The following is a 72,089-nucleotide window of genomic DNA, read 5'->3' as shown; positions in this document are numbered from 1 at the left end:
GATACAAAATAAAAGTACAATAAATAAATGGGATTTACACCCTCAGACTTACATGCTTGACGAAACGAGATTGACTAAAGTTATCGTTTAGTGATTGCTCAACTCGAATATGTGTGGAAGTGTCCTTGTTAAAGGATTTAAGATAAATTGATTAAGATTGATTAAGGTGGAGTTTGTCAAATTGGTCGGTCTATGCAACGTGACTGGGACTTAGAATAATCTGAGCTTACGTGGTCGATTGATCAAGCACATAGGCGTCGAAAGCAAAAGAGTAGTCTAGAATGCAAACAGAGAGAAAGAAGGGGCAGAACACTTGCGTGCCAAATATGGAGACCGAAGGTCACTATTTATATTAAACACACGAAGAAGTTTAGAAATGACACGGATACGGCAACAAATCATGGAAATATTCTGGAAAGCATGGAAAGAGGGCTGGGGAAGAGGCGCAGCATCCACTGCGACCCTTGGAAGAGGCGCAGCACCTGCTGCGTCATTTCCCCATAGGTTTCCTCCTCAACAAGAAAGAATTCCGCGTTTTATTATGAAATTTCGGTAGATCTATACTTCCTTATTCCATGAAAAACTATATACGGAAGATATTTTCTTAAAAATATTAAATTAATTAGGAATAAATATCCAGAGAATTCTAGAACACTCCGGAACATTCTGACTCGGCATTTAAATGGTTTTTGAAAATGAAGCGGTTTTTGACCCGGACTCCAAATGAACTCTAATTACTATCAAAACGACCGTATCGGCGCGTAGTTGACGACCATAAGGTTGCCTTGAGTGTTTGAGCTATCACTTGTCGATGAACTTACGAATTGTCATAAATCGTTTCGCGTATCAAACATGTTGTCCAATAATCACTGGGTGGTTGGCGGGAGGTATAAAAATGAGGTATCTACACAAAGTGGTATCAGAGCGACGATTTTGGAACCTGGACCAATGAACCAAATGAATATAGGGTGTCAAAGTAAAATGAACCTAGTGTATGTGTGTTGGGAGCCCCTTATGTCCGTTTTGGGTGAGAAGGCGCCCTCATCTCGGAACCCCGGCCCCAATCATACTTAAGCCAGCCACCGTGGAAGGGTAGATGTATAGAAGTGTTCTGTGTCAAGTGTGTGTGTCATATATGCATGTTTGTAGTAACCTGTGCGGTAACATGTGTTTAAAACTAGGTGTGTGGCACTTTAAAATGGTAAATCTTGTGAATTTGTTGGATGAACGGACAAGAGGATTGCGTAAGTTGAGCATGTTGATATGTGATAAGGGATTGCGTAGTGGAATATGATAGACCTCGTGCCTGAAATGTGTTTGTATGTGGGTTCCAAGGGAGTAATGAAGTATCGAATGTGTATAGAATTGCATGATAAGGTATGTTGACGTAAGTTTATAGCTCGATCTTATCTATTGTGTAGTCAAGATTGGTTGTGTGTATTCGTTGTGGCATGAATTATTTACTACGGTTAGGTGCATAGAAACATGTGTCGCTCATAGATATCGTAATGAAGCTTTATCATTCGTGTTGTGCTTCGTTGTGATAGAGTTAGGGTCTAACGGTGACGAGCTCGATTATGTGGAACTCCGAACGTCGTTAATTTTTTTGTAGGGGAAAACTCTTGATAACTTCGAACTCCGTTCTTGTTCTGTTGAACTCGGCCGAGTAAATAGGCACTCGACCGAGTAGCCAGAATGACGGTTTATACGTGCTACTGATCTCTGGATACTCGACCGAGCAGACCAAATACTCGACCGAGTAAGCCATACTCGGCCGAGTAAACCCGATACTCGACCGATTACCCGTTTATCGCGACCCAGCTCGGTTTATTCCAAAAACCTTATAACTCCTTTTTTCTTCTTATTTCCGCCTCATTACTTCTTCTCTTCCTCATAACTCTTCAAAATTATTTCTCTCTCAAAACCCTTGGGTGATTCTTGGTAGTGATTACTTTTGGATTTCATTCTTGCTTGCTCAAAACCTCAATCAAGGTAAAGTATTCAATCTATTTCTTCAACTTTGCTTCAATTTATGGTAAGATTGTTCAAAATTTCGTATCTTTAGCTCTTGTAATCCGGGTTTGATGCTTCTATTTTGATATTTTGGGGTTCTAATTGCTCTTAAACATCGTCTATGTATCCTATAAAATGATTTGACGCTTGAAATCGCTCATCTTATTTTACAAAAAAATTTCTAAGGTTTGCTTCAAGTTTAATTTTTGGTCCCTTAGATTGCCCTAGGATGTTCCTTAAGATTTAATTGATGATAAAAATGCTCCTTTTTGGTTAAGTATTGTTGTATTTTGCGAGAAAAATCTGTCTTAAAACTTCGTCTTAAAAGTGTATAATTCGAAAAACAGTCCGTACTATGGCAAACTTTTGGAAATATCCTTGTTGAAATTCATCTTCTTACAGCATGCCGAAAGCAAAATCCCCAGCTAAGAAGCGGACTCGCGCCAATCTGCAAATGGAAACGGGTCAATCTAGCCAAGAACCCGTTGTTCCTCCGGTGGAGGAATACCCATCGGTAATTATCTCTGATTTTAAGCAGCGAAATGCTTTTGTGGCCTTGATGGGTCAGACCATGAGACCGACACGTTGTGTGAATCCCAACATCTTGGAGACCTTGTTGGTTAAAGGGGATATAGTGCACATCTTTGAGATTTTGGGAATGGAGGGGCTCTACCACCTACGCAAAAAGTCCCGTATCTGACCCTGGAATTTTTGAGATCCTTTGTGTATGATGTGAAGGGTAAAACTATCTTCTTCCTCCTCATGATCGAGGATCATGAACTGACCCTTGATGAGTTTGCCAGCCATCTTGGCCTAGAGACGGAGAAAGAGGGGTATATTAGTGATGTGGCGAAGAATAGTGGGGCACCCCACTACCTTCCTTACCTAACTAGTCGACCCGTTCCAAGTGCGAGTGCCATGTTGATTAATGATGTTCAACACGCGTCACTGTGTATGTTCCTTAGGATGATGACTTACCTTTTGTTCGCGAGGGAGGACGTGAGTAAATTGAACTCTCATGAAGTCATGTTGTTGATGTCCTATCTTAACCTCCGCTGGGGGGGAGCCTTTTTTACTATAGTGCCCCCGGGGTCATGTGCTCTAGCTTGGACCATATGGCACGGTCTTCGAACCGTCACATTTCTTGTGGGGCTATAGTGACCCGCTTGGCTTAGAGACTGACTTTGAGGCTCCACCTTCATCGGGTACTGGATTGTTTGAGTCCGTCCCTACGATGGATGAGAGGTATTGGTGTCATATCAGGTGGCTTAGGAAGTTAGAGGATGGGTCGTTAGCGTGGAGAGTGAGGGGATCCATGTGGATGGTGCTCCCCGATTCTGAGCACCTACCCGTGATTGACCATTTGGCTGAGTATGACCTGGAGAGTGGGGAACCGGAACTTGAGCCTCAGTTTTACTTGATCAACCCCATCATCCTCTTAGACCTACCTAAGCCTACTACCATGACGGAGAAGCAGCCAATCGCTCCTCCACCCCGTGAGCGTCATAGAGGGCGAGCATCAAGGGAGGCCGAGGCTGAGACTCAGCCTTCTTTCTCTGCACCGGGCTTTTACCCACAACAGTACTCACCCTACCCCACCGTCCATGATCCCAGGATGCAGGTTAGTGACCTGACTGAGCGGATATCCACTACCTTGGTGCTCCGGAACATGTATGAGATGGCCTACAACCAGGGTATAAGGACAGGGTTGGCACATCCGATTTGGTGGAGAGGACCCGGAGTGGACACGGGAGTCTTCCATAGTTACGGAGTTGACCCTAACTTTTGGAGACCACCAAAAGAGACAGAGTTTGGCTGCCTCGCGGGACCATGGGGAGCCAACTATGGCAGTCAGCTAGGCGGTGGAGGCTACTCAGCTGGAGCATTTCAGGTAGCCGGGACATCTGGAGCAGGTACATCTGGCGCTGGAGGTGGTGAGGAGATGGAGGAGGGTGAAGATATTTGATTCTTGTTGTATTTATGGAATTGTTTCTTTGGTTGTAGTTGGATATTTATTTCTCTTTTATCATACTCTTTTGCTTTGAGATGTTGTAATTGGCCATAAGGCCACTACTTGCTTTTAGTATTCCGTTTGAATTGGTTGGATCGAGACTTTGACTTTGTGTTAGACATCTCACCAGTTGTAGGTTTGAACTTGTATGTTGTATGTTTTAGGAACCAGGAAATTTCATTCTGCTCTGGAAAACTAGACCGAGTATGTCAATACTCGGTCGAGTATCACTTACTCGACCAAGTACCCCATGATACTCGACCGAGCATTCGGAAAATACATCCTTCGTTGTTTGAAATTGTAATAGAATTAATGGGGTAGCTGTTTTGGTAAGTGCATGTTTCAATACTTTTGTAGTGAGTTCGGACTCTATGCAATACGCCTTGTTTATATGATCATGATATATGATGGAAGTCTGAGATGCGACGGTAATAGTAATATAAGATGTGGTATGTGTGCATTAGCGGTGGTCAGTGTGATCGAAGGGCAGTGATATCGTAATACTATTCGCATCTCCCTATTTATGTTGTGTGTCTTGTCTCTTTGAATTGCATGAGGAAGGTGGTTAATTACATACATTATGGGTGTGTCGTACTTGCATTGTGATAGAATATATGTTCCATGATTGTGTCTTCTTGCATGTGTATGAGCTTGGTGGATGGGTAGAATGAACTTCGGGGAAGAAGTTCCTTTTTAGAGGGGTAGATGACATCCCGATAAAAGATAAAACTTCTAACGAGTTGACCAAAGTTCCTCTATGCTTCATATTTTCTTCTATGTTTCATCTTTATTTTAACTTCCAAGTTATGAGTTGTCACAAACTTACAAACTTAACGGATGTAACGAGTATAATTGAATTTAACTTGTTACGTAATTCATTGAGTAGATGTACACAGTAACGGTATAGTGATGCTTTATGGCTGTCTAAGCCTTGTCAAGAATGTCGTGAAAAACCACCTTTTTAGGTGTCTTATGTGTCTTAAACTTTGAGTGGCATATGTTGTTGTAAAACGATAGGTATTTTCTAGGTGTTGTCGTTGTGTTTGGGAGGTATAACATGAACTTCGGGGACGAAGTTCCTTTTAGGGGGGAAGACTGTAATACCCGCTCTGTTTAACGACCCCTTGACCGACCATTTGACCAGAGAAGACCGTAGGAGGGGAAAGAAGAGAGAATAAAGGACCTACGTGTCTGTTTACTCGGCCGAGTAGTGGTAACACTCGACCGAGTTAGGCATACTCGGCCGAGTATGAGAGTACTTGACCGAGTATTGCCGCTGTTGACGCGTTATTATAAAACGCAAGTTGGTAAATCTTATTTCATTTTTGACGGTCCTCTATCTCTCTAACCTTAACATTTCTCCCTCTCACCTATCACCCACCTCTCTATACACTCTCATCTAGCCTAGACACTAACCAAGGAAGGGGATTGGTTTATATGCGTGGAGTATTCAAGTAAGTGTGTCATCGTTGTTGACTTCGGTCCGCGTCTCAAGGTAAGTAGATGTCTCGTTGTTGTCTTTTAGTAGATCTTTGGGGTAGTCTTGTAATAGGACGTGGTTACTCTTTGTAGGATTCGTCTCGGAGTCTTGCATGGCTAGTTGTTGGATGCATTTTCATGGATTAGCGATAAGGTAGGGTTTCCCTACTCGGTTTACTGTTTAATTGATTTAAGATTTTGTTGTGATTGCACGTACGATTGATATTGTGATTATCTACTGTTGTTGGATTGGAGTTTGGTGTTGGCGTTTTGATGGTTGATGGTGATGTTCATGAGGTGCGTCCTCGGGTGAGTGGAGTCACTTGCGGGAGTGGCTTCACGCCCTAGTTTTTCCCTCTGTGGAACCCGCCACAAGAGGGGACTTGCACATTAATGAACAGGGTTATCGCTCGTTGATGAGCGGGGCTTAGGTGGGCAAGGTTGCGGTCCCCCACTGGCAGAGCTACACACTTTAGTGTGTAGTCAGTTACATGTTGTGATTGGGAGTTGGAGGTGGATGATGATCAGCTGTTTATCTCATCGTATTTGTCTTATCTTGTTATGCAGTAAACTGATCCCGTGTTGTGTTTTCAAAACTGTGGTGATCCATTCGGGGATGGTGTGCAGTTGGTCTTGATGCTTGCGAGGCTTGGAAGGGAATCGAGTCACCACGCTACTGGAGTAGATGTCATCGACACTCATGCTTAGTAGTCTTTATAGTTATTCATGTTGTATCTTGCCACGCTGTCCTACGATGTAAAGTCTTAAGTTATTTAATAAATGTTCTTTTATTGTTTATTTGATCTACTACCTCGGGCAACCGAGATGGTAACACCTTCATACACTGGGGTGGTCCTTGGTAAGACACCTTGGTGTACGGAGGTGTTACATTCACCATTATTGTTCACTGTTGTTCTCCATCCAACGGTCAGGCCAACATTTTTTCAAGAAGTGTTCTTATTTAACATTTTAGTTTCTCCTCCCACCGATAACATAGTATCCTCAATATACTATTCTCATTTCATCTTCACTCCCAGAAATCACAAACTCATCTTCCTTATTAAAAAAAAAAAGAATCACAAACAATTTCCTACTTCATTTCAATTTAAAAAATTATTACATGGGATGATGATGCTTTTGACAATGGAGGAATTTCAGAAACTCAAACTGTCCTCAAGTCCTCAACTATTCTCGATCTCATATCAATAATAATATGTTGTCATCCACATAAATCAATCAACTGTTCTCGTATCAATAATAATATGTTGAGACAGATTTTCCCTTAAATCTAAGCCCTTGAAGATGATTACTAATGTTGCCAAGAAATCGAGGGTTCGTGAGGGAAGGAATTTGGTTTGTGGTGCGCATGTGAAGGTTCTTGGAGATTCACCGTCGGAGTCGGTTCCGCTAGAAAACTAGAAAAGGGTGGAGAGTGGTGGGTAAAGTAGGTTGTCATCCATGATATAGATATTGATTTTATTTGGATTTTTGGTGGGTATGTTTGGCGGGATAAAAATGATGATGTTCATTCTTATGTTGGTAGATGGGTAGTTTTCAGGAAAAAAAATAATGATGGCATGTAAATGAAACATCTGCAGTAAAGGACTAAAGGTACCTTCCTTTATGTTTTTTCATTTTCCTCTATTTTTTTCAAACTAATTAATGATAAAGTGTAATTTAGGAATATCATTTTTTTATAAATGAACAAAATAATACAAGTAAAAGATATGGGGTTAACATGTTATGCCCTTAACATACGCTAATTGATCGGATGGCTTAGCAAACTTATTTCTACAAAATATGAAACTGATGAACATATATGTCCCAGTTTTATAGAGGAAATATAGTTTATCGGTTTTCTTTTTACACGGTTGATTCATATAACGTAATCAGTTTTAATCAACAGCGTGAGTGATAAAAGTAACAAAAGAAACAGCGCGAGTACTCGGTAATAAAATTAATATTCATAATAACATGAGTAGTAAAATTAACTCGAGCTATAACCATAATACATGAAATATTCAAAATAATATTATAATAAGTGTAGCACGATAGTATTGCGGTCTTACCTCGAGCTCATATCCATAGACCATAATGCATAGAAATGTGAAATAGTTCCATAATGCGTGAAAATGTGAAAAAGTTCAATTTGATAAGTCAATCATGAATCAAGTCATTCGGTTTTATATAGTTCATAATCTATATAACAGGTTGTGGTAAAACTGAGTATAGTTTCAAAACTTTATAATAAAATTTCCGAGTTTTATTTTAAAATCTAACTTATAAATTTGAGTATTAACATTAAAAAATTAAATGAATTTTCTAAGGTGTACCTTTGTGTTTTCTCAAATTCTAACATATACCCTTCATTTTTAAGAAACATCTGATATACCCCTAAACTCCAAGATTAGTACCTAAAATACCCTAAGTTTTTTGTATGTGTGTTTTATTTTAGAAATAAAAGAAGTTATATTTTACTTTTGAGTAAACTTAAAAGGCCAATCATTACCCATCAAATTTAAGGAGTTTAATTTCACATTTCATCAAAAATATAAGGTTTAAATACTACTTTTGACTGAAAAGGGGAGAATATAGACAAGTTAATTCGATTTCATAGAATTCATTTCACAAATTTAAATTTAATTTAAGTTCTAAAAATCTAAAACAACCCCGTGAATTTTCACGGTTCTTACACTAGTTTAGGTGTAAAGTGGCCCATTGACTAACAGCTTATAACCTCAATTTGAAAAAAAAAAATGTATCCTTGTAAACTAACATCTCATACACGCATACAGGCTACAACCTGACTATATGCGTAATCTATAGAAAATGAGTAGTGATTGTTGTAGAATTGTGATTTGAAAAAATGACAGAAACTCGCTCGAAAACTATTCGCTCTTTTCCCCTAAGACGAAAACAATCCGACCTAATAATAACCTGCATGCGAACTATTTAATAGATATATTTATTGAAAATTTGTATTTGATTTTACTCCCCAAAATACAATGTTATACTCCGTAATACTTAAATAGTTACCATATAAGTATAATTATTATTTATAATGTACGTGTAACAACTAACAACTGAGCAATACGTCATTATACCAATCCAACATTAAATACATAATATGTAATAAAAAAGTGTGATTTTACTATTATCATATATTCTTCGATCTATATTTTAATCCTAACCAAACTTGAAAGTCATGTGAATTTGAGCCTAACAAATCTGTATTTTCTAAACCCAAAATACAACTGTATTTTACTCAAAATTTTAATCCAACTAACCCACACGTTTAATAGGTCTAATAGTGATTAATGAGCCCACATGTCTCAAGCCCAAAAAAAATATAAGCAATTGCAAACTATAAATACTCTAACATCCATTCATTTTCTAGGTCTGATACGCCGCAACATAATGTTTTCTTGACCTCTTTCATCTCTTCCACACTTTATCTCAATCTCTATCTATTTTTCCAAGTATTTTAGTAAAATGAATTCAATACACTCTCCTTATAACTCTTCTTCATCACTTGGAAACTTTATTTTCTACAAAATCATCAACCTTCAAATATTTATAGTCATATGTAACATGAAATTGAAGTGCTCATTTTTGCGTGAATGTTTCGGATCTTATACACGAATGCGAGTAAAGTTGGGGTTTTATGTTTACTTAAGGTTTGTTGGTATATTCTCTTAACGTCTGAGGAAAATTTTTAATGACTGGCAAAACTCATACTCGGTATGAATATTTCGTTTCAAATTTCAATAAACGAGTCTTATATTTTCTTATTGCTATACTTAATGCTTATTTAAGTTTAATGATTTTAGTCGAAAATAGAATTGCCGCTGATTATAATAACAAAAACATAACTTTTTTGCATTCAGATACATTTATTTTTATTTTATATATGTTGAAATGTCGATTAATTATAATCGGTAAAAATTAATTCATTATTTTAAGAACTTGGTTACTGCAGAGAGATACATTTTTTTCGCTGATGATTTTAAACTATGTATTATTTGTAAACTTTATGTTAGCTGAAAAAATCAACTCTTCTTTTTTATTAAAAAGAGAGCCAGCGAAAATAACCAATGGAATTTGTGTACTTCAAGTATACACTTGGTGATATATCTATCATTTACGTTTATTATTTAACATTTTTTATTTCATTATTTTTGTATCATATATGACATCACCAATTCACAAATCTTTGAAATAAAATGTATCCTGTTAAGTGTTGGGGTAAGGAGTTTTAAAGTTTTTTTTTAATCCGTAAAATCGAGGAGCCAATAGAAAGTCTTAAAAATATTTTCCTGTTATACTATGTAAATGTATAGGAGTTAAAGAAATATTAGTATAAAAGTTAAATATCAAATATTTACAACTCTTATTTATATTGAAAAATATACTCAAAAAATGAAAGATGAGCCAGAAAAACCAATTGCTTTTTTTTCTTCAAAGAACCAACAAAAACACACTTTTAAATTTTAAACTTGATTTAGGGGCGCTATCGTTTATCAAATTTGTTAATGATAAGCCCATTTACTTTGTATGATCGTAATATTTAGTTATGTATCATAATAAAGTCTTCATTCTCTCTTTATTTGAGAGTTCTTGTACCCAATGTTGGGTTATGTCTATCATTTGTTGGGTTTAGGCTCTGTTTGGCAGAGCATTTCAGTTACCTTATTTGGTCAAAGTAGTTTATTTGACCAAAATTTCAGATAGCAAGTGTTTGGTAAGTAGTTTATTTGCTCAAACTAGTTTAAACCCGTGAAAATTGCACGGGCATACATAAACAAAATATATAAAAAATCTTTACAATCAATATATTGTTAGTGCATTACATTTGTTTTGATGTACAACACTTAGAATGCAAAATTGGCTTGAAAGTCTAGACTTCAATCATATATGATATTTGATATTATGATGTAAGGATATATTTCCTTCTCATATATTGTTACCCCTTCTATTTTTCCGGATTCCACAATATACTCTCGGTTTTTCAGAATCACACAAGACAACCCAAAACTCAATAAGGTGTCTTACAAATACCCTAAATGCTAAAATTTTACTATTTTAAATACTATATACGGGCAGTTTTAGTTAATTACGAATCCAAAATACGTAAACCCATCACTATAAACCTTATTTACTCATCAATAATCAATTTTTCGTGACAATATGTAACCACTAAAAAACTCAAATTTGGATACTCGGGGTACCATAAGAATTAATATGGAAGTTTAGAGGTATATCAAATATTTCTTAAAAATCGATGGTATATATTCGAATTTAGGAAAACACATGAGTACACCGTAAAAAATCCCTTTATTATTTTATATAGACTTAAGGATCATAGTGAGTCATTTAATTTGATTAGTTGGCTAGTGGGATTTGTTAAGTTGTGTTAACTGTTAAGTATAGGGTGGGTGTTTAGGTGGGAGAAAATGTTTATGGATTGTCTTTTATCAAAACTTTGACCATAAGTATATAGAAAAATATATGAAATACGACCGGAGAATAAAATATTTATACGTGTCATCAAAAGATCTTTCAAAAGTATATATATTTTCAACAAATATAATTAGTATACATATAAAAAAAAGTAAAGTGAAAATGTCGTCTTGAAAACGACATAAAATCAAATAGGAAGCATATTATTTATCTCTTTGATTCCGTAAATCTAATCCACAGACACATGGTAAATTTGATTCATTAAGCAATAGATTATGGCAATTATGATGTATGAACCATGTGAGAATTGGCCGTAGATAAAATTAACCAAGCAAAAGACGATTTTCGGATGGATTATGATTAATTGGCTTAAATCAAATAGTTTCTGTGTAGTACCAAGTGGGCCTTGTGATTTGAAATGGGCTTTACAATGAGAATGTGAACTTGTGTGTAAAACGGGGTGGATTAGTTAGGCGGGAAAGTTAAAATGTTATTGTTTTATTTTTTTTTTTTTTTTTTATATATAGATAAGCTACCTGAAATTAAATGTTATCTAGAGTAGCATTTGAGATTTTAGGTACCTGATCCTAATTTATATTCCCCTTTTGCCCCTTCAATCTATAATATTGAATAGTTATTATATCCTTTTTCGTCATTTCATCAAAATAAGCTACATTTTCAGTTAATTTGTCAAACACTTTTTTTTTTCATATAATCAGTTACCTTATCAGGTCTTAATTTTCAGCTACCTTTTCAGATTTTAGTTAGCTTTTCAGTTTCCAGGTACCTTTTTCAGGTTTCAGGTACCTTTTCAGTTAGTTTTATACCAAACAGAGCCTTAATTTCTGTATTTGGTGAGGGTGGTGTTAGATTTGTATTTCGTTTGTGTAAAATCGTTTCCTGCGTGGTGTTAGATTGTATTTCGTTTATGTAAAATTGTTTCATTAATGAAGATTTACGGAGTGTGGAGATTGTTGTCAATTCTAAATCTACAATAGATTACTTCATTCATTTCTATGTCAACACGACTTTAGATCAAAAGAGTTCCTCGTGGAAGGTTGCACCATACAACGATCTAAAATAGGATATGTAGACAATATTCATCTACAATGATCTTGGTGTTGTTATCTTAGATTTTGATTTAAACAAAATTATTTTATATTTGTTAGTTTTTATTCTCAATCATGTAATATGACTCTTATATTATGAATATACACCGTTGGTCCAAATTATTTGTTTGCCTTTTTTATTTTTGATTAGGAGGAATTTAATCAAAGGCAAATAAATGATTGAGATGAAGTGAGTATATTTTAGAATAAATTATCAATTACTCTCTTATAAATCAATTTTTTTAAAACTTTAAATTATCAATTACTCCCTTATAAATTAATTTTTTTAAAACCTACTCTCTATTAAAATAAAGTTTAAAAATTACATCCAAAATATTGCTAAAGTTTAAAAATTGCTCCAAACCTCTAATTTTGTGTTTTTATGACCAAAATGACCCTAATTAATTTAATTCACCCTTCAACCACCAATTGTCACTGACCACCGTCCGCCACTACCGATCACCACTATCACCGACCCTCACCATACCCCCGAACTCACCATAGTCCAACTACCCATCCTTTAAACACTCAAATTATAACCTTCTAAACCGAGTACATTTTTAGCCCATTTTTCAGAAATCTAAACCCTAAATTAATTTCTCCAATTCAAACTGTAATACTTCATTGAACCAAAGACGTTATTCGAGTGGGGTTTTCTCTTTAAGAGGTTCATTGACATGCTTAAAATTTAATCTTGCACCAAAAAAGCTCTTGAAGGTTGGGATTTGGGAATAGTAATGCAAAAAGGCGGCAAATATTATTTAAAGCGAAAATTATTGGGACAAATTAGCAATGCAATATGGAGTTAAATTTTGGCGAGCTCGATGATGGAGTTTAGTGGTGGTGGAGCCCAAGGTTGATTGGTTTAAATGAAGTTTGGATCATTTTCATTTCCTGAAAGAAATGAAGGAAGATTTTTTTATCTTACAAAATAATATAATACTACTATATTATACTTATCTTTTCAATGTCTTTTTCCTTTATTGTTTGCTACAAAATTTGGACCGTTAGATGAAATTTGGATCGTTGAGAAGAAATGGACAGTTGTGTTGGAGTTAACGGAGAATTAAAAAAATTAGGGGCATTTGCATCATAAAAGCACAAAAATAGGGGTTTGGAGTAGTTTATAAACTTTAACAATAATATTTTTGTGTATTTTTTTCCTATTATAAAAGGGAGTAAGTTTTAAAAAATGTATTTTAAAAGGTAGTAAAATTTACTGTCCACAAGAGTGAAATATAGTGGTTAAAACTTGGGTGAAGGACTCAGTTCAAGCCTCACCAAAAGCAATCTTGTAAAGTGACATTCGAATAACTTACCTCATATATATTTGGTAGTAAAGATACCAGCTGCAGATTTCCTTGACATTAATTTTTTTAAAAATCTATATAATCTATACAATATAGTTAAAATGCTTTTTAAATCATTTAATTTTATTCCTGTGGCATTTTATCATTGGCTTAAGTTAAAGTATTTACTATTTGATTATAACTAATAATTGAATTATTAACCCACATTTCATTCAATTCTATCTATTTTTTACTAAAAGATGAGCACATATAAGATTTTTTTAACTTAATTTAGTTTAATCCGGCTTCAAATGAATATATCAACTTTAATTTGTTCCAACATTATTCGTTTTTGTCATGTCTGTGAACAATGCCATTTTATTTGTTACAAAGTTTATATTTCACCAAAAAAGATGTTGACCAAATTGAGGTATCTATCTATCTATCTATCTATCTATCTATCTATCTATCTATCTATCTATCTATCTATCTATCTATCTATCTATAATATAAAAAGGTAGGATTAAAGAGTTTACATGACAATGAAAATTTCTTATAATTCGAAATCCTATGTGCCACTTTTACAAGTGAGTTCATTTTTATTCCTTTTTACAAAATACAAACATAAGAAATCTGTATATGTTGTCCTCATAAATAAAAAATAAATAACAAAACTAAGAAATAATAACAAAAATATTAAATGCTAAAATCAATGGATTAATGGGCTAATCTCTTCTTATTCTCCAAATAATATATGATACATCTCACAAGGCTAAGCCATACACATGATTAATAGTTTCAAACACAGAAAATAAATTAATTCAAACTTTTTTTTTCTCTCATAACTCCGGTGATCAATATATCCTATTTATTTAACCTATAATTCTTTTATTTAATGGGATGACATTTTTATTTTCCCTCACCATTATTATACTTTAATTTATGTTATTATAATAGTAACTTTTTGTGTTCCTTTTCATTCACAAAATCTTTTTTCTTCCCTCAAATAAATGGTTGGAATCAATTCGAAATTTGATTAGAAAAATACTCATATATAACTAATCATAACAATCCTAATTTTCATTTTATTCAAAAAGTTGGTAGGTAAAATATACATATAGAACTAAACGAACTACTACGGTTTTTATCCTATTTTGTTTTGAATTAATAGTAGAATCTTATTTAGTTATTGTTTTTGTGGTTGTATTTTGCAAGAGGATGGCAATTGGCGCATGTTCACATTATCAATATCATTGCATGAAATCAATGTTGTTAGAATCGAGATTTTACTTTGGATCGATGGGGGAGGTAGGATCGGATCGATAGAATCGGATCGTAGAATCGTAAGATCCTACAAACTCACTAAATATAGTTTTTTTTTATTTTGTAAAAACATATAATTGAAGATAAAATCACTTATTTATTAATATTTACCCATAAAATATTGATAATTAATGATTTAGTATCGACATATTAACATGTTTCTATAACTTGCACGAAAGTTCAGTTTTACGATGTCATAATATAAAAATATATATTAATATTTTTACTCTGGAATCGGATCGTAGGATCGGAAGATGGTAGGATCATGTTGTGATTCTATCTCCCGAGATTTTCAAATGAGTAGGATCGTAAGATTTTACAACCGTGATAGAATCGTAGGATCCAGGATCGGTCAAGCATTTTTAGATCGTAAAATCGTAGGATCGAATCGGAATTCTGACAGCAATGCATGAAATTGAAAAATAATTGGCTATCAATCTTCTTTACAATGTTCTTTTGATTTGTATACTATTTCATTTATGTCGTTTTTTTAATTATTATGATGTATGTGCAATATCAAATGGTAGTATATTTATAGTAAGTGCTGACATTGTTACACTAACCCTTGGCATATTGATTGTCAAACTTTGTAAATTGTACTTCCTCCTAATCTCTATTTTCTTCCCTTTGTTTGTGGGCACGAAGATTAAGGCGAGGAATAAAATATGAGTAAAAAAGTTGAGTAGGGTTAGGGATATGAGAGATGATGGATAATTAGGAGTTAAATAATGAATTGTGGGCCACAAACATTAAGAGAAGAATAAAATAAGAGTAAGGGGCCGTTTGGTTCAAAAGGTCGGAATGGATTGGAATGGAATGATATACCATGAGGGGATGGATTTAGAACCCCATACCTATTATTTATTGTTTGGTTCAATCTAAAATTATATGGAGGGGGAATGGAGTTAGAAACCTGGGTGGGAAGGTGGGTATGAGATTCCAAGGGGTTGGGGTGGAATTAGAATCCATCAGGATTCTAACTCCATTCCAAAATACCTCAACCAAAAATTTTCAAAATAAGAAAGGGAAAGAAAACTCGAATAATCCATTTAAGGAAATAAGGAAGAAATACCGAATAGGAGGGAATACTAAATATTTTTTTTTTCTCTTTGGTGCACTTACACAAATAACTCAGACACACCGTAAATTTTCACGCGTACACAAACTAGTTAAACTTTATAGTTTATAGCGTTTTTTGTCAGATAGCACCTAACATTTACACTTTCTGTAAAAATAGTACCTAAAGTTTTTTTTTTTGCCCAATAACACCTAACATTTTCTATTTTTTGTCTAATGATACCAAAATCACTTTTCCGTCAAAAAAAGTCAAGAAACCGTCTTGACTAACGGAGGGAAGGATAAATTGGCATTGTAACCTTATTTTTTATGTTTTCCCTCCAATTCCAACTTCCCTTTCCCATATTCTAGTTTTCCCTTCAATTGAACTCAATTTCCCTCCAATTAAATCCCTTATTTAACACCCCCACCCTCTCCAATTTTATTCCTCCATTCTCTAAATCCCCAATTTTTGCCTTGTTCAATTTTCTCCCTTTCTCTCATTATCCATTCAATCCAATATGCCTTATTCAAGCTCATTCCCAAACTCAACAAATCGGGTGAAATGCAATTGTGGCATTCTAGTGGCTGAGAAAACATCATGGACACACCAAAATCCGGGCAGAAGATTCATGGCCCGCAAGTTCTACAATGCGGAGACGGGGTTGCGTGGGTGTAGTTTCTTCAAGTGGATTGATGAGGATATGACGTATTGGCAAAGAAGTGTTATAAATGGCTTGTTGAATGAAAATAAGTCACTTAAGAATAAGATTGGTGAGATGGAGGTATGCATATGAAAGAAAATAGAATGAGTTTACAAATTACAACCAACTCAGCCTTTCCTCCGTTAGTCAAGACGGTTTCTTGACTTTTTTTGACGGAAAAGTGATTTTGGTGTCATTAGACAAAAAATAGAAAATGTTAGGTGTTATTGAGCAAAAAAAAAAACTTTAGGTACTATTTTTACAGAAAGCGTAAATGGTAGGTGCTATCTGACAAAAAACGCTAGTTTATACTCTACAAGTATTTTACTTCTCCAAACTCATCAAGTAACCCGCCTTCTCTCTCTTTCTCGCCTCTACAACGGAAAAAAAAAACCCGACAATATTTCCATCCCAATAACAGCAGGTCTGCAGTATCCACCATTGTTTTCATACAATTGAACTTGCAATTTTCCATTACTTTCATTATTTTAATATATATACTTATTATTATTTTACGCATATTGTTTGTTTTGATCGATTTTATGTAATTTGGGTGATTTTCTAGGGTTTCTGAGTTATTGAAGTAGGCGAACAATCAAGAATTATCAACAATGGAGATTTCGGAAGAAGAGTTGAAGAAACAACTGGTAGATGCTGGAAATAAGCTTCTTTCTCCTCCTTCGTCAGTTTCCGACCTACTTGAATCTCTTCATGTAAGCAAGCACATTCCTTTATTTTGTTTTTGTTTTTTTTTTTCCGGCGAAATCCGCAGATTTTAATGTTTGCTTGATTTGTTCTTCAATGTGTTTAATCATTATTGTGTTCGACTTTGTTTCTGCTGTTTTGATGTTGCATGAGTTTGTTTACTTTTCGGAGGCGATTTTGGAAAAAGTATACAATCAAATGGAACATACAGTAGGAAGTAACTGTAGCAACTTCTACTATGAAAATCTTCGTCTTTAGGCAGCAGAATTTTGTATAAAGGCGTCTGGAATTGCCTTGAGTTTCTTATGAGGCGTAATTATTGAATGTATGTGATGTTATTAATTGAGAAAGTGATGCCGTTTGTTGATTGAAAAATGCGAATCTAATAAGTTCGAAATTAAAAGCTTGAATTTTGCCCCAACCGAGGATTTGTAGTGCCTAGTTATTGTGAATTTGTTTTGGTTAAAAAGGCTGATCATTGCTACCTTCTGGTATCAGTTATGACCGTGAGTGATAATTTAGATGTTGTCAGTTGCGACTGTGACAGTGTTTTACAGTATTGTGTTTCAATTGATGTTTCTGGCTGTTGTACGTTGATGTTTGAATGTTATTAATACGGTCTGTTCTTCACTTCCGTGCTGTTAGTTTGCAAGATTCTTATGCTCAATGCTTCTCTCATTCATTTTATACGTTATTTGAATTTTAATACTTACATTTGAACATAATCTGTCTCATTTATCAAGCAGTGATAAATATCTCTTCGTCAGTCATGTCTGTAATAGATAGCTGTCGATTTGATTGTTTTTTCTTGATTGCTTATAGCTGGTGGAAAGCTTACTTTTGGTCGTGGAGCAGTCACCATCAGAGTCAATTAGGGAAGCACTCGCTTCGTCAACAAAAGCGTTGATCGCGGAAGAGCTTTTGAGACATTCCGACGATGATGTCAAAGTTGCTGTTGCTTCATGTATCAGTGAGATAACTAGGATTACAGCCCCAGAGGCACCTTATGCTGACGATGAGATGAAGGTTCTAGATGCCTCTGTTTTCTACTCAGCTCTCAATGCTTGATATAAGCTTATAAGTGTGATTGTTTAGTTCTTATACTCTTAACTTATGCTTATCAAACCATTCATAGCTTATGTATCGTTCACAGGAGGTATTTCAATTGATTGTATCATGTCTTGAGAAGCTGGATGATAAATCAAGCAGGTCATACATCAAGAGGATCTCTATACTTGAGACTTTGGCAAGAGTCCGATCATGTGTCGTGATGCTGGATCTTGAATGTGATGATTTAATTGTTGAAATGTTCAGGCATTTCCTTAGAACAATAAGGTACATAATATTTGGAGCTGATATTATCTCTTTCTCTCTCTATTTACAATACCATCTGGCTGCCTAACTGAGTGTACTAGTAAAGTATGTTTCATCATCTTGGTTGTATGACTTTCGGTTCTGATTTCTACACATTTTTGTTGTTTACGTGATAGTATCTGCATTCTACAACCAATGGTATTTTTTTGCTGTGTCTATGTAGCTACTTCCGGAGTTCCAGTATGAGTTCCTAAGTTGCTTCCCTCTCACATCGATCATATTAATTTTAATTATTTCTGTTGTTTGCTTATATAGGGGAATGCACCTTTCCATAGGGGCTTCTATTGTCTTAGAGGTACTGTGTGTGTCCAAGTGGGACTACAGTTGTCGAATATACTTCAGAGACTCCTCATTTTGAGACTGTTCTAGTTGCCCAGAGTCTGTTTTGAATGGATATCTTAGATGAATTCCCGTTGTTATTCCATCTATCTTGTGTATATATCAGTTTTTATTGACCTCCAAATTTTTAATCTACATGTGAAGTGTATTCTGGTACATATCAGTTAATTGTTTTGGACTTTTGCACTTACAATTAATTTGGACCCCGTCTCTTTTGTTAATCTACTCTTGTATGTTTTGGTTGATAGAAGCTTAATTATGTGTTGGCATTCATATTCATATATACTCCTTTTCCATCCCATTCATTTGTTTATCCTTTTTATTCTTTGTGAGGGGTTTAATCAAAGGTAAACAAATGATTGGGAAGGAGCGAGCACGTATTTATTCGTAGGATACTTGAGATGTATTTGTAAATTTGTTGTAGACGCTTGAAAACCGCCAGTTATCATGTCTTCGAATGGTTGACATTATTATTATTATACTGATGCTCTTTTCACTTTCAGGGATGATCACCATGATGTTGTGTTTTCTACAATGGAGACAATTATGACTCTTGTCTTCGAAGAAAGTGAGGCTATATCTGTAGATCTGCTTTCGTCTATTTTAAACATCCTCAAAAAAGAGAACAAGGTCTAGTATCTTATAAAGCTCTGAACATTTGCCATGTTTTAATCTCTTCCTTTACTGGCTTCTGTAATGTTTTTTTTCCTATTCAGGAAGTACTTCCTATTGCTCGTCTGCTCGGCGAGAAAGTGATTGTTAACTGTGCTAGCAAGGTTAAACCCTACTTGTTATCAGCTGTGAGATCTAGTGGTGCTTCTTTAGATGATTATAGTAAGGCCGTGGCAGATATTTGCCAAGCTGGAGATGAAGCTGTTGAGCTCAATGAGGATGTTGCAAAAAGAAATTCGGTACTTTACTGCACCACTTCTAGTGTTTGGCAAATATGTTTCTGTAGCAAGACTATTGCTGCAACCGTAGTTTTGTATTGTTTATTGCTTGGCTGATGCATCCATACGTTACTAATGCTCCATAGTTTATTAGTACAGTATATGCATATGCCTTCCTACAGATAAATAGTTATATTTCATTTCTTTTTTTTTCTTTTCCCCTTCAGTGGTGGGATCATGATTGTGGATACGGAAGGAACTTGTTGTAGGTATCTTGGACAAGGTTTGTAGATAAGTTTTCAATATCTGGGTCCTTCCTTAATAAAAGGGGAGGCATGGCTGGTGTAGTATTTGATTGTCAACATCGTAACTCATATGGGGTGCCTCACCAAACTAAGCTACGAATAGATGAAGGCAATCTCTTAATTTTGATGGTAATATTGTCAGCCAAAGTAATGTACTCATACATGTTAGTCGTAAATTTGTTTCCAAATTAATGGAAGCAACTAACAAGGTAATCTTTTTGCCAGTGTTTTGTGTGAGCTATCCATCTTTCTCCATGTGGAGTCCAATACTATGCAATCTTTTTAATATAAAGATTAAAAACACTGGAGAAAGGACACATTTTCTCACTATTCATTTCTAATTCAGAAGGAGTTTGCTTGACTATGTATTGTTCCACTTCATCTTTTAGGTCACGACTTCAACTCGACGGTATATCATATACCGTTAAATAGAAGTAAAGCCCATATACGACGGATAGAGTCTTATAACTATACCCTATTTGCTTGCTTACGTGAACATAATTTCTTTATAAATGATTCAGAATGGTTAATTCTTCAAAACAGAAGTAAGTCTTTACAACAAATAGAAAGCTCCACGGGGTGTCGGGGTCCATATTCTAGGAGCCCAAACTATTTTATAAGAAAAGATTAATGATAGAACTATATATTCCATGAAAGTAGTATGCTGTAGCATAGGATCATCATTGAAACACTTCGAATGTAGATTGCACCATTTTGTCTTATAGCTATGTGAATTTTTTTAATGTGACGTTTATGTACTTCCAGTAAAGCTAGTCTGTGATATTGTCCCTGGGATATGTCAATTGAGATTCCATGTAAATATTTAACTACGAGTTCTTTGGCTGGTGTTACCATGACATTGTGCCAATTCTTTATTTTGTTTTATGCAGTTTATATTTGGTACCCTTGACATATTGCTTAAAGCCTGATTCATTTACATCTCTCTCTAATCAGGGTGATGAGACTAATTTGGTCAAAGCACCTTCAGAAAAGGCAGTTGAGGTAAGGTTCCACTGTCTAGTCCATTTATTTATTTTCTGAAGAATGTTGCTTGTATAGAAAATTTGAGGCAACTGTCCATGCTTCTCAGGTAGCAATTGGAACAATGGAAGATGCGCCTCCTTCTGAAGAAGTTGGCCCAAGCACTGTTGGGTCCCCTACCCCTACGCCTGTTATGAGTAATGGTATCCTGAAGAAGAGTAGTGAAGACACTCCTGCAACTACTGACAACTCCAAGGAAGCAGATAATAGTACTCAGGATGATAAAGCAGAGCCAAGCAAGGCTAAAGTTGAAAGTGTAGCTGATGAGGAAGCTCCAAAGTCTAAGCCACAAAACTCGAACATGCAAAAAGGGGGAATATCAAATTCTACTAAGAGCTCAGAATCGCTTGAACCTATTTTGTCTGATAGAAAAAGTGAAGTCATTGATACACATGAACATGAAAAAAATGAAGCCAAGGATGTTGACGATATAGCACGTGAGGATACTGCCATTGATACCATAGTGGCAGCCAATACACATGAACATGAAAAAAATGAAGCCAAGGATGTTGACGATATAGCACGTGAGGATACTGCCATTGATACCATAGTGGCAGCCAATACACATGAACATGAAAAAAATGAAGCCAAGGATGTTGACGATATAGCACGTGAGGATACTGCCATTGATACCATAGTGGCAGCCAATACACATGAACACGAAAAAAATGAAGCCAAGGATGTTGACGATATAGCACGTGAGGATACTGCCATTGATACCATAGTGGCAGCCAATACTGAGAAATCGTTGGAGGAACCAATTCTCTCACCAATTGCATCTGACAATGCTCATGTTGATAGTTCTCCGGCCTCTCCAACTGGTAGCTTCGTTGATGAGACCCTTTGTGAACAACTTGGGCTTGGAAAGAAGAAAGAGCATCCTATTCAAGAAAACGAATCAGCTAGTGATGTTGATAGTAAAAAGGAATCTGACAGCCAGCAGGATTCTGAGGGGGCTACTGGTCTAGAGAGCACGTTGAACAAACATGCCAGTAAAAAGCCTTCTTCTGCATCTGATCAGGAAGAAAGAGAAGCTGATTCCGCTAATAATACAAAGAAGAAAGGTGCTAATATAATTGAGTTGGATGGTAATTCAGCTAAGGAGGTTGTCCAGGAGGCTGAAGTTGGGTGTAGTCAGCGTGTTAATAAGAAAAAACAAGGACAAACAAAAGCTACTCCAGCAAAGGGGCATTCAAAAACTCCTGCCAAGGGCGATAAAAAAGTACTTACTTGAGCCGTTAACATTCATTTCTTCAGAAGTTATGTTCGACTATTTAATTTAATTTCTTACTCGTGTTTCTCAACATATTATGTGCTTATGCCAGAAGACTGTTGCTATACCCAAGCCCACTCCAAAATCGACTAAAGATGGTAGTGGTAAGTCAAGTTCAAAGAGGAAGTATCCAAGCGAAGAAAATGTAAGTAAACTTGAGCTTACAAATTACCTGTGATCTGTAGAATTCTGTTATGGGTTGGTTTTGTACTGGTATATTTGGAGTGAAAAAAGCTCTCTAATTTTGACACTTTTCGTCTGAAGAGATTTATGCCTGCTTTTTTTTTTTTTAATTATTATTTTCTTTTACGGAGTATTTTTTTATGGGTAATATTCTTGCGTCTTTTTTTTTTTTTTTTTTTAAAAAAATAAAATTGTAGATCGGTTTCCATGCAATTGTTTTTGCCGCCAGCTTTTGTGTCCATCATATATATCAGCTCTTCTGTCATACTTGTGTGTAGGAAATGCTCTTTTGTCATACTTGTATATAGGTTCTGTGGTTGTGTTCACATTGGAGTGCTGCTATATTTTGTTGAATTTTTTGACCCATCAGCTTAATTGCTGAGGTTGTAACTTGTAAGTCGCAACAGGTTCTTTTAGTTGACTCGAGACTTCTTGATTGTTCATTTGCGCAATTGCGCTATAGTAATGATCTTTCTTATTAGGTCATGTTTCTTAATTTTGAGCAATCTATCATGTATGTAGACAGTGATATGCTAGAAGGTCCTTTCTGCTCCTCTCAGCTGACATTTGCTGTTCTGTCACTGTAAATTTGTTATACAGTTCTGATACCTACTCCAAACTTCAATTTTTGAAACTGCTCTCAGAAAAAATGGCAAATGGAATAAATTAAAAAAATGTGGCGAGTAATACTTCTCATTTATTTTGGATCAAATATATAATTTTTCCACTTCATGTTCTATCTATGAATTAAAATTCCTCCCGCATATTTTAAAAAGCGGGAAGGACACAATGAAATGGAGGTTTGATATTTTAGGAAAATATTTGGTCTTGAAGTCGAATCTTAATGCATGATTGTGTTTATTTGATTTTTAATTCTTGTCCGTATTTTTTCTGAACATTTTTCTTTGTTTACTTTCAGGCACGCCAAATAAATGTTAATAATCAAGAGTTGGTTGGTGCAAAAATTGAAGTTTGGTGGCCGGAGGACAAGAAGTAAGCTATCTATTGTTATCTTATCAATGGATGACATATCCCTTTTAAGTTGCGCATCGCTGCTACAAGACCCAAGGCTTTGATGCATGGTTTACGAGTTGTCGTCATGTTTGGTTTCATTTTACAGTTTTTGCATACGTTCTAACTTCTTTTATCGTCGAATTGTATCTCTACATTACAATGTCCTATCGTTTTTTGTAGATTTTATAAAGGGGTTGTCAAATCCTTCGATGCTGCTGAAAAGGAGCATAAGGTGAGTGGAGTTTTTTTGTACTCTCTTGGTTGAAATTAGTGTCTGGGCAATGTTCCGATGTTATTTGCTGATTTTGACTCCAGATCGTTTATGACGATGGTGATGTTGAACTGCTGAAGCTCAAAAACGAAAAATGGAAGTTCGTTGGTGAACATGAAGTATGCTCCCACAGTTTCTTCTTGGCTGTGTACTCCTTTTTGTAATTTATTTAATAATTAATAATTGATGAATTATTGCTTATAGGGACATGGAAGTGATGGTGAGAGTCCTGATGAATCTGCTGATGAAATGTATGTGGTGGCTTTTAGATTTCCTCGAAACCTCAATGATACACTTAATTTTACTCAGCCCTCACTTTGAAATTATCCCTGCACATAATAAAAAAATCTTGGTTCTTTTGCCCAAAAATTAGAAAATGTGATAAGATCTGGATTTTCGAGTAATTGAATTGTCGGGGGTCAAAAATCTTAATGAACACAAATATTCTTCAGATTTGAAGTGAGAAGCTTTTTCATGGACACCCTAAATTGAAACCCCTCAAATTTGTTGTTAGTTTTTGGTTCTCAGTGGCCTGTTTTGCTTGCCATTGAAAGTATGCATTTGTACAAATCCATTTGTGTTTTTCTTATGTTAGCGTACTTTATTTGGTTATTTACAGGCCAATAGGTAAGAAAATCAAAACAAGTGCAGACCTAGGAGCTAAGCAAGGGAAGACTGTGAGCTCGGCTAAAATGTAAGTTCTTTATTCTACCTTCACTCCATTTCGTTGGAAATACGACAAAACATTGTCCATATATGTGGATCTGCGTTTGCCAGGTCTGGTGCTTCATCGAGCAAATCAAAATCTGCACTCAAGTCTGGGAAAGCCAAGGAGGAAGCGCCAAAGAAAATTGGTAAATCTGTTTCTAAAGCTTCAAAATATGGGAATAAATTCTCGGATGATACCTCAAAGTCTGCTAAAAAATCCAAACATGACGATGAAGACTCACCCAAAGGCAGTGTCAAGTCAAAGCAAGGCACATCGGCCAAATCTAAGGGTAAGTTACCCAAGAGTGTTGGTAAATCTAATTTGAGTACTAGTGGGAAAGTTAAAGCAAGCACATTATCAATGGACGAGGACACTGAAGATGATTCATCCGAACCCGAAAAGTCAAAAGGAAAGTCTCAGAGTACAAAATCTCAAAAGAATTCGAACAAAAGAAAGAGGAGTATGAAAGTTTGATTGCAGATTACAGTGCTTTTGTCTGTCCAGGTATGCAACTGGCCCGTGTATTGTTTATCTATTGTTTCGGGTAGCCGCGAAATGGTGGGTCCTAGTTGGCGGTATATCACAGTTAATATAGTTTAGCTGTTCTGTGCTCTAGGCTCATTGTGTAGAGTTGGTTGGTTACTAAGGTGGTTAGCTTTTGTTTAGCGACTATGTAGATGTAGAGATTCAGAGCTCTGGCTGTTTGATTGCATTCTATTTATCGAGCCTAGATGCCATCCTTATTATTTGTTACTTCTGGTAATTGTGTTATCTAATTTCTGCGGCCGGAGCTCTTCTCAAAATTATGTTCATCCATGGGTTACCCTTGCTTCCTCCCCTTTTCTCCCAGAGTGCTGTTGCTACTTAATTAATGTGTATGAATTTTCAGAATTAACTTACAATAAACTTCCCCTCCGTTGAAATATTTTCATGTGTTTTTTGTTCCGGAAAGTTCGACGTAGTTCTACTTTCTTACATTAAAAATAAGTATTTAGATAATGTCAAAGCATGAGGTGTCGGAATATTAAGGTAATGGGACACAAGATGGAACACGAAAGTGGGACAGAGGATCCGAACTGCTTTATTTGAGCCTCACAAGTATAAACTAGTACAAAATTACTGTTTTAATAAAGTAGTTATCCATTTTTTTGAAACTGAAATTGATGGATTTTATTTGTAAAGGGAAAATAACTCTATAGTAAAAACGAGGAATTTTTTCCCCAGATCTTTTGAGTCTTATTTCAATGTCTACTCGAGCTAAACAATAGTCGTAGGATTAATCTCCTCTCAAAAAATGTTGATTAATCGCTTTGAACTGAAAAAAAGTGTGTTAATAAATCGTCCATGGTAGTACTGCATTCCAAGATATTTCTCTTTTTATGCAGTACTACCATGGGCGGTTTTTTAACACACTTTCTGTCTTTCATTATGCAGTACTACCATGAAGAGGAACCTTTCTTTACATTATAATAATTATAATTATAATGTTCCTCTTCATTTAAGCATATATGCCATGATATCTCTCTTTCATTATGCTCAAAAGTATAGGAACAATATAGTGATATGGAGAGAGTATATACGAAAGAAAAATTCTCGCAAACTTTTCCGAAACATAAATTCTTGTTCAACACGGGTATATTTGTCTTAAAATTGAAGCGGGTTAAATAAGATTGAGATACAAACAAGGAACTAGAAAAACCATCTTATTTTTTCAAGTAGGATGTTATTTGATCCGTTTTAATTTTAAGACGAATATGCGGTTGTAAGACTCGAGACTCAAAGAGAGACAAACTGAAGAGTTATTAAGAACACAACTAGTAGACTAGTAGTTAAGATTCATTAAGTGGGTATTATTTTTTTAGAATGCACTTGATGGACAGTGCCCACAAAACAAGGGAATCCACATACGTTGACAAAAACGAGTTTCGTGGGGTTTGTCAATGGGAAGCAACGAGGGTCACTGCGCCAGAGCCAGGCGACATTTCACCATTACTTGTGTATTTGTATATAAAAAAAATTCTCTACCAGATTGTTGATATCTAGTTCACGGTTTTGATATTTTAATGATGACCCTCTGTTGAGTGGTTGTGAGGGCGTCGGCTGTGAATAGATTATGGTTTATGGCGGACGATGGTAGTGTGTTAGTTGGATTCGTTGGGAGGCTTAGGTTGGGGTGGGCATAGACGATGGTCGAGAGTGGGTTAGGGTAAAAGATGATTTGTAGGAGCTTGTTCGGCTTATGGTTGGTCATTGATGGGTGGGTCGCTGTGGTGAGAGTGTATGTAGGAAAATGAGATTGGGTAAAGGGTAGCAAATTAAACAGTCTCGCAACAGTAAAATCTTTCTGTTTTCTTTTCGGTATAATAGAGGGGACGAACCCCGGTATAAAACTAATAAGCTAATAAGAGAGGGGTGACGACACCAAGGACGTCTTCCCGAAGAATAGAACAGATTTCCGGCGGCGAATGATCAATAGACAAGAATGGTTATGTTAGTCAACGAAGTTACTTCATGATTGGTTAGCTAGTCACTAGCACAATTAGCTTCCTTGATAGTTGATACGCATGTTCAAGTTTTATAACTAAAGGGCCGTTTGGTTCGGGGGCTTTAGAAAAGGGAAAGAGAATGAAATGGGACGATTCCATTTGTTGTTGTTTGTTTGACACAATCAAAAGGTAACCCATACCCTCCCTTACCCCTAAAACCATACTCACCCATACCCCTCCACCCCTCCACCCCCCCGGTAACCCCATAACCCCCTTTCTCTTCTACTCCCTTCCACCACTGCCACCAACACCCACCGTCAACCACTTCCACCAACACCCACCGTCAATCACTTCCACCAACACAACCACCATCGGCGACGCCGGCGGTCCCTCATTCCGGCGCACTCACTCGCGCTCCACGCCACCCTTGCTTTCCATTCGGACCCACATCCCCAACCACTAAACACCACACCAACACCTTCAATAACTTTCCCACCCCACCGAAACTCCCTCCCTCGCCGGTAACCTCTCTTCCCTAACACTAGATCTTGTGTTTATTAGGGTGAGGGAGGGGTTTCGTGGGTGGTGGCTTATTTTTAATTGTTTGTGAGGCTTTGGGTTTTGGTGTCCGACAAGGGATAGAGGAACAACGAGGTGGTTGTCGGTGAGAAAACGACGGTGGGCCGTCGACGACGCTACTGTTGGTGGTCTCGGTGTGGGTAGTGGTGACAGGTGGTGCGTGATGGCGGTGGCAGGTGGTGGAGTTAGTTTTAATGGTGACGATTCCCTTTCTCTTTAATATCCAACCAAACAATAAAGGATATTAGAGGTGATCCCATACCTTTCCCCTTCTTACCCTTTCTTGATTTCATTTCCTTACCCTTTCCGGTACCAAACGCCCCCTAATTAGCTTTTTCTCGTAAAAAGCTGGTCTCTCAATAATTTTATATAAGACCTCTTACGTAATAATAGGAGTAATTGTTAATTTTTTTTGTTACTTTCATGAGTAGTTTTTGTTATATTTTGGAGTACAATATTAATCAAGTGTAAAACAGTTTTTTACCAAACTTATTCGGACTTAATTAGGTCAGGACTCAGGATGAGTGTTGTGGTCCACTGGACTGTGTGTGGTACTACTAGTCTTATCTTTCAGGATGCAAGTTACTCCTAAGTCCTATCTTCACTCAGCACAACTCTTGCCAAAAGTAGAAAATGTAAACAACGAAAATTGGTGCACAAATTAAGCACACAAAGCAATCTTAACTTTGTAAAAAGGTCCAATAGAAAAGCAAATTGAAGATAGTGAGTGGCCTACGACACTAGTGCTTTAGACAAAGAATTTGATGCACACATTAAATGATGGACTAACTTGTTACACGCCACCCATCTCTCTCAATAAGACAAAAACTATAAATTTTACAATAGTTTCTAAACAACCAAACAACCAAATTCGGTTGGTAGGAGCAGTAATGATTTTCATCTCTTAAATAAGTGGTTAAGAGTTTGATTTCTAACTTTTATGAATGAAAAAATCAAATTTGAAAGAGATTAACCCATTAAATTGTTTTTAGTATCTCGAAGGAGAGTGCCCCATTTATCGATAGGGGATAATCTGATCAACGAAAAACCAATAATGTCTAAAGAAATTCAACCGAAAGTCAGTCTTTTTATATGTGATCATTAAACGAAATTGAAGGTCTGAAATGTAACTTAATCACTTTTACTACTTGTTAAGTTATTTGAATAACAAATAATAAGAGTAATGATATTCTTGAGTTAGTTGTAATTTCAATTCTATTGCTTGGTCTTTTGTAGGTAAAAATTTCATTTGAGTTGCTCATGGACTCAGTGGTGTTCGTCCATGGCGCTTAGGTTGTCGTAGATGGGATACGAGGATCCCTCAGAACATCTTGAATTTTGTCGAGTCCGATTTCATTAATAGTATGGAACCCCTTTGGGGTTTTCTTTAAAAAAAAAAAAAAAAAAAAGTAATAATGAGAGTGAAAGGAAAGGGAAAGAAAATGTATTCTCATTAAAAAAACTAATATGAATTGAATAAAAATTGAATGGACTGAATTGAAGTAGTAAGGCCTTGTTCTTTTCGGATAATAGAAAATGAACTGAATTGAACTAAATGGAGCTGAGCTGAACTAAACTGAGTAGAGTTGAACTGATTTGAACGGAGCTTAACTTAAAGTTAATTTGTGAAAAGATCAGCTAAACTGAATTGAGCTGAATTGAAATAAGCTGAAATTAAGCGAGAAAAGACAGGACATAAGAGTTAATTTGTGAATAGATGAGTTGAGCTGAACTGAACTGAAATGAATTAAACAGAATGAAACTGAACTAAAATAAAATGAATAGAGCTGAACTAAACCGAACTGAAATAAATTATCTTTTAATTTAATGAGACTATTTCACCAATATAAAACCGTCTCACCCAATAATTACCGTTTACGATAAAAAATACTGTAAATATTCCAAGTGCACATAGCAAAGAGAGAGTGTTTCTAAGTTGTTGACAGGCTAATAATTAGCGATGACACAATAAAACAACATCAATGAATGTGTTAAGTGAGAGTGTAGACCCAAGAATGAGTCAGGTCATAAATTGGTCACCGTAGATCTTATGATTGGTCAATTTTAACGGTCGTACCATTTCTCATAGTGGAGACGTTCGATCATAACAAGCACTTATTCTTCTTGGTCTCGAACCTCATTTGTGGTAGTGGTCACTGTTGACATAATTCCTACCTAAATATCTATCATTCTCTCCTCATCGGCTGCTCGAATATTACTACTTGTTCATCGGTACTATGGTACTTCATTAGGGTTTATTTCCTTTAGTATATAAAGAAGGCCGTAAGAGCAAGTTTAATACCGACGAGAATTAAACTGATGTTAAGAATATTGTACCTCTTGATTTTACTAACTTAGTTAACTGAATTTTTCACTTCAATAGGTTTATTAGAAACTCTTTTTCAACCTCTCAAATTCAGAAGTAATTTTTCTCGTGGTGTTCAATGAAAATAAAAAGGATAAATTAGTATATTGTGTTTAATTTTGTTGACTTGATTTGTTAAAGTGGAATGGAATTGTTGATCATTACTTAAAAATGAGATTTCAATCATCAACTTTATTAATTGAGAAAGCAATTAACTGTGAAGGGTAATACACGCATTACACCCGCCGTTAAAAGCACAACTCAAATCTACCATGCTTAGTCTAACTCACCTATGCTCACTTAAATGCCTTCCTTGTTGTCTCTCTTACTCCCTCTTCTGCAAATTCAATGATTTAACATTTTATCCCACTTTATATCACCCTTACTTGCACACATCTTATAGCTAGTGCTGGTAATGCTTCATGACAATCAATTATAGTTCACATTTGACAAGATAAAATTTAGATTATCATACAATGTCATACTTTACATTGAACATTTCTGACCTTAATACAACTGCTTTGGTTTTGTAATTGTAACCAATAGCATTAGATATGGCTTTCTAAGCCGTACTTGTAAAGAAAAGGTTTATTCGTACTAGCTATCTTCAGAAAACAGTCTTTATAATGTGGTTGCAATTAAAGTTAGGAGAATGTCATTGTGGTAAGTCCAAGATGCCCAATCGATACAATGTAGTAGTGGCGACGAAGCCCATGGCAAGGAGGGTGGAGTGGTTAGACATCATCCTAATAGTAGGTGAACATAATTTTACAATACAAATATTTGTGGAAGGCGGTTTTACACAAATATATTGTAAACAGAATCTTTTAGTAATCACTTTTACTATAAGACTAAGGCCCTGTTCTTTTGGCCTGAAATGATCTGAACTGAACTGAACTGAACTTAATGGAACTTAATAGAATCGAATCGAACTTAATAGAATGAATCAATCAATCGAATCGATCGATTCGAATCGAATCGAATCGAACTAAATCGAAATAATAATAATAATAATAATAATATAATAATAATATAATAATAATAATAATAATAATAACAATAATACCAATAATAATAATAAATATTCTAATAATATTATTCATTATTATTATTATTAATATATTAATATAATCTAATAATAATCTAATAAGTAATATAAAATATAAAATAGTAATATAATAATAAATATAGTAATAATAATAATTGTTCCGGGTGTAATTCCAGAGCAGTGATTAGTTACCACCCGTGGCTTGTAGAATAATGTCTTGAGCTGAATCCTTCTTGCTCCTATCGTCCCACTCGGCCTCTCCTGCAACAATGAACGAGGCGAGGGCTTGGGCGTGTGCCAAGCGTACTCACTCCGACGCTCAAGTCAGTAAACTTAAAGGATTAAGCTGTGTTACTTGGCTAGATGCGTATTGTAGAGAGATAAGGGAGATATTACTAGATGAATAGTGTATTTAGGTTATAATTGTGAGATGCTTTCCTCAATGAAGGTTGAGGAGTATTTATAGACTTTCACCTTTTGTCACGTAGTGGCCAAGTGGCCAAGTGGCTAGCAGGTGGAAAGATCGATCTACCCCTCGCCGAGGGACCTATGGCGAGCCGGCGGACAAAGTTGACTCGCCGCCGAGGGGTCTTGGATATGAGTACGCGGATGTGTGTTTGCGGGTTGTCACGCCGAGACCCAGTGGCGGTCAGATGGGATGCATCGGCTAGGCTATCTAAGTCGTTGACTTGCTGTGGATATCTTTGACCTTGCTCAGTGTGTTGACTTGGTCAGCGGTGCAGAATATGCCCCATCAATAATAATATAGTAATATAAATGATAACATTATTAATAATATTATAATATATTAAATAATATAATATATTAATAATAATAACTAAAAAAAATATGATAAGTATAATATAAATATTATAAATAATAATAATTAATATAAATAATAATAATAATAATAATAATAATAATAATATAATAGATGTAATATAATAATTTATTAATATAATAATAATAAATATGTTATTAATAATATTAATATAAATGAATATATTAATAAATATAATATAACAATATAATAATAATAATAAATATTAATACACTAATATTTCCATGAATCATAATAATATAATAATAAATAAATATAATAAATATAATTAAAATAATAATAATAATAATAATAACTATAATAGTAATATAATAAATATTAAAAATAAATTTTAATGTAATAATAAAAATAGTAAATAAATTGATATAATAATAATGATAACAATAAGAATATAAAATAAGAATAATAATATTAATGTTGAAATAAACTAATCTGAACTGAATTGAACTGAACTGAATGGAGTTGAACTGAACTAAACTTATTAGAACTGAAATTAAATCCAAAAGAACAGGGCCTAACTCATGTCACAGTATACTACTCCCTCCATTATTTTATATATGTCATTATCACATTTCGAGACACTCACTTCTCTCTTCAATATCTCTCAAAGTATATGAGATAATAATATGAAATGTATACTCTTATGAAAGCAAATTTCATGACGAATCTAATGGTATAATTTTTTATAAAAGTATATTTTTAAATAATTGAAAGTCAAAGGATTACCTCGTAAAACGAAAACGTCATATATAAAGTAATGGAGGGAGTATAACTTTTACTCGTAAATAAATGGCTTAATCAATAAAATTACATTAACTCACCGATATGCGATATCTAAGATTAGATTCAAATCCCGTCGACATCCAAAATACCATTGTAACAACCCCCATAACCTAAAAAAGGGCATATGTCAATTTATCCATGCTTAATGATATCACACAAATGCTCAACTACTCATCTAAATCGGGTGATGAAAAAAGAGGATGAACAAAAAGGAAGACAACTAACAATCGTCGGTCAAGAATATGATAACACAAAACAAATGAATGAATATGATAAGAAGAGACCCACATGCCTTGTGCCTTCCTTTCCATTCAACCCATTTCCCAACCTAACATTTTCTCCTCCTTCCTTTCCTCTCTCTCTAAAAAAAAATACCTTCTTTTCCTTGTGTAACCTCCTCATTTAATTTCTTCCCAACTAAAAAAATACCCACAAAAATTTCTCAAACTACACACTTTCCAATCTTCCTCCTCATCTTATTTCTGAATTTTTTTTATTAGATTTACTGTTTTATTAGTATTTTTTATGTGATTTTTTTTTTGCATGAGCATATAGTAATTTAGATTCTTTTTAGTAAAGGGTACAAAACCCTAAAACAAAAGTTTTGTTACTTTGAATGGGAAAAAAAACTTACAACAAACTGTCACAAGTACAACTGCAGATCTGAACCTATAATTGCACAAAAAAATTTCATGATTTCACCTGTTTTCTCTTTCTTTTGTTTTTTCCCAATTTGGCAAGTCTTTTACTTCTAATTTTGGTTGTGGACTTGTGGTGGTGGTTATTTTCTTGGTATATAATATCCGGTTTAGTCTGGATTCGAGCCGGGTAAAACTCAGCTATTCTCCTCACCAGTTGATCTAAGTGCTCATGAGTTGTTGGTGGTGGTGGTGGTTATGAGTAGGGAGGATAATGTGAAATTGACAGAAGAGAGTGAGCATAGAAAGGCTGAGATGGTGTTATTAATTACAAGGATGAAGATGATGATGATGAAAACATTATTCCTTTTCTATGCTCACTCCTCTTTCTGTCGGCTTCGCTTTCCCTAACTCAACAACCACCCCCATCATCAGGTGGTTGCGATTTGCGAATGAGAGAAAACCCGTTAGAATACGGCGGTTCTCTCATTCGCATCATGGGTTTTCTCTCATTTTTCGAAAATGAGAGAAAACCCATACCATCTTTCTTTTGTTAGATTGAGTATGTTAAATTAGGTTCTGGATTTTCGGGAGATTTAGAAATTACTTGGTAGATCATCACTTGTTGTTGTTGTTGTTGTTGTTGGGTAGTTTATGATCATACTTTGCTTAATTTTTTTTTGATAAAATAGTACTAATGCACTGTTCAATACTATTACGAGACTAATCTTCTAACTAATGGCTGCACTTTATTTATTTAATTATTATTTATTTGATTAATTTATTAAAAAAAAGAAAAGGAATGCGTTACTTTTGAGGAGGGAGGGCGGATTTAACGGGATAAATCATCATAAATGAATCTGTTAATAAATAGGACCATGCTAATCAGCTTCATATATAGGCTATAATAACCTAATAGCCTACTAATCTAGCATGTAGAATTGTAGATTAGGTTGATTTTTCAGTACCCAAAGCAAAATAAAGAGAAAACCCTTGAATTGTTTTATGTACAGTTTGTTTGTGATTGTTACATTATATTTTTACACGCATGCTATGAAAAAGAGCATATACTTTTTTCTAAATGGTCCCCCTTTTTTTTTTTTCAATTTCTTATTCTGACCTCAATCTATGGCTTACCTTGCAATTTATTGAGCTTGTCCAATGGTAGGGTGGTTGTTTTTTTCCGTTTTATTTGCTGCAGGTGGTGGTAGCCTATGAAATTCGGTCGATTAATTGCCAAGAATGTTCGAGAGTTGCGATCTTGCTAGGTAAATGATCTTAGTTCCTTTGATTCAGTTGTGATGGTGTTCATACTGTTTGTTACGGATCGGACGCGTCTTTTATTTGTAGATTGTTCATCATTCTTATCATTTTATCTTTTTTATAAAATAGTCGAGTTTGAGACAAGTCCTTGTGGATTATTGACATTCTTCCATCTTAGTTTGACTAACATAGTTGTTGTGTAAGCTAGTTAATGCTATCTTTTTAAGATAAGAGATTTTAATCTTGACTGTTTGACTGGATGACCTTCTGTTGAGTTTTGTTTGGAGGATATCTTACTTGATAGATAGCTCAGTTTATCGCTCCTTAATTGATCTTCTTCCATGCTAAGGATTATCTAACGAACTTCGTCAATTTTGTAGCATAAATCTTTGCAAGGCTTGCATTATATATATTTAAAAGATCACTTAATTAGACAACTTTGTAAATTACTCCGTATGTTTTAGTACTGTTATAAGCGGTGTTAGATCCATTGCCTAACTTGTAATTCTAGGCTTGTAAATCTGGCTTGAAGAAGGTTATTTCATGCAATATGTATGTGAAGGAAACCGACAGTCAATGGTATATATTCCCCATTATGATTGACCGTTATAAGAAGGTTGTTTCGCGCAGCCGAGTCTAAGTAAAAAGAGTGTTATTGTGTCGTCAATACGTCATTGCTGTAATTGTCTTTATTATTTGGCGGCCTTAAGAGTTAAGACAACATCCATTTGGACTTGTACATATAGATGTGATATTATCATTTCATGAGACATTAGTATCAAGGTTCGATTATTTGATGAACTTGTGTAGGATTCAACGTCTGTCGATTTGGATCATGGGAATGATGAGATTCATGCAATATGGCGGTTCCACTTTTACTAAGTTATAGCTTCAATTTGTACAAGATAGTATACATACTCTTCATTGTTTTGTTCTGACTCTTGATTTTCTATTATTTTCTGCAAGATGTACTACTTTCTTAGAGCAGCCACAAGTCTCTTCAGCTGCATGGCCAGATAAGCGGTTCATTACTCATTGAAGGTCCGGATGCAAAAGTATGCTAATCAAACGGATTTCTAAACCCATGGGGTCCTGGAGCTATTTAATTTAGTAAGTTCTAGCTCCCCGCTTTCTCGTTTTCTTATGTTTCGAAGTTAGATATAATCTTGCTTTGATCAATCCAACATAATGTACTGTTTCATTCTTATTATTGCAAGCTACTAGTTTCTTACTAGTTTTACTATCGTGTTTCCGCATGCCTTAGTGTAGTGTTTCATTCTTATTGAATTTTCCAACTTATTTTTGTTCATAAAAACTTCCAAATATGTTTTCGAACGGATGTACTTGAAGGGTAAGGTTGCCTACTAGCTTAGGTTATTGGATTCACAAAACTCACAGCGATTTGTGAATCAGTTTGAACATTTCTTATCATGCTAAATTGGTGATTGCTTATTACTTCTTTTTTTTTTTAAAAAAAAAAAACAATCTATTGTGGGCGTACATTGCAATATATTGGATGTGTATATTTCATGTCAAATTTGTCAACCTTGCCTAGCACCCCAGCATTAAGCGAGAGCCCATCACCTCAAATATCGTTTAAGATCCATACAATCTTGAACTTGTGTTGAACACAATGCATTTTGTTTGTAGCGAAGTTTTGATGAAATCTCGCTGAAAGTTACATTGATGTAGTAATACTTCCTGCTACAATAAGTGTCTGTCGGAGTAAATATTGCACTTTTATTCAAATTTGGACTAGAATGGAAAGTTTAATGGTGTTAATTTCCACTATGCACATTTAGCCTTCTATTTTCGATGTATACAAACAATATTATTATTGCATACACTGGGGTAGCATCTTACATATTCATCAAACAACATACGGAGTATTATCAAAATGTGAACACAAATTTATTTGTTTTCTTTGTTAATCAAACATTTTAATTGGATGAGTGTGATACTCCGTATTTCAATTTGAGAATATAGGGCGTGTGATAGAGCTATTCAAATGCGGGCTTGGGCCGGACATGGGCCGGGCCGGGCCGTGAAAAAAAAGTTGCCCATTAAGACTATAGTGGGCGGGCCGGGTCAGAATTATGGGCCAATTATCCTTGCCCTTACCCGCCCTTTAGTCAAAAGTCGGGCGGCCCATGGGCTAATGGGCCGAAACACTAAACTTTAACTGTTAATTACGTATTCGGTATAGAATGACTTCAATTTAAACTACTTTTTATATCTCATACCTTGATTTGAAATTTGAAGTTAGGTGTATAATATATATGGATAGTGAAGAAATACATATAAGGGTAGAGGTAAAGATTGAATGTATACATTATTGTAACTTGTAATATACGATAACTAGTGGTGTTTGACTATATGCGCCTACTGGGAAGACAATCAAATTTTAATTAGCATGAAGATATTTGGAAAGACAACAGTTTAGGTTCTTTATTAAAAAAAATGCTTTTATTTTTTTTTTCATTAAAAAAAATCATTATTTATAATATAAAACAATTAATATACACAAATAAATTGAAAATTTATTATCTGATATTTTTAATGGGCCGGGCGGGTTGGCCCGTTTGAAAAAGCTCGTGTCCATGTCCGGCCCATTTACTTAAATCGGGTCGGGCTTGTCCAGCCCACGACCCATTTTTTAGAATTTTTTGTGTCCAAGCCCGCTAAAAATAAGGGTCGAATGGGCCGGGTTATTGGGCGGTATGACCCATGAACAACTCTAGCGTGTGAGTATGAAGTTCTAACTTCCCCGGATGTACAGTCTCATCTTTCGTTTTTCGTTTTACTAGTGGCACACTTTTTTTTTTTTTTATAAGTCTGTTTTCAAAATCATATGCTCATAGTATGTATCTAACCATGCGCCTGCTGCCAGTTCTTAGTAATGAAGTGGTGCATGCTACTCAGTAGCACGCACTACTCCGTTGTTGTGTTGCAGCAGTGACCATATCCGAGAATGAGAACTGCTGCTCTATGATATGGATCGATTATTGGCACTTCAACAAACGATTCTTTCAGAGGTTTTCCTCATTTTTTCAGCCAACTACTGAACTACACTATTTACAAAAGGAGAACCCTTCTCCAAAACAAAATTTTGAAGAATGGGGGAGCTGAGAGGCCAAAATAGGAAAATGCAAACTATTGGACGAGGGAGTAAGAATAGGGCACCCGGAAAATTCGTTGGTAAAGCTTATTCTTTTTTATTGCTACTCCATTTGTCTCAATCATTTATTTGCCCGTTCTATTCTTTGTGAGAGATATTTTAATCAAAGGCAAACAAATGATTTGGACGGAGGGAGTATATCACTTTGCTATGAAGCATTTGCTTTAATTAAAAGGGAAGAAGTTGATTTAATTTAACCAGATGTCTTGAGTTTGTCGCACATTGTTGAACCTTGTGTAAGAGAACTATCGCGCAGTTACGACGATTTTACTTAAGTGAAGTCAAGAAAAAAGAATTAATGGTGCATATTAGAGTTTTTCTTTTTTTGAAATAAAAATTACAATCTTATCTTTTTTGAGTTTATGGAAGGACGGTGAAGGGTGTGTCGTGCACTCCAAAAAACAAGGGATGAAGGACGAGGGCCCTAAGACAAGATAATGTCTTGTAATCTCACTTTCAACTTTGTACTGTTCTTCAAATGCCATTTTTAAATGATTAGACATTTAGACTTGTGAGATTGACTTTATGTCTTAAGTGGGAGTTAGTAGGGCTGATATTTCACTAGGCAAAAAAGATCTTCCAGGGGAGTTTGTGTGAGCGTGTTAAAAAAAAAAAAAAAAAAAATCAAATCACACGATGGATATTTTTCATCTGTGGATTTAACGACTATGCCTAATTAGTATTGAATTGAAAACTTTGTGTGGCTGATCATCTGTAAAAATTCCCTGTTTTTTGTTTGAGAATGAAAAAAATCTAGTACTCCGTATCTTGTTAGTTACCAGCAGTCCATTGCTTGCTCGGAGTTGCTTCTATAGTTTGATCTAGGTCGAAGTGATTATATAGATCATCTGCATTAGGTAACTCTATCCCCCAACCCGCCCCCTTAATGTACTCTTTGAACTTCTTAATTTATAATTAAGTTCCGTCTTTCTGCCAAAAAAAAAAAAGCATTATGTAGGTGGAAACCATAAGAACGCCAGTGATATTGTGCTTGTCTTCGCGATATAATTTTACGGTCCACTAAATACAGTCGGTAAAACACGTTATCAGTAACCAATAAAGTCTCATTAATCATGTAATGGATGATAGTAGTCCGTGGAATGGATGTTTTACTTGGAATTATGCCCTTTCTTTTGTTTCGGATTTTTGTATTGGCTAGCACACCACTTTCCCCCATAGGAATATTTATAATAGTTGGGCTTCAACCATGTTCAAATCCTGGCAACCGCAAAACTTCTCAAAAACTCGAAGTGGAAACCCAGCACACGGTACGGGGGAGCCAGTGCACAACTAACCACTCTTCAAGCCCAACGGACATTTGAGCGAGGGAGCGTAATAAGATTATTTATAATAGTTGGGCCTCAACCATCGCCTTAAGGTTTTGGTTGAGATGATTCATCTATCACCCCCGACCCGCCCCCAATAAATAGACTATACAACCAGTTGTATTGGTTGTATAGAAAAGAACCTGAGTTTTAGAATTATTTACTTGAGCTTAGACCTATAGATTATGAGCTTTGTTTAAAAGAATCCGAGCTCCATTATAAAAATATTGAACTTAAAAAATTATAATGAAAGCTCAGCAAGATTGATTGATTATGGTTGTACAATGCTCTTGTACAACCAGTTGTATAATAGTATTTGTGACCCGCCCCCATGATGTATTTGAACTTTTTTTTCGTAATTTATACAGTAATATGTTTCTTTTGTCCAAAGAAAAAGCGATAGTCAGTCGATCGGGAATTATCATTACGGACCAAACTGGGCACGTTGCGGTCATAAAAAACAGTCGGTAACTGGGACATTGAAGAAAACTAGTAATCCGTACTCAATTATCTGCATGGGTTAAATGAATTATCTCGAGATATACATCATAATACCTAGATTAGCTACAGTGCTACACAATATATAATGGTGCGTCTATTATATTTATCATCCCAGGTTAAAGGTGATGGCATCCAAGATGGTGGGTGTCTGTTGTCTGCAATGCTTGGGACATGTCGGAGGTACAACGGCACTTCCACTTGCTTTGGCTTTCCGGATCACCAACGGACCATTCACTAAACATGCACTCTACCTTGCTTCTAGTTTTTATATTATGAGTATGATTTTAATTTATTAGTAAACGGTTTTTCTAAAATGTGTCTAAAGGCATAAAAAAAGATTGATATGTATAGGTTTAGAGAGCTGATGCTTGTTGTGTAACAAAATATATTTAAAATTTACTCATTTTTTCGGGTTATTATACCATGCATTTTAGAAGTGAAAGGATTGATACCGAGTTTGATACAGGGGCGGATCCAGGAATAAAATGTACAGTGGGCTAGAAAATTTTGCTTACTAAAAAAAAAAAAATTATTTCGAGACAATATTTAAAGAGGCGTGAAGTTGATCATTGTACTTGCTTTAACCCTCATTATTATATATTATGCTTCATTTTCGTGATATTTGAGTCAATAATTTTAAATTATAATTTTGACACTTTATCGACATTATAGTACCCAACTACTTATGTGCTAATTACGCTTATACATAACTATGCTTATTATTACACCAATAAATTCTTAAAGTTACAAGTCACAGCGAAATTTTTAGATAATAAAAGTTTCATAAACAAAGAGGAGTAATAAAAGGTCAAGTCATACAATAAAAGTACAAAAAATTATGTAACTTATGGGTTTATAAAGTATATAAACCAATGAAAACAAAAATATAAGGATTTTCTACACTTATGGGGTTCGAACCCCTACCACTAGCAAGTGGTTCTTCATACTTTACCACTGAGGGAAGAATAGAATTGTGTTTATTAGCTACAGTGATTGCTATTTACTCTTTTGTTCCTCAGAAAACAGGTTGGACTCCAGCCCATATAGCCAATGGGCTGGATCCGCCCCTGGTTTGATATAAAAAGTTTTTCTTAAAAACTTGTGATGCGGTCTCTCGCTAAGTGACGTACCCCTTGTGTTTTCCTAACCTGTTTAATAGAATATGGTTCAAAGTGACACTCGGTACATATTTTCATAATGAATGTAACCGTTTTTATCATTACAACAAAAAAAAAAAAAATCAGAGCCTTAATCCCAAAATTATTTTGGGATCGCCTGACATGAATCATCCTTGAGAATCGTCCTTGGATGAACGCATACATCAAAATGTGAAAATATCGAAAAGGGCAAGTGAAAAACAAAAAGGTAGTGAAACTAATACAAAAGCCAAGGTAAACTTATAGGTTTTATCATTGACGAAACATTTTTACTAGTAGGTCATTTTATGTTGTATAGTCCCGATACTACTTTTGGTACTGTTTTTACTTCAAATTATAAACTAGTCTCTATAAATATAAGTGGAGATTATCTATCAGAAGACCTCCCGACCAACTAATTACCTTAAGTCCTTAATTATTAAATGAATAATACTCCGTACAACAATAGATATATCGGTCAAATGCGTAACTTCTTTCTCTGTGCCGATGAATTTTATTACATTTATTTACTGTGTACCAAGCCGTGAAACAAATGTCAAGTTACCTATTAATTTTCTCTTCTATTTTTTAAGGCGCTAGTAACACTTGACTTTGTGAGAGCAATTTAATTTTATCATACTAAAAAGACATAAAAATAGATCGAGAGACCAATATAACAAATACGCAATGAGTTACCTGGATATAGGGATTATATGCATCTCGCAAAAGTTTTGGCCTAGCTATTATTCTGAATTATAGTTCCGAATTATTCACCTTTGTGTAAATAGGTTTTGTATATTGATAAATATATTTACGTGGTTAAAGTAAACATCAAAGCTGGTTTGCCCGAGTGGTTAAGGGGGCAGACTTAAGATCTGCTGCACATAAGTGCGCGTGGGTTCGAACCCCACAGCCAGCATTTTACTTATTTTTGCCTTAGTTCATTTTTTTCCATTTTTAAAGGCTTAGTTCATTCTCTTTGCTTTTTCGTTCTCCACAAAATTTTAATAATTCATTTTTTCCAAATACTTTTTATCGTCTTTTTGACCTGAAAACTAGTTTTAACTTTGAACAATATTCACTCTACCGATTAAATGGACATACATACATCGAAAAGTACTTCTATCATATCATATATCATATCTATCTATCTATCTATCTATCTATCTATCTATCTATCTATCTATCTATCTATTTATCTATCTATCTATATCTATATTATTAAAGGAAGCTTTTTATGAGCCAGGATAGAGTCTCCAACCTTCGCAAAATTCCTCAATAAAATAATTAATGCCAAATAACTATAATTACTACTCCGTATTAAAAAAAATTTAAGTGATAAAGTTTGTAATTATATTAGTAGAAAAGATAAGTTTTCAATTTTGCATTGATATAGTTTTAGGGCTAGGCATATATTTCAGTTAATAATATTAACTAATTAATAAATGCATTAAATAAATTATCAAATATTCCTCCTATTCACTATTTTCTTCCCTATTTCCTTAAACGGATTATTCAGGTTTTCTTCCCCTTTCTTATTTTGAAAACTTTTACTCTTATTTTATTCATCCCTCTCTCCTATTATCAAACCCCACCCAACTTTTACTCTTATTTTATTTATCCCTCTCTCCTATCACCAAACCCCACCTAACTTTTACTCTTATTTTATCGGGTTTGCTAAAGATCGCCCCTAACTTTACTCATATCGCCCCTAGAAATTACCTTTTTGCCCTTAAACAATAAATAAGCAAAAACTTGTTTGTATTTTATTTCTTCTCGAGTTTCGTATTTTATTAAAAACCGTTTCAAAACCGCTTCAAACCCGCTTCAAAAATAGAACACAGCATTAAATTTTGAATTAAATTTTGAAAAAAAAAAAAAAAAAAACACACAACACTCATCCTCACGTTGAACACAACACACCCAACAACAACAACAACAACTTCCCCCCCTTTTTTTTTTCAAATTCAAAATTAAAAAATCGTTTCAACAACTTTGTTCAACAAATCGCTTCAAAATTCAAACGGATTTGTCCTCCATTCCTCCCAAAGTAGAAGAAGGTATGTTTTTTTAATTTTGTTTTGTAACCCAATTAAATTTGTTTGGTTAGTATAGATTTATGTATAGGTTGATTTAGGTATAGATTTGTGATGATTAGAGCCAAAATTAGGTTGTTTGTTTGTGATTTGTTGTGTTTGATTGAATGCGGAAACTAAAAAAAAAAAAAAAAAATAAGGACGAATTGTACCTGGAAACCCAGAAATTTCTGGGAACGATGCACATTTCGTGTGAAATACACGAAAAAACCTGGGTTTTTTCGTGTGATTTACACGAATGGACCTGGGTATTTTCGTGTATTTCACACGAATGGACCAGGCCATTTTCGTGTATTTCACACGAAAGGACCAGGCCTATTTCGTGTATTTCACACGAATGGACCTTTTTTTTTTTTTTTTTTCAAACCGTTTAATAATTTTTTTTTTTGCCGTAATTTTTTTTTTCTTATATTAATTCGTAAATTAGGTGTTCGATTTTTTTCTATTTTTTACTTCGAATATTACGTTTTTTATGTTTGAATTAGTTTTATTTGTATCCGTTTAATTTTTTTTTTCTTATTTTAACTCGTAAATTAGGTGTTTGAAATAATTTTATTTAATTCGTGTACTTTTGTTTTTTTTTTCTATTTTTTACTTCGAATATTACGTTTTTTATTTTTATATTTACGTTTGAATTAGTTTATTTGTAATATTAGATTTGAATTAGTTTAATCCGTTTAATTTTTTTTTTCTTATTTTAACTCGTAAATTAGGTGTTTGAAATAATTTTAGTTAATTCGTGTACTTTTGTTTTTTTTTTTTCAATTTTTTAGTTCGAATATTACGTTTTTTATTTTTATATTTACGTTTGAATTAGTTTATTTGTAATATTAGATTTGAATTAGTTTAATATTTTTTTTATTACGTTTAAATTAGCATTTTATTTGTAATTTTACGTAACTAAATTGTTCGTTAATGCGAGATGGTGATGGTGATGAACGTCGAAACAAACTTCATGCTTCACTCTCGGAAAATTACTTTCAAGATGGGTAGTACTAGTTTTGGTTCGAGAGAAGTTTCTATGCCTTTCGAGACGATTTTTATGAAGGTGGCGAGTTCGAGCAATATCGAAAGAGCTTGCGGATGAGATGAGAAATTATGAGGGGTCGGAAAACGAGGAAGAGGAAGATGAGGAGGTAGGAAATGAGGTGATGGAAAATGAGGTGATGGATAATGAGGTGCCGGGAAATCAGGAGGCGGGAAATGTGGAGGCGGGAAATGTGGAGGCTACTTATCGCTTTACGTGTTAGGCGGGGGATCCATGGTAGATTTGAGGTCTATGGTGAGGGGTCTAGCACTTCGATTCGAGCGCGGAGGAAAGTAAGGGCTAGAGGGAAAGATACTAGTTGGATATTGAGAGGGCCAAAGACCGGGAGGACCAGTAGTCCGGATTTGATTCCGAGTTTTGGTGGACACATATCTTACCTTTTGTGGAGTCAGCCTCAGTTGCAGCGTTTGTTGACTAAATATACTAGAGAGCGATCTTTGGCCGAGCTTCGTTCATGGAAATTGTCGGCGGCAGCTTGGAAGTTAGTTGAGGATTCGGGGATTAGTCATTTGCCCAACATCATGCATAAACATTTGAACATGCCATTGTTGTGTGCTTTTATTGAGAGGTGGCAGCCAGACACCAACACTTTCCATATGCCATGGGGTGAGATGACGATATTATTACATGATGTGCAAGAGATTCTTGGGATCGAGATTGATGGATTTCCTTGTAGCATACCTGATGCAGATATGGCACATCCGATACTTGGCGTGTCGGAGTTGTTGGGTATGACTGAGGCGGAGTTGGGAAGTCAGTGGGGACCTGATAAGGATGCAAAGATTTACAAGGGAAATTTGATCTTACAAAAAGCTTTGAAAGATTTGGTTGAAGGAGACAAGCGGGGAATGGTATCGGAGGCTCAAGGCTACTTGATGCTTTTATTGAGTTCGACGTTATTTGTTGATAAATCCAGTGATAGAGTGCGAGCTAACACTTTCCCGATGCTTAGAGATGTTGGTAGTATTGCTGGGATTGCTTGGGGTGCCGGCACACTTGCTTATCTATATAGGCAAATGGGGATCGCGACGAGGTCTGATTGTAAAGGTTTGTGCGGTTGTTTGACTTTGTTGCAGTCTTGGATTTTTGAGTACTTTCCGGCATTTAGGGGTATTGGACTTCCTTGGACGACCACGGCGTGTATCTTTTATTTCAGGTTCCTCAATAACCTCGTCCTCAGGATACAACTTACTGAACAATGACTCAATTACATCTCTTTGGACCGAATGGTGGGCCGCCCGAACTTTATCGAAAAGGTCCTCCATCACATCATTATGGCGAGAACGCTGATGACTGGAATCCGTGTAGGCTAACCGTGACCAAAACACATGTAAATCATCAGGATGAATTCTTTTACCTTCATGGAAAACTGTATGTAACCGACAAGCACACAATAGCTTATGGGTCGTCCATAATGTGCAACCACAATAATTCTCCTCCAAATAATAACCCAAATCAGTCCCACGATTATATTCCACTAACATTGCTTCAATGGCGGTCGCCGAAACTCTTCCACTCAACATTGAAAATATATTCCCATAATACATATTAGTAACAACTGTCTTGCTTATAGAATCTTCCAGCGTTTTACGAATTTCAATATGTTGCCCGTGAAGCATAACATCAGCCCGTTTCCATATACTGTCAAGAGTAAGTTCAGCTGATCCTAACCACATCTTCAATTGAGCATGAGCGGACTCAACTCTAGACGTAGTTGTGTTGCCAAAATGAAGCACCAAATTAGTAAAGCATTTGCCAAACATATGGATTTTATGCCACCAAGTCAACTCAAGATAACTGATAAGTGCAGGATGACAACAATATTTTTTCCGCAACTCATTCCACTCCATGGTACATTCATCAAATGTTTTAGCTTCAACAACTTTCTTCCAAGCACCGTGTGCTAACGCTTTCCCAAAATTACCATTCCTCTCCATGTTCGTTGCTCTAGCCTCAATTGAAGTGTATACGTGAAATAAGCACAAGAAATGATGGGAAGTACGAAATACATCAGGAAGTGCAGCAATTAGACCACGCTCGTGATCCGTAACTATGACTGTTGGCCTCACACCTGGTTCCAACAATGACTCTAACCTTCTCAAAACCCACTTATACCCTTCTTTACCCTCATTCTCAATTAACGTGTAACCTATCAAAAAACTTTTTCCAACAGGTGTGACACCTACACATTGAACCAATATAAGACCGTATTTATTTGTCTTGTAAGTGGAGTCGATTAGAATAACATTTGGCCACGCTTTAAACATCTTCACCGACTCTGGATGAGTAAACCAAACATGTGTAAGTTTTTTTGTTTCAGGATGTTTGACGGACTCACTAATGTAGTTAGCTCGGTTCGCTAAATGCAACATATATTGCACACTATTTCTCCCATCTTTATCCTTCGCACTCAATCGGGCATTCTCATTATAAATTTGTTTCAGAATCGGGGGCGGTTGATCAGGATACCGAAGCGTAAAAGCATGTCTAACCATCCCCGGTTTCACGTGAGACTGCCGATACTGCTTAATCAATTCTTTCTGTTCTTCAGTAAATTTCGCTCTACGCTTGTGACCTTCTAGAAACTTTCCAAACTTGTGATTGTGAACACCGCACTTCGGAACAACAACCCACACACCTTCACCTTTTTTAATCATTCTTAATGAAAATGGACACATAAATTTTTTGGTCTTCGATTTTCTTTGCGGTTTCAAGGGATCCTTAGCCTTGCTATTATACGGTCCGTGTCGGTCACATTTCACTATTTTATACGGAGGACTCTTTTCCATGTGATACTTAGCCTTTACCAAATGAAAGCCTAACCCATATGCAACTTCATCACAACGATCAAATGCTTCTTCAAATGTGTTAAACGGATGGTTAAATACAAAATTATCACCGTAATCAACATTCTCTTCACCGGGATCTTCATAATTTTCCTAATTAAATCCATTAACCGTTTTTTTTAAAAATTAAATAAAAAATAAAAGTCCATTCATGTGAAACACAAAACGTAAAATAATAAAAAAAAAAAATTAAACGTATACAAAAAAACATAAAAACGTAATGGTCCATTCGTGTGAAATACACGAAACAGCCTGGGCCCATTCGTGTGAAATACACGAAATAACCTGGGCCATTTCGTGTAAAGCACACGAAAAAACCTGGGCCATTTCGTGTACTTCACACGAATGGTCCTGGGCCATTTCGTGTGTTTTACGCGAATTGGTCTGGGCAGTTTCGTGAGTTTTGGACGACTTTTCCTGGGCTATTTCGTGAATCTCACACGAAATCATTTTTCCTGGGTCGTGTCCTACGCGTGTTACGTAATAACAATATAAAAACGCGTCAAAATTACCTCATTCTCTTGCGTGTTTTCATTGTCTTGCGTATTTTCAGTTTCCTCGTAATTTCCCGTGTTACTACCGTCTCCATAACCACTACCTTCACCGTTACCGTAACTATATTGTTGATCGTTGTACCGATAATGTTGTTCGGCATTCCAATCGTTTTGAAATCGATATCCATCATTGTTGTACGAATTATCATTATTGTACGAATTATCATTATTGTACGAATTAAAGAGATAATTAAAAAAAGGATTTCCGTCACTCATTTAAATTTTTCCGGAAAAAAACAATTTTTAGAGAGTTAAAGTAGATAGAAGGGCAAACTTGGAAAAAGAAATGAATTTTAGGGGCGATATGAGTATTTTAGGGGCGCTCTTTAGTAATTTTGTATTTTATTCATTCATCTCTCCTATCACCAAACCTTACCTAACTCACAATTCCTTATTTAATTCCTAATTATTCATTCCTCTTTCCAATCCACAAACCCCGCCATTCTCCTTTATTCATTTTTTAGTCATCTCCTTAAATTTTATACCCACGTCAAAGGGGAAGAAAATCCCGAATAGGAGGGAGTATAAAATATTATATAAGAATAAAATAAAAGTTTGATTTATGATGGTAAGGGGTAGTATACGTATTCAGTACCAATTTGTCTATATATGGGAGACTTGCTCCCACTGTTGGCAAATTGCATGTATAAATCAATCAATCAATCAATATTATATAACTAAAGGAGGCTTTTTTTTTTTTTTTTTTTTTTCTAATTATACTATTAGCATTAGAATTAGGAGATAATTAATTATTTACAATTTTTCTATTATAATTAGGAATATAATTTTCCTATTATAAATGAGAATTAATTAATTATTTTACAATTTCCCTATTAGAAATAGGAAATAAATTAACAATTTATTAAGACTTTTTTTTCCTAATTATACTATTAGAATTAGGAGATAATAAATATTTAAAAATTTTCTATTATAATTAGGAATATTATTTTCCTATTAGGAATGAGAATTAATTAATTATTTTATAATTTTTCATTCCTAATTATTCATTCCTCTCTCCAATCCACAAACCCCACCATCCTCCTTTATTCATTTTTTAGTCATCTCCTTAAATTTTATACCCACGCCAAAGGGGAAGAAAACCCCGAATAGGAGGGAGTATAAAATATTATATAAGAATAAAATAAAAGTTTGATTTATGATGGTAAGGGGTAGTATACGTATTCAGTACCAATTTGTCTATATATGGGAGACTTGCTCCCACTGTTGGCAAATTGCATGTATAAATCAATCAATCAATCAATCAATATTATATAACTAAAGGAGGCTTTTTTTTTTCTAATTATACTATTAGCATTAGAACTATGAGATAATTAATTATTTATAATTTTTCTATTATAATTAGGAATATAATTTTCCTATTATAAATGAGAATTAATTAATTATTTTACAATTTCCCTATTAGAAATAGGAAATAAATTAACAATTTATTAAGACTTTTTTTCCCTAATTATACTATTAGAATTAGGAGATAATAAATATTTAAAAATTTTCTATTATAATTAGGAATATTATTTTCCTATTAGGAATGAGAATTAATTAATTATTTTATAATTTTATTATTAGAAACACGAAATAAATTAATTATCTACAATTTATTAATACTTAAAAATTATTCATTAGTATCTGTTCACTTTTTATTAAATTAGAAGGAAAAAACACCTTTGATATATTTATAATATCCAATTTTATGACAACTTCTGATTAAAAAAAATGAGGTATTATGAGGCTAAAAGGCCTTAGGCCGAACTGGGTTGTGACAAATGTGCATACATAATACGTACTACATAGAATTTAATCATGTAAAGAGTAAAATGAACGCTGAAATATGCCCCTACATCTTTTGTTATTGCTAATGTCATATTTAATTATACATAATACGAAGTTTATTTTTCAAATGTCATATGTATTTCTCCTATTAATTTTAAAGTTATTTCCCTCACAATACACTTCAACTTCTATTGATAATTTATTATTATATTATTTACAATTATTTGTCATTATATAGAAGTATATTAATCAAAATTTAAATAAGATATTAACAAATTATTGATAAGTACAGTTTTTTTTTTTTTTTTTTTTTTTTTTTTTTTTTTTTTTTTTTTTTTTGGGGAAAGGTAAGTAAGTATATTAATCAAAGAACCTCAAATAGTTCAAGTTACAACTCTTCTATGAGCAAAACAAATGAAAGAATAGGAACAAAGTTACAAAAGAACACTACAAGTATTTAAATCTTATCAAACCAATCTCTATCCGCACTCTTCAAGGGACTAACATTAAGTCTATAGAACCTAGCCTTAACATCAGTGATAATAAGTTGAATAACATGCTCAGGTCTCCTCACAAACTGTTTCAGCCGAGCTTCATTTCGTACCCTCCATATGAAGTAAGCCAAGTACACATGACAGGCCCCACTGACTTTCCTGACAATTTTAGGGCACCTTGCAGAGGAGTACCACCTCACCAGATCACCCATAGGAAAACTGACATTCAGACGCCGGTGAAGCAGTCTACAACATTCAACACTATAAGCACAATCATAGAAGAGGTGCTGATGGTCCTCACTCTGAGCCCTGCAAATATCACAAGTAAGATCCACCACAGTACCCATTCGGTTCAGTCTGTCTTTAGTCAATAACCTCAAGTGTTGTGCAGCCCAGAATATGAATGCAGATTTGGGAACATTTAAAAGACAAATGAGTACAAAGTTTGATATCTATTTTTCAAGGAGTATTAAAAGACAAAGAAAGTTGCTGCTAATATGCGAATCGAAATATCATATTATGACAAATGAGTAAATGTTTTGAAAAACTTTATTGTGCGATTGTTTTACAATTTAAAGTAAAAATGGTACCATGAGTAATAAAATAGATTTGAATGAGGCTTGAAGGTAAATTAGATACACTTATTATAGAAATATGTATAAGGTTAAGATTTAATTCAAGCAATGATCAACATTAAAAAAAAGTCATGATAAACACATAAAAGGGTAAGAGTAATGTTTCCCTAACATAATGAAGACCGTCTCTCTCAAGCTTTTCTTCTGAAAAATTTACATGCATAAAAAACGGTACTATTCAATTATGATGTGAATTTCGCGGAAGCGGAAGACTCGTGATTTTGACTCGACATTTTGAATTTTCTATTTTTTTAGCTTTTTTGTGAATGAGGGAAAAAGAAAGGATATTTGTCGCGGTTAGACCTATAACCACGCCAATGGTTGAATTATCCGATACTCGTCGAATAACTCGACTCAAACTAAGGAGCACGTCCCTCGTTTAAGCAAGGTTCGAAATACGCGTTTCGACCTCTTATGCCAAAGCACTTGTGTAACGACACAAATAACCGAGACAAGATTTTAGAGAATTAACTCAATTTTTATCAAACAACATATGAAAAACAAAATACACCAATTAGGCCTTATATAGCCTATTACACGGCTCATTCAAGAGGGCTTTGATGCCTTCTTTGACCCTTAATTCCAAAGCTAATTAATCTATCCTAGTTTTCTACAAGTTTATTTAAATTCTTATGGAAAAACAAAACTACAACAAAAACTAGAAACAAATACAAATAACTAGAATAGGATTAAATGATGGTGCATTGATCTTCTTTTCTCCTTTTCCCCAGCTTGACCGTGAGCCTCAAGCTTTTATTCCGTTTTTTTTTTTTTTTTTTTTGCATTCCGTGATACGGTATTTTTCCGTAGAATTTTTCATTTGAAGCATCGTACCGTATTCACATCACATCCAAATTTGAAGTAAAAACTTGAGAGTATTCTCTAAAACTTGTCTTGTCTTCTTGTGTTGTTACACGAGTGATTTGGCTTAAGAGGTCGAAACGCGATTTCGCACCTTGCTTGAACGAGGGACGTGATCCTAAGTTTAAGTCGGATTGTTTGACGAGTATCAAACAATTCACCCATTGACGTAGCTATTGGTCTAGCTACGACAAATATCATTTCTTTTTCATTCAAATCTCGCTACGAATATACGGATTGATCGGGTTGCACCTAGTGCATTCAGATCCTCCGTCTATTTGCTAGTACAAGTTAAGACTTCCGCTTGCGATTCACATCAATTGTGGTGATTGATGTGAATACGGTACGATGCTTCAAATGAAAAATTCTACGGAAAAATACCGTATCACGGAATGCAAAAAAAAAAAAAAAAAAAAAAAAAACGGAATAAAAGCTTGAGGCTCACGGTCAAGCTTGGGAAAAGAAGAAAAGAAGATCAATGCACCATCATTTAATCCTATTCTAGTTATTTGTATTTGTTTCTAGTTTTTGTTGTAGTTTTGTTTTTCCATAAAAATTTAAATAAACTTGTAGAAAACTAGGATAGATTAATTAGCTTTGGAATTAAAGGTCAAAGAAGGCATCAAAGCCCTCTTGAATGAGCCGTGTAATAGGCTATATAAGGCCTAATTGGTGTATTTTGTTTTTCATATGTTGTTTGATAAAAATTGAGGTAATTATCTAAAATCTTGTCTCGGTTATTTGTGTCGTTACACAAGTGCTTTGGCTTAAGAGGTCGAAACGCGTATTTCGAACCTTGCTTAAACGAGGGACGTGCTCCTTAGTTTGAGTCGAGTTATTCGACGAGTATCGGATAATTCAACCATTGGCGTGGTTATAGGTCTAACCGCGACAAATATCCTTTCTTTTTCCCTCATTCACAAAAAAGCTAAAAAAATAGAAAATTCAAAATGTCGAGTCAAAATCACGAGTCTTCCGCTTCCGCGAAATTCACATCAAAAGTGGTATCAGAGCTTCGGCTCTCGGATATCTTGAGCATAGAAGATCCTGTGGAATGCGATTCTTTCTTCAACCAACCATCTCTCGACCTTTCACTACCACCTATCTTCGACATATACAACGACGAGGACGGACTTCATTGGTCGGAGCTCCAACACGAGCTAGTAGACCAATATGATGCTTGGTGCGAACTAGGGCCCAACAACCACGACAAGTTGGTTTAATCGACCCAACCAATGATGAATTCATGCCCGCCACACGCATCGAACAAGGCTGCCAAGGAGGTTGGCTAACCCCTAATATCGATTTTGGTGGCAAGCAATCCTTGCCGGATCAACCCGCGGCACAACCAGGCCGTGACCCCGAGACACCGGCAGGCCACGCACCACCCAACCAGCCCACCATCGACATGGCCATTCAAAAGGACGGATTCCCTTTGCCAACCCGTAACGAGACTTGCCATGGTGGATGGCTCACGACGCAAATGGAGGAGCCAACCAAGATTGCAAGCATGTATCGATTTGAAGCAAAGGGACAAGAAGGCCTTAAGTTCATCCTTAGGCGAGTTCGGGCTAATGATCCGCCAAAGATGGGCGGGACTCCAAGGACCTTAGAAAGAAAAATCGAGGAGACCGATTGGATAGGCTTGAACCCTTATGCTAGGAGGAACGGGGGTAAAACAATAGCAACTCAAGGGACCTTGGAAAGACAAGTCGAGGAGACCGATTGGATTGGCTTAAATCCTTATGCTAGAAGGGGCAGGGCAATTGCGCCGTGGATAAGGGAGTCAATTGGAAGCAACAAAATTGAATCAAGCGATGAGGGCAGCACGGCCGCCTCAAGGTTCGTAGTTAAGGCATTACAACCACGACTTCCTAGACGTTTTAAAAATATAAATCGCAAAAGGAAGCGACGAAGAATTGGGAGCCATGAAGAATCGGGACGATTCTTCTAAAAGAAGGAGGAATTGATGTGAATACGGTACGATGCTTCAAATGAAAAATTCTACGGAAAAATACCGTATCACGGAATGCAAAAAAAAAAAAAAAAAAAACGGAATAAAATCTTGAGGCTCACGGTCAAGCTTGGGAAAAGGAGAAAAGAAGATCAATGCACCATCATTTAATCCTATTCTAGTTATTTGTATTTGTTTCTAGTTTTTGTTGTAGTTTTGTTTTTCCATAAGAATTTAAATAAACTTGTAGAAAACTAGGATAGATTAATTAGCTTTGGAATTAAGGGTCAAAGAAGGCATCAAAGCCCTCTTGAATGAGCCGTGTAATAGGCTATATAAGGCCTAATTGGTGTATTTTATTTTTCATATGTTGTTTGATAAAAATTGAGTTAATTTTCTAAAATCTTGTCTCGGTTATTTGTGTCGTTACACAAGTGCTTTGGCTTAAGAGGTCGAAACGCGTATTTCGAACCTTGCTTAAACGAGGGACGTGCTCCTTAGTTTGAGTCGAGTTATTCGATGAGTATCGGATAATTCAACCATTGGCGTGGTTATAGGTCTAACCGCGACAAATATCCTTTCTTTTTCCCTCATTCACAAAAAAGCTAAAAAAATACAAAATTCAAAATGTCGAGTCAAAATCACGAGTCTTCCGCTTCCGCGAAATTCACATCAAATTATATGGAGCAAACTTATTATTGTTGATGCTATATTTTTTTTTTTGTGTGTAAATTGAGCACATCATCACTATAATTTAGGGAGAGATACGAATTGGGGAAGGGTGAGACATATTCGTCATGCATAATACGATGCTTTAACCTCCTTTAGGCAAAAAATTAAAAATAAATGAAAAAATTTAAACCTAAAAGGGGGTCATGTACTTGCCAACTCTTCTATAGTTCTCTACCGCATTAATATTTTCATGAAGTTTATGACATTTATTTCATATTAATAAAAAAATAATTATACTGCTTCGTACAATTTGTGATTTATAACTTTTAGCTAACTTATTTGAACTTGCTTAAATTTATATATTTTAAGTGAAGAATATTAATTATAAATATAATAAAGATAAAGTTTGATCTTTAATTTCCTCAGAGATAAAAAAAAAACTCAATTTTTATTTTCTTATAATATACTAATTAAAGATCATAATGTAAAACAGAAAATTACACCACAATCTACTATTTCAATATGTCGATGATCAACACTCAAAATAGCACGTTTGTTATTTAAATAGTGTAAAAACACTCAAAATGCTAAAAAATTGTTCAATATGTCGTTATCAAAGAAAACCTAAGTTTCTGCATTTTTTTTGTCATGTTCAACTTGATCTTTACGAGATGTAAAAATGATGAAGTTCAGAAAGTAGCGGTTAGTTTTCTGTTAGTTAGATGGACTTTTCAAGAGAGAGATGAAAGCTTTGCATATTAGACCGTTTTATGTGTGAACCGAAGGGATTAAGTGGTGGGCTAAAGGTTGTTTCGAGTGGGAATGAGGTTGATTGCGACGAGTTGGTTGACTAAACTTTTTCCTTACTAGATCTAGAAAGGGGATAATAATTATGAGATAATAAAATTTGAAGAAAAAAGGACAATAAAAATGAGATGGAGGTAGTAAGATTTATTTATGCAAAATGAAATAAATAGCAAAGTTCGTGTGTGTGTGTGTGTGTGTGTGTGTATATATATATATATATATATATATATATATATATATATATATATATATATATATATATATAATATTCACACTTATTCAATTTACAAACATAGTACCCAAACAATTTGTTTGAGTATCTGGAATGGAGGTAGGGGAGGGGATGAGAAAAAGACTAGGAAGGGAAAGGGAGAGAGATAAGATGGAAAATTGCTTCTTAAACTTTTCTTTGTTGAAGGAGAAATAAATTGTCTTCGATAAGGGAGACGAGGATCCATATCATCTAGAGTAAAGATTGGTGTTTCATGGAGCTGAATGTGAGTTATGACTTCTTAGATGTAAAACGTGGTAGAAAGGTAGTGATAGTGGTAGTGGATTGGAGGTTGTTTCAAGTAGTAAGAACTAATCACAATGGCTGATGTTTTATTTTGCGGGTAAATTGGTGGGATGGAGGGAGGGTACATTTGTGGAGAGTGATGAGTTTAACGAGGATAGTGATAATAAATAAGGTTATTTATCAGCAAAATATCACTTGCATTAAAACATATAGGTAACATGAATAATAACAAAAAACATCAAAACATCATACTGATAAACTTAATCTTGACCCCATCAATCCAAATTAAAGTAAAATCTTAATTCTAACAACATTGTCGAGAGCAAGGGTTAGTTTCCATAGGATTGTGGATTTTTCTAGAAGTAAGGGTTTAGTTTTTCACTTGGTTGGATAAATTTGAGATAAGTTTCGAAGATAAGGATCGATCTTTCAAGGGACGAGATTGTTTTAGATCATGTTTGTGAATAGGAAATAAAAATAGAGATCTGCGTGAAAGATTTTGTTTCAAATGAGAAGATGGAGGCCAAGACTATAGCTATAGAGAGGGGGGGTCATAAGCGGCCCTAGCCATGTAGTATTGTGTCAGAATTTGGTTCACATTCAAACGTACTTCTATAGTTTGACCGGGAGATATAACATTCTAACTACCTCTAAATGATTTTACATAATTACAATTTGATTCAGCAATGATTAAATAATGGTTGTTATTCGAAAGAAGGAGATTTGTTGCATCATTGAGTTGATTATGCAGAGTAGATATTATTGTTTTCCTTGACCAATTGAAAAAAAACAGGTATTAATGAACAAATTCTAAAAACTATCAGTCCAAGTATCATATATATAAACTTCATATTGGTTTTATTTTCCTAAAAAAAGCATTTTATTAATCAAATACTCTTTTATTCTTATGTCAATATTATGTTAACGGGAATTATTTGTTGCTCATGCGACATACATAAAATCTTAGACATGAACGATGTACTATATGTCTATATTCCATTTTATTATGAAACTTATCACACATTATTTTAATATTCGTGCAACACACGGGCAAGAAAACTAGTATCTCCTAATTGGTACCCAAGATACTCCGTATAACATTAACTGCTTTTTTTCTTTTTTCATTTTCTTTTTTTTTTTTTTGTATGTGCGCAGTATAGTTAACATTATTTTGTATTGCGCGAAAGTGGTAATTAGCCCCATAACTTTAGCCAATTGTGAAATTAGGCCCCATAACTTACAAACGTAGTAATTAGGCCTCATAACTTTGGCAAAAAGGGAAATCAAGCTCAATTTCTCTTTTCAACTTAAATCATATCATTAAAACATTTTATATATAAGTTAATTATAAACTAAATAATTATTAACATTTTAAAAGTATTTATTTAATTTATTAACATAATTTTTAGAATATTTTTAATATTTTTTACTAATTTTATTATAATTCACATATATATGAGAGTACGTTTACACGTTTTCAATTTTATTTAATTCATTCAAATATTTGTTTTCAACAATGTGTAATAAATTGCATACACAATTTTAATTTTTTAATAAGTTTTATTGCATACTTATAAATTGTATTGATGAATAAAATTGAATTTTTTAGTGCAATTTTGGTTGAAAATAGAAAATTGGGTTGAGTTTCACTTTTTATCAAAGTTATGAGGTCTAATTACTACATTTATAAGTTATAGGGTTTAATCTCACAATTGACTGTAGTTATGGGGGCTAATTACTACTTTCGCGTATATTGATACACAAAGTACTGGAATTTTTTTTTTGAAGAAACCCATAAGGGTACTAATTCATTAATCTTAAATCAGCAAGCAAAGTAGTAGCAGCCGGAGGTGGCAACTCAAATGTCCAAACACGTCTACCTATCACATTTGGCTCGTAATGTGCGAGCAAATGCGCAACAAAATTACTAGTCCTACGAACAAAAGACCAAACAATCGAATCAAAAGCATTACATAAAGATCGGATATCGTCTAAAACTAAAAAATACTCATTGCGTCCCTCCTTGCTGCTCTTAATGTCCTCGATCAATTGACAACAATCGCTTTCCATGACAATGTTTCGGTAGCTTCGTTCCCTCGCTTCTTTCAGCCCTTCAAGGAGCGCCACTGCTTCCGCTATCCTCGGCTCCAAATGCTCCCGTCTTCGGTTGGACACTCCCCATAAACACATCCCCCTCTCATCTCGACATACAATCCCCAGTCCTACACCCACCTCCTCCTTTGATGCCGCATCCACATTTATCTTCATTCGACCCGCCATAGTTGGAACCCAACTATCCCTCTCCCCTTGCCTGGACTCGCCCCTCCCCTTACTTCCCTCACCCCTCTTCTCCTCTTCCTCATTCGAGCGTTCAAGCTCCTGCTCCACTTCCCAGATACGCCTCACCACCAATCTCGCATCACTCTCCCTCCCTTCAAACACCTTCTTATTTCTTCCTTCCCAAATGGCCCAACACCCTATCATAAACCGAACATGTTGATCATCCCCTATCTCCCTCATCCTGGCCTCCACCCACTCCCTCACCCTCTCAAACCCATCATGTCCTTCCTCCTCCAAACCCAACCCATCCCAAACCCTCCCTGCCCACCCACAACCCCGGAAAAGGTGAATAATAGATTAAGACGGACCCTCGCACATCGGGCAAGTGATGTCCTCGCCACATCCCCGCTTTTTGAGCTGCTCCCTGGTCGTAATCGCCTCACGGCACAATTGCCAGAAAATTTTTTTAATTCGCGGCCAAATAGGTGCCCTCTGTTGGGGCTGGTGTCCTTAACAGTTAGTGCAAGGACTTATAAATCTCTAAAAGGATCAAAGGGCATACTTTTGGTATTATTATCAGTTGATCCACGTTTATCAATAACGGTTGGCTTGCTAGATAAGTTTGACGTTATTGTCATACAGATGGCGGTGATCAACTGGTCCCTAAAAGTCACACCTATAGGATACGTTTGAGAGATGTGACAGTATGAAAATACAGTCATGTTGATGCCAATTTTGACTAACCAGTTAGTCCGAGTTATTTGACTAATAATTAGTCAAAATGTGATGTTGAGATATTATATTTAATACGGATTAAATAAAATGGGCTAAGGCGAATTAAACAGTTAATTCGTAAATTAAATATAAACGATTATATTTAATTAATGTATATTGAATAAATTATACAATATCGTCTTTGTCGGACATGTATTAATACTTCAACTAATCTGTATTATTAGTTGATGTTTTAATAGCCGATAACCGATGACGATTTATAAAAACCGTGTCATATACATTTAGCGGATTTTGGGTCGTACCATGAGTTAAAAATTAAGAGGAAGTGGAAGCCCACTTCCCCATGAGGGCTCTCGGTTTGGCCGAATTAGAAGAACAAAAAGGAGAGTCTTCTCCTTCTTGTTCAACCTAATTGTGATTAGTAAAAATAATTAGGGTTTCAGGGCAATTTTTCTCTGAAATTCCTAGATCTCACATCGACAAAACTCACAATAGCTTTCTCAATATTGCAAGTCAATTAGAAAGCATTTCTAGCACAAGGGCATAGTCTCAGACGGTCTTGGGTGCAACGATTAGGAGGAAATCTCTGTTGATTTCTGTTCTTTACGCCGCACTACAAAGGACCCGAGGTTGATTCTTAATCTTTATCGTTTTATTGTTGTATTTCGTTTATGACCATATTTCACATGTTAAATTTACGTTATAGTCCTAAATTTAAAGGGTCTTATACGGATATTACCCTACAAGTGGTATCAGAGCGAGGTCACGTAAATTTTCATTGTGATTTTTCATCAAACGATCTTGAAACGATTTTTATTGTCTTGAAATTCGTGCGGCAGCAGCGTTTTTTTATCCTCTCGGCAGAAATTTTTTTGGCTGTTGCAAAATTTTTGAAACCGTGACATGTTTTACACGGTTAATTCATCTTGTTTTCGTTTTGTTTTTATGCATATTGTTGTTTTATACGGAGATTATAACAATATGTCACGTTTTGTCAGATTATAAAATTGTTTTGATGTGGTTTTGATCAATTTTGCGATTGCTTTGTTTCGTCAAAACAGTTTTCACGAGGGTTTTGCATTTCCAGAAACTTTTGTACTCGATCGAACAAGTTTTTAATCGATCGAGTGGTTTTTCTGTCTTGTTTTTACTCGATCGAGTCCTTGGTGCACTCGATCGATCACTTTTAAAACCCTGACTGCTCGATCGAGATGTCCTCGTACTCGATCGAGCAGATTCGCTGATAAAAGTACTCGATCGACCACCAGTTTAGTCGATCGAGCACTTTCTGTTTGGCAACCCTCTCGATCGACTAGCAGTTCAGTCGATCGAGCCCTTTTGTTCCTCGATCGAGCACTTTTGTCCCTGGATCGAGGGATTTTTGTTCTGGCAGCTTTGAAAATTCATTCCTTTTGTTTTAAATTTTCTTTTGGCCTTAATATGTACTTTATACGGATATTGTACACTCGCTATGATTGTGAAATGGTTCACACACGTACCTTTGAATTACTTTAACACGATTTAAAGTAACGGATTATCACGAATTAAAATTAAGTTGATAAAGCGGTTTTGTCACATAATTTTAATTGTCTTTGGTGGTTTGGAGAAATTTAACATAATTACGGAATTATGTCACGAATGAATTTGTTTTTAGTTGATGCATTTTTATTTATCGTTAATTTTGAATGTTTTTGAATGCCTTTTATTACGTATTTTTTTTTACAATCAGTTGTAACTTAGTGTGGCCTTAGTAGAACGTGTTACCGTAATGATGGAACACGGTCTTGGTTGTATTTTGAGATCTCGTATCTCCATTTTATTTCTTTTAATTACAGTTGTTATTTAGAATGTAAATAGGTTTATATTTGTAAATTTTAAATTGTAATTTTTGAGAAGACCAAAGATGGAGACCGGATGCTCACTCCCGCTACATGGATCAAGATGGAACATCAAGACAAGCTTCTCGGGTCCAACGGTGGATTCCAAAGTTGTTTTATGTTCTTTTTATTAGGATAGGCCACACTAGGAATTTTTATTTACGTATTGCATTCATTTATTTGTTTATCGCAACGATAGTATGCATCATTTTCCGCCTAAAAACCAAACCACCTAATAATTGCATGAAAACTGACACATATAGAGGTCACGAGTTAGTTTTCTTTGACATTCTCATGTCACACGTTTTAAAGCCATCATCTAAATTAATTCATTCACGCAGTTGCTAGTTATTCGTTCACTTAAAATGAATTAAAACTTAGTTGATGGGATCTTCCTCGTATAATCAAAAATTGAGAACGGTCTTTATAGGTCAAACTCCAATGAATCCCTTCTTCGTCGGTAGGCATAATATGACCCCTTCTACGTCGGGTAAGTTGGAACCGATTGACTTATTTTATCTCAACACTATGGTCACTAAACGATCCCGTGATTATGGTGGATTATAGATAGGATTTCGAGAAATCTATCGACCAAGAGTTTTTACGGAAGAACTAGCTAAACAGTTGGCTTATCAATTTACTTTAAATTGAGTCTTGGGATCACTTGTATTATTCTTGAGGGAGATCAATTATACAAGTGCAATGAGTCTACACGATTAAAATGAATTTTAAATAGACTTAAATCACCTCGATGAGTTGCTTATTTCGTTTTTGTTTTTCTTTCTTTTCCGTGTAGATCACGAACTTTTAAATCGCTAAAAACAAATGGTGGTTCTACGACAACCCAATGCCAAGTGCCATATTGGACCGTGAGTCCCGGCCGGATCTTCATGAATCGGATGAATCAGTCTACTCGATCGAAGAATGATGGATCAAACTTCGCGGATCGGGAGGCGGCATTACGGAATCTTTGCCGTTCTTGACGGGAAGCTCAAATATCTATTAGAGCCCATCCGGCAAACCCGGATCCCACGGCTAGAGTCGCTTTGAAATCACCAAGTTTAACGATTTTCGTATGGAAGCGGGTGCGATTAAAAACGTACTCATTTTTGCAATGGAACCCAATTTGCAGAAACGCTTCATAGCCCATGGTGCGAACAAGATTTTCACCACGCTCACCAAGGAATTCTCGAAAGCACCGAGAATCGTGACCTATGAGCATACCACTCGCTTCTTTGATGCGAGACTCCAGAAGGGCCAACCAGTTAGCCCACACATTCTCAGCATGATAGAGAATGTCGAGAACCTGGAGACGCTTGATTGTAAAATCAGCGAGAACATCGTGATTGACCGCATGCTTCATTCACTCCACGATGGGTTTTCGCAATTTAGAGCGAATTACTATATGAATGATTTGAAGAAAAGTCCCCACGAACTGCACTCCCTTCTCGTACAGACCGAGAAGGACATGAAGTTCAGTGGGAGCATGAAACAAGATGTTCTCGTTATGACAAACAAGGGGAAAGGTAAGGGCAAAGCTCAGGCAAACCTAGCAGTAGGTAAACCGAAGTTCAAGAAGTAGGGTTCAGGAAAGAGTGGGCCTGGTGAGTCGAGCACCTCATCAGGCGCGACAAAGAGCAAAACCGAAAACATGGAATGCCATCATTGCCACAAGACTGGGCATTGGAGGCGTACATGTCCTGTTTATCATGAGGACATAAAAGCGGGTCGCGTTAAACCTGTTGGTATGTCTTCTCTCTCTTCTACTTTTATTCATATGATTGAGATTAACCACGCAAGTTACGGAACTTGGGTACTTGATACTGGTTGTGGTTCTCATCTGTGTAATCATGTGCGGGGGCTCGAAACATCGAACCCCTCGTAAAGGGTGAGGTGGACCTGCGTGTTGGGAATGGAGCAAGAGTGGCTGCCGTCTCAAAGGGGACATATGTGATCCAGCTTCCTAGCGGATTTGAGTTGTCATTATATGACTGCTATTATGTACCCAGTCTTTCGAAAAACATTATTTCAGTTTCTGCACTTGACAAACTTGGTTTTTCATTTGTAATAGAGAATAATACTTGCATTTTCTCTTTACACGATATGATTTATGGCAAGGCAGTCTCCATGAATGGAATTTATGTTTTAGATCAGACCACCGAAATATTACACGTAATGAATAAAAGGTTAAAGGTTGGTGACAAAGATCAAACGTATCTATGGCACTGCCGTATGGGACACATTAATGAGAAACGCGTAAAACAGCTCATCAAAAATGGAGCTATCCCGGCCTTTGATTTTCAATCATTTGGCACGTGTGAATCATGTCTCATCGGTAAGATGACTCGTATTTCCTTCAAAGGTGTTGGAATGCGCGCTGCTGACCTATTAGGACTCATACACACGGATGTATGTGGTCCTATGTCAATCACCGCACGAGAAGGCTATAGGTATTTCATCACTTTCACGGACGATTTATGTAGATATGGCTATGTCTACTTAATGAAGCACAAAAGTGAATCCTTTGAGAAATTCAAGGAATACCAGAATAGGGTACAAAACCTATTGGGTAGAAAGATTAAAACACTGCGTTCGGATCGTGGTGGCGAGTATCTTTCTCACGAGTTTGATCAACACCTCAAAGACTGTGGGATTGCCTTACAGTTAACTCCACCTGGAACACCTCAGTTGAATGGTGTGTCCGAACGAAGAAATCGAACACTGCTTGATATGGTTCGATCCATGATGAGTCACACGGTTTTACCTGATTCATTATGGGGTTATGCTCTTTTGTCAGCCGCTCTAATACTTAACCGAAGTCCGTCTAAAGCTGTTGACAAGACTCCATATGAACTATGGAAGGGAACGGTCCCTAACTTGTCCTTTATACGGGTTTGGGGCTGCGAGGCTTATGTCAAGTGGAGACACGAGGATAAGCTCGGCCCGCGATCGGTCAAGACATACTTTATAGGTTATCCTAAAGGAACACTTGGTCATTACTTCTATTCGCCAACCGAACAACGAGTTTTTGTTGCGGCTAGTGCGACATTCTTAGAGAAGGAATTTCTCGAGAATGCAAAGAGTGATAGAACCTTCGACCTATCGGAGATTCCAGAACCAAGTACCGAGCAACTATTAGAGGAACCTATTCCTTCAATCCCGGCTGCGGTAAACATTCCTGAGGAACCTAGGAGGTCGGGAAGAGTCTCTATTCCTCCGGACAGATACATTGGTATGGTCGAGGAACATGACATAGATGACATTCTACTCTTAACGAGTAGTGAACCCGCAACCTATAAAGGTGCCATGACTAGTTCTGACTCAAAGCTATGGCTAGAGGCCATGCAATCCGAGATGGACTCCATGTATGAGAACAACGTGTGGGATCTTGTTGACTTACCTGCTAAGGTTCGTCCCCTTCAATGCAAATGGCTTTACAAGATAAAGCATTCTGTGGAAGGTCAACAAGATATCTACAAAGCACGACTAGTTGCTAAAGGTTTCACCCAAGTGCCAGGTTTGCACTACGATGAGATTTTTGCACCCGTAGTCATGCTGCGTTCCATTCGGATTATCTTAGCGATTGCCGCTTTTCATGACTATGAAATTTGGCAAATGGATGTGAAAACCGCCTTCTTAAACGGTTTTTTGGAGGAAGAGTTGTACATGGTACAACCCGAAGGTTTCATCGATCCAGAACATCCTAAGAAAGTGTGCAAGCTTAAGCGTTCCATTTATGGACTTAAGGAAGCATCAAGGAGTTGGAATCATCGCTTCGACCAAGTGATAAAAGAAAATGGATTTACTCGATCGGTCGAGGAACCATGTCTATATATCAAGTCGAGTGGGAGCAAGATTGTCTTCCTAATATTGTATGTCGATGACATACTCCTGATTGGGAATGACATACCTCTCTTAACTTCGGTGAAAGTATGGTTGAAAAACCATTTCCAGATGAAAGATCTGGGAGAGGCACAAAGAATTCTAGGCATCCGTATCTATCGAGATAGATCACGACGGATGTTATATCTCAGTCAGGAGTCTTACATAGACAAAGTCCTAGAGAGATTCAGCATGGCGAACTCCAAGAAGGGGTTTCTTCCTATGGCTCCAGGGGTGCATTTGAGCAAGTCTCAGTCACCAGAGACACCGGAAGAGAAAGAGCGCATGACACGGATTCCTTATGCCTCGGCTATAGGATCAATCATGTATGCCATGATATGCACACGTCCGGACGTGGCATATGCATTGAGTATGACAAGTCGATTCCAACAAAGATCCATTTGAATCACATTGGATGGCTGTCAAGAACATTCTTAAGTACCTACGGAGGACTAAAGATTGGGCATTGACTTATGGAGGCGAACAAAAGCTATGCGCAACCGATTCTGTGAGATGCTAGCTTCCAAACGGATCGAGATGACTCGAAATCTCGGTCTGGATTCGTTTTTACTCTTAATGGCGCTGCAGTCAGTTGGAAGAGTTCCAAACAAACTGTACAAAGAGATTCTACGATCGAGTCCGAGTACTATGCCGCGTCGAAGCAACAAAGGAAGCGATATGGATGCGTCAATTCTTACATGGACTATCCGTAGTGCCTAGTTCGAATGACCCAATCACCATCTATTGCGACAATAGTGGTGCCATCTTCCAAGCCAAGGAGCCTAAGTCTAGCAACAAGTCTAGACATGTACAACGGAAAGCTCATCTAATCCGAGATTACGTGGAGCAAAAGGAAGTAGTGATAGAAAAGATTGCTACTGAGATGATAACATAGCGAGATCCTCTCACTAAACCATTACGACAAGATAAGCATGAAGGGCACGTTAATTCCATGGGAATTAAACGTGTTCCTAAGTTGTAGTACTCTTTTATGGATTAGATTCATTCTCTTTTGTACTCTATACAACATCATCGTTTTGATATTTATATATTTTGTTTTCCATGTGGAATTGTGCCACAATTTTTGAACACCACAAAGTGAACTGAAAGAACATTATATTTTTCAGTCCTTAATTGCCCACATGAGCTGATAACTCTGGCAATTATTTTGTGACGTTGGTTGATGGTGGGTTCAACGAGCCATAAGTCAACCGGTTGGTGACCAATCACGAGGCGATTTATACGGATATTTCGTAGGACACAATTGTGACATCGACGTGGAGTCCTAAATGTTTCATAACATTCGGTGCCCGGTCGTGGATAGGACCTCCATGGTGATCCTAAGAGTCGATTCTTTTGACTATCGACTGTCTCTTGAGACTAAGGCAGATTTTGGGTGACTTTGGTTTCTTTCTCACGGTCATCCGTAACAGGGGGCCAAGTCGATTTTTTATGGGTCATTTCATGCTGCGCTTAGATCGGAAGGAGTTCGAGTTGAAGGAAATATTCAGCCTTTATCAGGTACTCGATATTTCTCAGGGCCACTCGAGGAGCTGTATCTGAAATGCATGGCCATGCTTGGATACGGATTCGTTTTATCAGTGAAGTTACCCTCTAGTCGGGGAAACCACTCTTGATACAGATCGATTGTAAAATACGACCTTTGCGGATCCGGATCTGCAAATTTTTTTACATTGAGTGGGAGAAATTTTAAATGAATATGAGAATCGGTTATCGCACATACACTTGTACGGACAAGTGGGAGTTTGTTGGAGCTTGTGTCCTCCAGTTAGTGCGGATAACGTCATTGCACATACACTTGTACGGACAAGTGGGGAGCTTGTTGGGGTGGTGTCCTTAACGATTAGTGCAAGGACTTATAAATCTCTAAAAGGATCAAAGGGCATACTTTTGGTATTATTATCAGTTGATCCACGTTTATCAATAACGGTTGGCTTGCTAGATAAGTTTGACGTTATTGTCATACAGATGGCGGTGATCAACTGGTCCCTAAAAGTCACACCTATAGGATACGTTTGAGAGATGTGACAAGTATGAAAATACGATCATGTTGATGCCAATTTTGACTAACCTTGTTAGTCCGAGTTATTTGACTAATAATTAGTCAAAATGTGATGTTGAGATATTATATTTAATACGGATTAAATAAAATGGGCTAAGGCGAATTAAACAGTTAATTCGTAAATTAAATATAAACGATTATATTTAATTAATGTATATTGAATAAATTATACAATATCGTCTTTGTCGGACATGTATTAATACTTCAACTAATCTGTATTATTAGTTGATGTTTTAATAGCCGATAACCGATGACGATTTATAAAAACCGTGTCATATACATTTAGCGGATTTTGGGTCGTACCATGAGTTAAAAATTAAGAGGAAGTGGAAGCCCACTTCCCCATGAGGGCTCTCGGTTTGGCCGAATTAGAAGAACAAAAAGGAGAGTCTTCTCCTTCTTGTTCAACCTAATTGTGATTAGTAAAAATAATTAGGGTTTCAGGGCAATTTTTCTCTGAAATTCCTAGATCTCACATCGACAAAACTCACAATAGCTTTCTCAATATTGCAAGTCAATTAGAAAGCATTTCTAGCACAAGGGCATAGTCTCAGACGGTCTTGGGTGCAACGATTAGGAGGAAATCTCTGTTGATTTCTGTTCTTTACGCCGCACTACAAAGGACCCGAGGTTGATTCTTAATCTTTATCGTTTTATTGTTGTATTTCGTTTATGACCATATTTCACATGTTAAATTTACGTTATAGTCCTAAATTTAAAGGGTCTTATACGGATATTACCCTACACCCTCCATATCTTATTCCATAGCCATTGCTCCGACTCCAATCCGATTGCTCCGTATCTCCATTCCCCCCTTCCATGAGCAGTTTGTAGGCCGACTTTACCGAGTAAATACCATCCTTCTCCCCCGCCCAACACCACGAGTCCACTGGCCTTCTATCACTAATGCGGATATTCAAAATGCGTTGAACCTCAAAAGGAAGAAACGTACCTTCTAGTTTTGCTCGATCCCATCTCATACCCGTGCTATAGAAAAGATCAACTACTCGAAGGTTTTCATTACCAGTACATGGTGAAATAACGTACCCCTCATTGGAGTTCATCACCCATGGGTCCTTCCATACAAGAGTATCCATGCCATCACCAATTCTCCTCCGTAGCCCCTTCTTCAACACCCCTCTAGCTTCCCAAATCCCCCTCCATGTGTAACTAGGATTGTGTCCTAACTCCGCCTCCAAAAATGAGCTACCTGCAAAATATCGTCCCCTCATAACTCGAGCCCATAGCGTGTCACTATTCGCAACCAACCTCCATGCTTGTTTCCCCAATAAAGCGGAGTTAAATTTTTCCATATCCCGGAAGCCTAACCCGCCCTTACACTTCGCCTGACAAAGTCGGTTCCAAGCCACCCATGCTATCTTCCTCTTTCCGCCTTCACTTCCCCACCAAAATTGAGAAACAAGAGACCGAAGTTCATTACAAAAAGTAGCGGGAATTTTAAACATACTCATAATATAGGTAGGAATAGATTGGGCAATCGCCTTAATCAACACTTCCCTACCCGCCCTAAACAATGTCTTCCCATACCATCCTTTCAATTTCTTACTAAGTTTATCTCGCAAGATATCAGTAAGAGCCTTCTTCGATCTTCCTACGACAGTGGGCAACCCAAGATATTTCTCTTGAACTTCCACGACCTCGACACCGAGCACAGCCGTAAGCTGTTGCCTCCTCTCCTCACGCACCCCTTACCAAAAGACACGGTTGTTTTCTCTAGGCTCACAAGTTGAACCGATGATTTCTCATACCTCCGCAACACGTTCAGCACACGCCGCCTCTCTGCCATTACCTCTCATGAAAAGGATACTATCGTCTGCAAAAAATAGGTGAGAAATAATTGGTGCTTGGGCAGCTATACGAACACCATATAAGGTTCCAACTTCCACTTCCCTGCGTATAAGACTAGACAAGACCTCGGCGCAAAGTATAAACAAATAGGGTGAGAGCGGATCCCCCTGTCTAAGCCCATGGGTCGGCCTGAATTCCTCCGTTGGAGACCCATTGATGAGGATAGCGAAAGAAACAGTAGTTACACAGTCCATCACTCGCTCAACCAAGCACTATCAAAGCCCATAACCCGTAGAACCCTCTCTAGAAATACCCATTCAATACGGTCATACGCCTTAGCCATATCTAATTTTATCGCCATGTGCCCCTCCCCGCTCCTCGAATTCTTCATATGATGGAAAATTTCAAAGGCTATGAGAGTGTTATCGGTAATTTATCGTCCCGGAGTAAAAGCACTTTGGTTTTCCGACACCACATCTCCTAAGAAAATTTTTAAACGGTTGGCTAGCACCTTCGAAACGAGCTTATAAATGACATTACATAAGCTAATGGGTCGATGATCTCTCATCTTGTCCGGGGCTTTCTTTTTCGGAATTAACACAATAAAGGTCTTATTCAATCTCCTTGGTGACTTAACCCCTCGTAAAATACCCAACACCTCCCGAGTCACTAACGGACCCACTACCCCCAGTAAGTTTGGAAAAATAGCCCGTTCATCCCATCAGGTCCGGGGGCCTTCATCGGGTGCATTTGTTGTAGAGCTTCCTCCACCTCTTCCGCCCTATACTCACTAGATAGGATAGTGTTCATACGTGCTGTAACCCGACCCGCAATCCCCTCAAGCTCCTCCTCAAAATTTGTGGGTCTCGACGTTTGGAAAAGTCCCTGGAAATGCCGAATAACCACTTCTCCAACTCCCTTATGGCCCTCACGGATCACCCCATTCTCATCCATAATTCTAGATATATGATTTTTCTGCTTTCGCTGACTCGCACGTTGATGGAAAAATTTCGTGTTTCGGTCACCCTCTTTTAGCCAAATAGCACGCGACCTTTGTCTCCAAAAAATCTCCTCCTGTCTCCGTAATTCCGATAGCTCAGCAACCAGCTTCTTTCGCCTCCTTACCTGTTCAATCGATCGAACTCCTTCATTTAAACATTCTAGCTGTTGTCTCTTCCTATTGATATCTCGGACTATCTTACCCACGTTCACTCCCTTCCATTTAGCTAGCTCTGTTGCACAGTCGGTTAAGGCTTCTACCACATCCCCCACTCCATTTTCCCATCCCCTTCTAATGGACTCTTGACATCCTTCTTCCCCCACCCATAGTTGCTCAAACCGAAATAATTTGCCCCCTCGCCCAGTCGTACTTCTTGCATCGAATAATAATTTGATCGGGGTATGATCCGACCATTCACGCCCCAAATGTCGAAGCTTCGCATAAGGGAAGAGGTCAGTCCATTCGCTTGTACACAAAGCCCTATCCAAATGACACTGCCTATTTGTGTCCTCAGCCTGGCCATTATCAAAGGTAACAGGATAGCCCTCAAAAGGGATATCACGTAAGCCACACTCATCCACTGCATCTCGGAAATTATTCATTTGCCACTGAGGTCTGCTCCCACCTTTCATTTCAGTCGAAAATAGAATTTCGTTATAATCACCTATGCACACCCATGGGATCGATGATTGGTTAGCAAGCAAACAAAGTAATTCCCACGACAAGTGGCGGTCAGTCACAGTCGGCCAGCCATAGAACCCCGTCACCCTCCATTCCCGACCCTCCTCACGGATCACAAAATCCATGTGATGAACTGAGGCAGACCGGAACTCACACTGGATTTTCTTCCTCCACATAAAAGCCAAACCCCCCGATCTCCCCACACTTTCTACCTCCATTCCCACGTAACCTTCGAACTTTAAGCGAACCTTTCTCATCTCACGACCACAGAGTTTGGTTTTGCAAAGGAACACCATGGCCGGGGCTTCTCTCCGTATAAGATCACGGAGTGCGCTAACTGTATCGGGGTTGCCCAAGCCCCGACAGCTTATGCTCAAGAGATTCATTGGGCCGGGCGGGGTTGAGTCATCTCAACCACCGCCTCAGGTATAACTACCCCTGGTTCGAAATGCCCCTTCTTAGCTAGACCCACCGTCGACCCCCCATCCTCCTTCCTACTCCTTTTACCGCAGCTCTCCAACTCCACCCTGTCTCCTTCCCCACCCTCATTTTCACATAACCTTCGAGTCCAGGTAGCCCCTCCCCCATCACTCTTCCCCTGCTTCAACGTCTTCTCCCCCTATCCTCCATAGCCACACACACACATGTTCCATAGCAGCTCGTTCCCTACTTATCGCCCTATTTCCACCCCCATTTTCCACATCCACCTGGCTCCCCAACTGATGTCCCTTCCTTCTGGTACTTGCTCCTCGCTCTTTTCCCCCTCCTCCTTGTCTGTCCTTTTCTTGGCCTTATAATCCAACGCCACTCTATTCAGCCGCTCAATCATGTTTTCTACATCGACAGAGCTCGTTGAATCCGCAGCTTTCTCAAACTCCCCTTCTAGAACCCTCACCGCCCTTCCTGGTCCACCTTTACTAGTCTTCACCACCCTCCAAGGAGAAGCCCTCAGGTTATCCCCGTACAAAAGTTCCCCTTCTTCGTAAGGACCATCCTCACAGTCTTTCTCCACATGTCCCAAAATCCCGCGTGGTTTAAGGGGCTTGCGCACATCATGCATTTTTCGCATCCTAACAGCTCTATCCAAGTCCATATTAGGGCTAACCTCCATCGTGATAAACCTCCCCAATTGATCCCCAATTATTTTCATATTATGCTCATTTGATCTCCCCAAAATAGGTAATTCCTAAATACGACTCCATATCGGTACCAAATTAAGAGGAACATCAGATAATTTACCTTCAAGATTTGGCTCATTAAAACACCACACAAATTTTTCGAAAAGCCATGGCTGCCCATCAAGAACTCTCGCCTTATCGCGCTCTGAAGCAAACTTGAAGATGAAAGTCTTCTCCTTTGCGTCAATGATATTTCCAAGCACCTCTTTTGACGGGTTCCATAACCGAATCATCGAGTCGATAGCCGCCTTCGTATTCACTGCCCTAGCCGCCCAAATTTTGCCAATTAGCATCACGTATTGCGTGGATGCCCCATCCTCTTCCCCCTTCTTCCATTCGAAGAAGTCGTCCCCTCCATCATCACTGACTTGTAGAATATTTTTTCCATGTCTTCGAGTAGCATTGTTCATTTCCATAACTAGAGAATAAAGATTCAACCTACGCTTGTACGCATAGGAGAACGACCAGATCGAAAGGATGAGATACAAGAAAACCCTAGACGGAGCCCTAGGAGAAAACCCTAGACGTAATTATTCTAACATTCACAAAATACTGTATTTGATTAGAAACTAAAAACTCCCTAACGCATGTTAGTATTATCAATTAGTCTCCCTTGTGACGGACGCTATCCGTCACAAGGTGAAGATGGGGCAAATCGATACCATTTATGTTAATATGGATACTAGTGGGGTAGGTGTAGACATTATAATAGGTTTTAGTTGATTTGACAAAAGCAAAATATAAAATAAAAAAATGGGGAGCTCCCAATGTTTTACGGCTCAATACACCTCTCTCTTCACTAATTTGTCTGACTACATTTCCCGTTTCTCAACCTCATCTCTCTCTACAAAAAAAATATAATATTGGTCTTCATCATCTCCTCCATCACCATTTTCGATCTTTAAATCCTCCAAAAAAAATTATTGTCACAATTTTCGAGCTTCGTGAAGAGGATGAGAAGAAAACAAATGGGTAAAAGGACACTCCCGAAGAAAAAAAATGGAAGGTATTGTGGTATTGTTTTAGTTGATGATTTGATAGTGGTAATTTTTGTTTAGTAATTATTACTAGAAAATGGTGACATTCGTATAATTTATTTTTGTGATTTTTTTCGTATTTAAATTTGATGGTGACAATGGTGATAATGGCTACATTGCATGCTTCAATGGTGGTGTTTAATTGATGTACTGTGTTGAATTTATGGTGTTTTTTGTTCATAAAATTGATTATACACTATTCATGAATAAATACATGAGAAAAAAAGATATGAAAAGCAGCCGTTGCAGAAGGATAAAGGGAAGGTGACATTTGCAGAGCCGGAGGTGGAGAATGATGAAAGTGAAGCAAGTGATGGTTCAGACGAGATTTCGAAGGAGACGGAAGGTAGTGGCGATGAGGAAGGCGATGAATAAAGGGAAGACAGTGAAAAGGAAGGGGAAGTCAGTGGCTTAACAAAGTTGTTGTTTGATTGATATTAGACTTGTTATGTTTTTTGCGCACTAGTAATGGGTTATGCTGGCATGCAGGTGCGCTTGAAAAAGTGGTGAAAATGGTAGCTGCAATGGGTGAAAAAAAAAAAGATCCAAGGAACAGACAAGCAC

At 36.4% G+C, this 72,089-nt stretch overlaps 4 protein-coding genes, 1 long non-coding RNA gene and 1 other non-coding gene across 9 annotated transcripts; 3 read left to right on the top strand and 3 right to left on the bottom strand.

Annotated features, from left to right (window-relative positions):
* The first annotated feature begins 16,762 nt into the window (after window positions 1-16,762).
* Window positions 16,763-25,381, top strand: LOC141612224 (uncharacterized). 2 transcript variants are annotated; one of them, XM_074430956.1, is made up of 15 exons: window positions 16,763-16,868; window positions 17,010-17,157; window positions 17,972-18,175; window positions 18,303-18,484; window positions 19,366-19,492; window positions 19,579-19,773; window positions 21,012-21,059; window positions 21,148-22,320; window positions 22,427-22,516; window positions 23,474-23,547; window positions 23,749-23,800; window positions 23,884-23,958; window positions 24,044-24,090; window positions 24,459-24,533; window positions 24,617-25,381. In XM_074430956.1, exons 2-15 carry the CDS (start codon window positions 17,056-17,058, stop codon window positions 25,020-25,022), a joined length of 2,850 nt encoding a protein of 949 aa, XP_074287057.1. In that variant the 5' UTR covers window positions 16,763-16,868; window positions 17,010-17,055; the 3' UTR covers window positions 25,023-25,381. The 2 variants fall into 2 exon arrangements, with proteins under 2 accessions (XP_074287057.1, XP_074287056.1); XM_074430955.1 differs by having other exon boundaries at window positions 22,424-22,516.
* Window positions 25,382-32,877: 7,496 nt separating this feature from the next.
* On the top strand, window positions 32,878-39,971 carry LOC141612223 (uncharacterized). 3 transcript variants are annotated; one of them, XR_012529019.1, is made up of 3 exons: window positions 32,884-34,556; window positions 35,518-37,749; window positions 39,671-39,971. It is a non-coding gene; the product is annotated as an uncharacterized LOC141612223 (long non-coding RNA). The 3 variants fall into 3 exon arrangements; XR_012529018.1 differs by having other exon boundaries at window positions 32,878-34,556; window positions 35,518-39,971; XR_012529020.1 differs by having other exon boundaries at window positions 32,878-34,556; window positions 35,362-39,971.
* A 1,556-nt stretch (window positions 39,972-41,527) lies between these two features.
* On the top strand, window positions 41,528-41,610 carry TRNAL-UAA (transfer RNA leucine (anticodon UAA)). The gene has a single exon. It is a non-coding gene; the product is annotated as a tRNA-Leu (tRNA).
* A 3,584-nt stretch (window positions 41,611-45,194) lies between these two features.
* On the bottom strand, window positions 45,195-47,451 carry LOC141614545 (protein FAR-RED IMPAIRED RESPONSE 1-like). Its single transcript, XM_074433290.1, has 3 exons — window positions 47,194-47,451; window positions 45,318-46,774; window positions 45,195-45,204 (listed from the first exon to the last, which is right to left on the bottom strand). The coding sequence occupies exons 1-3, from the start codon at window positions 47,449-47,451 to the stop codon at window positions 45,195-45,197; spliced, it is 1,725 nt and encodes a 574-aa protein (XP_074289391.1).
* Window positions 47,452-49,480: 2,029 nt separating this feature from the next.
* On the bottom strand, window positions 49,481-49,864 carry LOC141614544 (uncharacterized). Its single transcript, XM_074433289.1, has one exon. It carries the CDS (start codon window positions 49,862-49,864, stop codon window positions 49,481-49,483), a length of 384 nt encoding a protein of 127 aa, XP_074289390.1.
* Window positions 49,865-56,766: 6,902 nt separating this feature from the next.
* LOC141614543 (uncharacterized) lies at window positions 56,767-57,483 on the bottom strand. Its single transcript, XM_074433288.1, has one exon. It carries the CDS (start codon window positions 57,481-57,483, stop codon window positions 56,767-56,769), a length of 717 nt encoding a protein of 238 aa, XP_074289389.1.
* Between the last annotated feature and the right edge of the window lie 14,606 nt (window positions 57,484-72,089).

Source organism: Silene latifolia, chromosome 11 (assembly GCF_048544455.1).
Source record: "Silene latifolia isolate original U9 population chromosome 11, ASM4854445v1, whole genome shotgun sequence".
In the NCBI taxonomy this organism is placed as follows: domain Eukaryota; kingdom Viridiplantae; phylum Streptophyta; class Magnoliopsida; order Caryophyllales; family Caryophyllaceae; genus Silene; species Silene latifolia.
The sequence above is the reverse complement of the archived record's forward strand: the minus strand, read 5'-3'. Positions and strand labels throughout refer to the sequence as shown.

Bases quoted from the DNA above. Each gene is read 5' to 3' on its own strand.
- LOC141612224 (XM_074430955.1), top strand. From the start codon at position 17,056: ATGGAGATTTCGGAAGAAGAGTTGAAGAAACAACTGGTAGATGCTGGA. The intron at 19,493-19,578 runs GTCTAGTATCTT...TTTCCTATTCAG, and splicing joins TCCTCAAAAAAGAGAACAAG to GAAGTACTTCCTATTGCTCG. The intron at 23,801-23,883 runs GTGAGTGGAGTT...TTTTGACTCCAG, and splicing joins CTGCTGAAAAGGAGCATAAG to ATCGTTTATGACGATGGTGA.
- LOC141614545 (XM_074433290.1), bottom strand. From the start codon at position 47,451: ATGAGTGACGGAAATCCTTTTTTTAATTATCTCTTTAATTCGTACAAT. The intron at 46,775-47,193 runs GTAATTTTGACG...GGATTTAATTAG, and splicing joins AAAACACGCAAGAGAATGAG to GAAAATTATGAAGATCCCGG.
- LOC141614543 (XM_074433288.1), bottom strand. From the start codon at position 57,483: ATGAGGGAGATAGGGGATGATCAACATGTTCGGTTTATGATAGGGTGT.
- LOC141614544 (XM_074433289.1), bottom strand. From the start codon at position 49,864: ATGGGTACTGTGGTGGATCTTACTTGTGATATTTGCAGGGCTCAGAGT.